The sequence below is a fragment of the Brassica oleracea genome, chromosome C8 (genome assembly GCF_000695525.1).
Source record: "Brassica oleracea var. oleracea cultivar TO1000 chromosome C8, BOL, whole genome shotgun sequence".
Taxonomy (NCBI): Eukaryota; Viridiplantae; Streptophyta; class Magnoliopsida; order Brassicales; family Brassicaceae; genus Brassica; species Brassica oleracea.
In genome coordinates, this window is record NC_027755.1 from 40,457,545 (window position 1) to 40,521,987 (window position 64,443).

At 36.0% G+C, this 64,443-nt stretch overlaps 15 protein-coding genes, 1 non-coding gene and 1 pseudogene across 22 annotated transcripts; 8 read left to right on the forward strand and 9 right to left on the reverse strand.

Annotated features, from left to right (window-relative positions):
* Positions 1-476: 476 nt before the first annotated feature.
* Positions 477-5,317, reverse strand: LOC106310248 (delta-9 desaturase-like 1 protein). 2 transcript variants are annotated; one of them, XM_013747487.1, is made up of 5 exons: positions 5,003-5,317; positions 4,744-4,894; positions 1,023-1,156; positions 826-935; positions 477-730 (listed from the first exon to the last, which is right to left on the reverse strand). In XM_013747487.1, exons 1-5 carry the CDS (start codon positions 5,315-5,317, stop codon positions 532-534), a joined length of 909 nt encoding a protein of 302 aa, XP_013602941.1. In that variant the 3' UTR covers positions 477-531. The 2 variants fall into 2 exon arrangements, with proteins under 2 accessions (XP_013602941.1, XP_013602940.1); XM_013747486.1 differs by having other exon boundaries at positions 1,023-1,168.
* A 1,004-nt stretch (positions 5,318-6,321) lies between these two features.
* LOC106309855 (delta-9 acyl-lipid desaturase 1-like) lies at positions 6,322-9,765 on the reverse strand. Its single transcript, XM_013746998.1, has 5 exons — positions 9,334-9,765; positions 7,990-8,130; positions 7,732-7,872; positions 7,468-7,574; positions 6,322-6,677 (listed from the first exon to the last, which is right to left on the reverse strand). Exons 1-5 carry the CDS (start codon positions 9,655-9,657, stop codon positions 6,479-6,481), a joined length of 912 nt encoding a protein of 303 aa, XP_013602452.1. The 5' UTR covers positions 9,658-9,765; the 3' UTR covers positions 6,322-6,478.
* A 3,387-nt stretch (positions 9,766-13,152) lies between these two features.
* LOC106307983 (B-box zinc finger protein 24-like) lies at positions 13,153-14,378 on the forward strand. 2 transcript variants are annotated; one of them, XM_013745089.1, is made up of 3 exons: positions 13,153-13,472; positions 13,568-13,855; positions 13,932-14,378. In XM_013745089.1, exons 1-3 carry the CDS (start codon positions 13,290-13,292, stop codon positions 14,166-14,168), a joined length of 708 nt encoding a protein of 235 aa, XP_013600543.1. In that variant the 5' UTR covers positions 13,153-13,289; the 3' UTR covers positions 14,169-14,378. The 2 variants fall into 2 exon arrangements, with proteins under 2 accessions (XP_013600543.1, XP_013600544.1); XM_013745090.1 differs by having other exon boundaries at positions 13,157-13,472; positions 13,935-14,378.
* A 46-nt stretch (positions 14,379-14,424) lies between these two features.
* LOC106309398 (putative fructokinase-8) lies at positions 14,425-14,890 on the reverse strand. Its single transcript, XM_013746424.1, has 3 exons — positions 14,855-14,890; positions 14,651-14,734; positions 14,425-14,550 (listed from the first exon to the last, which is right to left on the reverse strand). The coding sequence occupies exons 1-3, from the start codon at positions 14,888-14,890 to the stop codon at positions 14,425-14,427; spliced, it is 246 nt and encodes an 81-aa protein (XP_013601878.1).
* Positions 14,891-15,041: 151 nt separating this feature from the next.
* LOC106310724 lies at positions 15,042-15,914 on the reverse strand. Its single transcript, XM_013747944.1, has 3 exons — positions 15,809-15,914; positions 15,477-15,562; positions 15,042-15,374 (listed from the first exon to the last, which is right to left on the reverse strand). Exons 2-3 carry the CDS (start codon positions 15,541-15,543, stop codon positions 15,205-15,207), a joined length of 237 nt encoding a protein of 78 aa, XP_013603398.1. The 5' UTR covers positions 15,544-15,562; positions 15,809-15,914; the 3' UTR covers positions 15,042-15,204.
* A 1,711-nt stretch (positions 15,915-17,625) lies between these two features.
* On the forward strand, positions 17,626-18,889 carry LOC106309399 (UDP-glycosyltransferase 89C1). Its single transcript, XM_013746425.1, is given in 2 exon segments — positions 17,626-18,281; positions 18,283-18,889. Coding segments are annotated over 2 exon segments (1,263 nt in total).
* A 2,033-nt stretch (positions 18,890-20,922) lies between these two features.
* Positions 20,923-21,384, reverse strand: LOC106309401 (calmodulin-like protein 7). Its single transcript, XM_013746426.1, has one exon. The coding sequence runs from the start codon at positions 21,382-21,384 to the stop codon at positions 20,923-20,925; it is 462 nt and encodes a 153-aa protein (XP_013601880.1).
* Positions 21,385-25,436: 4,052 nt separating this feature from the next.
* Positions 25,437-25,892, reverse strand: LOC106311089 (annotated as a pseudogene).
* A 1,472-nt stretch (positions 25,893-27,364) lies between these two features.
* On the reverse strand, positions 27,365-27,436 carry TRNAT-UGU. Its single transcript has one exon. It is a non-coding gene; the product is annotated as a tRNA-Thr (tRNA).
* A 301-nt stretch (positions 27,437-27,737) lies between these two features.
* LOC106312188 (protein EFR3 homolog) lies at positions 27,738-33,905 on the forward strand. 2 transcript variants are annotated; one of them, XM_013749603.1, is made up of 19 exons: positions 27,738-27,902; positions 28,001-28,213; positions 28,631-28,705; positions 28,794-28,909; positions 28,991-29,105; positions 29,184-29,312; positions 29,397-29,453; positions 29,542-29,663; positions 29,751-30,237; positions 30,701-30,850; positions 30,942-31,205; positions 31,289-31,438; positions 31,540-31,615; positions 31,721-31,848; positions 31,930-32,133; positions 32,417-32,557; positions 32,630-32,755; positions 33,156-33,359; positions 33,449-33,905. In XM_013749603.1, exons 2-19 carry the CDS (start codon positions 28,079-28,081, stop codon positions 33,605-33,607), a joined length of 2,838 nt encoding a protein of 945 aa, XP_013605057.1. In that variant the 5' UTR covers positions 27,738-27,902; positions 28,001-28,078; the 3' UTR covers positions 33,608-33,905. The 2 variants fall into 2 exon arrangements, with proteins under 2 accessions (XP_013605057.1, XP_013605058.1); XM_013749604.1 differs by having other exon boundaries at positions 29,397-29,444.
* Positions 33,906-35,909: 2,004 nt separating this feature from the next.
* On the forward strand, positions 35,910-37,609 carry LOC106309402. The gene is made up of 9 exons (XM_013746427.1): positions 35,910-36,053; positions 36,171-36,237; positions 36,309-36,463; positions 36,546-36,612; positions 36,698-36,869; positions 36,956-37,052; positions 37,154-37,248; positions 37,343-37,420; positions 37,513-37,609. The coding sequence occupies exons 1-9, from the start codon at positions 35,910-35,912 to the stop codon at positions 37,607-37,609; spliced, it is 972 nt and encodes a 323-aa protein (XP_013601881.1).
* Positions 37,610-38,847: 1,238 nt separating this feature from the next.
* LOC106309403 (ATP-dependent DNA helicase Q-like 4A) lies at positions 38,848-40,134 on the forward strand. The gene is made up of 7 exons (XM_013746428.1): positions 38,848-38,993; positions 39,075-39,141; positions 39,222-39,396; positions 39,477-39,567; positions 39,655-39,749; positions 39,852-39,929; positions 40,038-40,134. Exons 1-7 carry the CDS (start codon positions 38,985-38,987, stop codon positions 40,132-40,134), a joined length of 612 nt encoding a protein of 203 aa, XP_013601882.1. The 5' UTR covers positions 38,848-38,984.
* An 873-nt stretch (positions 40,135-41,007) lies between these two features.
* LOC106311749 lies at positions 41,008-46,787 on the forward strand. Of its 2 annotated transcripts, none has more exons than XR_001264083.1 (20): positions 41,008-41,094; positions 41,187-41,363; positions 41,450-41,855; positions 41,939-42,086; positions 42,347-42,457; positions 42,535-42,745; positions 42,884-43,304; positions 43,386-43,533; positions 43,727-43,837; positions 43,935-44,145; positions 44,281-44,704; positions 44,785-44,932; positions 45,040-45,156; positions 45,254-45,395; positions 45,477-45,674; positions 45,760-45,978; positions 46,050-46,116; positions 46,205-46,330; positions 46,421-46,487; positions 46,568-46,600. XR_001264083.1 is itself a non-coding variant. In XM_013749022.1 (20 exons), the coding sequence occupies exons 2-20, from the start codon at positions 41,214-41,216 to the stop codon at positions 46,732-46,734; spliced, it is 3,603 nt and encodes a 1,200-aa protein (XP_013604476.1). In that variant the 5' UTR covers positions 41,008-41,094; positions 41,187-41,213; the 3' UTR covers positions 46,735-46,787. The 2 variants fall into 2 exon arrangements, 1 of the variants encoding a protein (XP_013604476.1); XM_013749022.1 differs by having other exon boundaries at positions 46,205-46,341; positions 46,568-46,787.
* Positions 46,781-52,327, reverse strand: LOC106311748 (ATPase family AAA domain-containing protein At1g05910-like). Of its 2 annotated transcripts, XM_013749021.1 has the most exons (12): positions 52,204-52,325; positions 51,986-52,088; positions 51,600-51,873; positions 51,207-51,308; positions 49,281-51,119; positions 49,014-49,202; positions 48,704-48,840; positions 48,379-48,621; positions 48,034-48,220; positions 47,845-47,910; positions 47,512-47,761; positions 46,821-47,415 (listed from the first exon to the last, which is right to left on the reverse strand). In XM_013749021.1, exons 3-12 carry the CDS (start codon positions 51,825-51,827, stop codon positions 47,006-47,008), a joined length of 3,651 nt encoding a protein of 1,216 aa, XP_013604475.1. In that variant the 5' UTR covers positions 51,828-51,873; positions 51,986-52,088; positions 52,204-52,325; the 3' UTR covers positions 46,821-47,005. The 2 variants fall into 2 exon arrangements, with proteins under 2 accessions (XP_013604474.1, XP_013604475.1); XM_013749020.1 differs by lacking the exon at positions 51,986-52,088 and having other exon boundaries at positions 46,781-47,415; positions 52,204-52,327.
* Positions 52,328-54,134: 1,807 nt separating this feature from the next.
* LOC106309937 (endonuclease III homolog 2, chloroplastic) lies at positions 54,135-56,443 on the reverse strand. The gene is made up of 10 exons (XM_013747097.1): positions 56,300-56,443; positions 56,120-56,223; positions 55,883-55,946; positions 55,610-55,728; positions 55,411-55,477; positions 55,228-55,319; positions 55,008-55,145; positions 54,808-54,912; positions 54,629-54,712; positions 54,135-54,514 (listed from the first exon to the last, which is right to left on the reverse strand). The coding sequence occupies exons 1-10, from the start codon at positions 56,430-56,432 to the stop codon at positions 54,371-54,373; spliced, it is 1,050 nt and encodes a 349-aa protein (XP_013602551.1). The 5' UTR covers positions 56,433-56,443; the 3' UTR covers positions 54,135-54,370.
* A 2,493-nt stretch (positions 56,444-58,936) lies between these two features.
* LOC106310043 lies at positions 58,937-60,394 on the forward strand. Of its 2 annotated transcripts, XR_001263672.1 has the most exons (3): positions 58,937-59,397; positions 59,487-59,620; positions 59,987-60,394. XR_001263672.1 is itself a non-coding variant. In XM_013747233.1 (2 exons), the coding sequence occupies exons 1-2, from the start codon at positions 59,043-59,045 to the stop codon at positions 59,564-59,566; spliced, it is 435 nt and encodes a 144-aa protein (XP_013602687.1). In that variant the 5' UTR covers positions 58,937-59,042; the 3' UTR covers positions 59,567-59,957. The 2 variants fall into 2 exon arrangements, 1 of the variants encoding a protein (XP_013602687.1); XM_013747233.1 differs by lacking the exon at positions 59,987-60,394 and having other exon boundaries at positions 59,487-59,957.
* A 451-nt stretch (positions 60,395-60,845) lies between these two features.
* On the forward strand, positions 60,846-64,287 carry LOC106311868 (aspartic proteinase-like protein 2). Its single transcript, XM_013749184.1, has 10 exons — positions 60,846-61,229; positions 61,300-61,429; positions 61,673-61,920; positions 62,429-62,656; positions 62,950-63,112; positions 63,200-63,273; positions 63,379-63,466; positions 63,552-63,627; positions 63,861-63,932; positions 64,015-64,287. The coding sequence occupies exons 1-10, from the start codon at positions 61,000-61,002 to the stop codon at positions 64,155-64,157; spliced, it is 1,452 nt and encodes a 483-aa protein (XP_013604638.1). The 5' UTR covers positions 60,846-60,999; the 3' UTR covers positions 64,158-64,287.
* Positions 64,288-64,443: the final 156 nt, after the last annotated feature.

The following is a 64,443-nucleotide window of genomic DNA, read 5'->3' on the forward strand; positions in this document are numbered from 1 at the left end:
TCCTCTAGTTTTAAGACTGTTTACACATTAATCATTGGGTTCATGAGTTGTTTTTTCTACCTTTTGCAGTCAAGGACTTCTGATGTAAGCTATGAAGAGCAGGATGATCCTGATGGTGGATTGGAACGCAGAAGCTTATCAGGTGACTCATAGTGAGATTCACTTTACAATCTGTCTGCAGGTTTCTTCCTGTTCCATTCGTTGATACCATCTGATCAAACTTCTTATCATGACTCTTTGCTCAGTCACACCTTTGATCAAACTTCATGTCATGTATAATTTTCTTTCATCTTATAAATAAAATCATTCAACTTAAAAAAAAAAAAAATTTAAGAACCTCGATGAGGTTCTCCCATTGGAGGAGAAAAAATTTAATTAGATTAACAAGGGTTCTTAAGTTTTCAAATCACAAAATTAACTAATAAATAATTCATTAGAACCCTTAGCGGTTTCTTACTAATGGACATGCTCTTAGATTCTAGAGTAGATGCAGAGTAGATGAAAGTGAAATAGATAGGTTTAGAGTTGAGATTAACGAGCGAAAGCCAGCTTCCGTTTCTGAGCTTCTGATGGCAATTTGACGTCAGTGGCTAAACCGAGAGCCTGGAAGAACGAAATGAGGTACCAAGTTAAGTCTACCTGATACCATTCCAGTCCATACCTAGCCGAGGTTTCAAAGGCATGGTGGTTGTTGTGCCAGCTTTCTCCCATTGTGAATGGTCCCAGCCACCTACACCATTCCACAAGTACTACTCAATATCATTTTCGGTTAAGGTGTTATGGATTGATTATGTCTCTAAAAAAACTACTAGAGATAATATATACCAAATGTTACGAGATGTGTCCTTGGTGTTCCAGGCTCGTAGTGAGCCCCAAATATGGCAAGCCGAGTTTACGATCCCAGTCCCATGATAAGTGATTGTTCCTCCAACACCCTGTTGCAAATTATTTTCACTAGATAAATGAGAATTTTCCTGTTCGTTTATATATGTTTTAACATTAATACAATAGAACTTTCTTACCACGCCGCAAGTTAGGTAAGGTAGGCCACCCCACAAATAGACGAGGGTCCAAAACGTCATGATGTGGAGACCAATTGTGTTTCGTAGAAACCTATAGAACCATTGCTGTTTCAAGTCCATCACGTTGTCACGTCCTCCGATCCACACTGTTTACATTAATTTGCATGGTTGCAACATGTACGTACGTTAGCCATTATTTTATCATAAAAAATCTTGGTTTGTTAGAGACGTTGCTGGTCCGAGGTCTCGTGGCTACTAAAGCACACTATAAAAATATGCCCTCTAATAACAACAATTTTTTTTGAAAAAAACTATAAAAACCAAACTAAACAAAAAGCCAAAATTGTTTTCATAATGCTGCAATTTCAACAGAAAACGTAATAGATTAATCTACTTTACTGTTAAAATTATCACTACAAGAAAACACGGATTTACCGACTGTTTTTCCCGACCACAATTGCAGTCGCTAAATTTACGGACTGATTAGCGACTGACTTGCGACCAAAAAATAATCAGTAGCTAAAGAGTCGTTAAGTAAGGACTACGGAGTAACGTCGCACTTTAGTTGTAAATTAGCGACTAAAGTGTAACTAATATGTAGTCGGTAAATTACAGTCGGCAATTGGTCGCTAATTTAGCGACTGATTACCGACTGAATATGTGGGTGGAAAAACAATCGCTTTTCAGTCTTTAAAAATCGGTATAAAACACGTGAATGTCGTTTTGGAGGTATGTATACCAAATATATACGATTGAATATATCAGTCGCAAAATCAGTCGGAAATTAGTCTAAAATTAGTCAGAAATCAGTCGGAAAATGTTACCCGAAACATAGATCTCATACCCTAAACCCTAAAAATGGTTTTAAACTCCAAATTTTAAATATAAACCTTAAAACTATAAACTTTTCACACTTTAAAGCTAACCATTGATTGTTTTGGATCTAACGGTCTTTGTTTTGGATCTGATAGTCTGAGACTAATCTTTTTTCATTGGTTGATATCAAATGGCAAGGATTGTGTTAGATTCAATAACAACCATTGATTAAAGTTTAATCAAATGGTGGAGATTCAATCTCAACTTTATCGTTTGTTTTGTTCTTCTAGACTTCTACCCACCACAAAGAAACATCTAACTTGTTTTCTTTTTGTTTTGAACGACACACCCACTTGTTCTCTTCATTAAGATAATTGTCAGACGACGAAAAAAAAACTCGTCGTCTTCACTATATTTTGTTCCAGTGTCAGACTTCACTTTGCTCAACCCACGGTGTCTCCTCCCTTGCTCAACCCACGGCGTCTCCTCCCTTCTCAACCCACGGCGTTTAGACAGAGAAGAACCCACCGTGGCTTGATAGAGAAGAACCCACCGTCGCTTGACAGATAAGAACCCACCGGCGCTTGTCAAGAAGAACCCACCGGCGCTTGTCAAGAAGAACCCACAGGCGTTTCACAGAGCGTGACTGGAGATGGAGAAGACAGAGCAGTGTGACCGGAGACGGAGAAGACAGAGGAGGAGGAGGAAAATGGCGGTGGCAAATCTCGAGCTTCTCTCCCTCAGTCTCGGAAACAAAGAAGACAGAGGAAAAGGACGACCGCGGTGGCAAATCCCGAGCTTCTCTCCTCTGCTTCTCCGGTTATGCTCTCCGACGTTGCCGCTGCGTTTCGCCTCTGCTCACCTCGCCGGCTATGATGGAGAAGACAACACGCTGGGCTGAGGAGATTAGGTCTAGTTTTTTTTAATTTAGGTTTTGGTTAGGTGTAGTTATGTAAACCGGTTTAGAAAGATCACTAATTTAAAACCAATTTTAATTTCTAAATAAAAATTTATTCGGTAAAATTTTAATTTTGTAAACTGGTTTAAATTAATAAACTAAAAATCCGATTTTAATTTTAACCAAATATATGCATAAATATTTTTTATTTATATTTTGTAAATATATATATATATATTTGTAAATATATTTATAATAGTAGTCGCAAATCAGTCGCTAAAGTGGTAGCTATTCAGTCGCTAAAATTAACGACTGAATAGCGACCACTTTAGCGACTGATATATTGGTTGTAAATCAGTTGGTAATTACCGACTGATTACCGACTGATAAATTTAGCGACGAGCACTATTACGAAGACATGAATCAGTCGTTAATCAGTCGTAAAACTTGATTTACCGACTGATTTCCTACTAATTTTGCAGTAGGAAAACACTTGTTTTCTTGTAGTGTATGATTCTAAAATATTCTTCTCCATTTAACAGGTTGCTAGAGAATACCATTGGTTTCATATTACATCAATTTCTTTTGTATCAGCTTAGCTGATTTCTTATTTTGTTTACAGTATCACTTTCTACAAATGCATGAAGTTTATAATAGCTTTATCTTATTAAAGTGAAAAACAGAGGAATACATAAACTGATAAATATAGCACAAGACAATGGTCGCTTTAAAATCTGTTTAATTTGTAAAATTATTGAATCTTTTAATTGTCTGAGGGGTTTTATTGGGAGATGAATTTGTGTAGAGTTTGTGAATTTTAAGAGTTGATAGATTTAAAAAAGTTACGTGGATTGTGAAAATTTATATATTTACTTATGAAATTTGATCATAATTTTTTTTAGATTGATATAGATTTTCATGAATTTGTATTACCTCTTTTCTATCATTTTTTATATAACATGATTATTCATTTTTAAATCATATAGCATGATTATTTAATTTTTGTTTTCAAATTAAAAAGAAAATAATACTGATACATACAAAATTAAACAATTTTCTTAAATAGTCATTTTAAAAGATTTTGTCACAAAAAGAGCATTAAAAAAAAAGAAAATGACCCAAAGAAGTTTCATTAAAAATATAAAAGACTATTTTACCCCTTACGGTATATATGTATAAGTAATAAAAAAATAAAAAAATAGAGGTTTTAGTTTTTAGTTGATTTTTATTTATTATTATTATTATTATTATTATTATTATTTTGTTCAATTTGATTTTTATTTTATAATTTGTAAACGAAAAGAACAAAACTCTGATTCCTTTTACTTCTTTTTTTTTTTGTATCTCAACTGATGTGTTTGCACAAACATGGCTTCTAGCAGAATCTTACAGTTATTGCAAAAAAAAAAAAAAGACGTCAAGACTCATACTTGCATCCATGAAGAATATTTAAAAGAAGTAAGATCATGATTAACGGGGATATTTAAGAACCGGTTCTTAACTTTTTTAGTTAAAAGTTAAGAGACTGTTTCTTATATTCCGATAAGAACCTCATCTTAAGAACCCCCCCATTAATCATGTTCTAAAGAACTCAAGCCACTTGACCAAAGAGAGTTAACATCTATATAATAATATTGTTGTCTAAGAGCATCATTAACGGAGGTTCTTAGAATGGGGCTCTTAGCGGAATATAAGAACTCGACTCTTAATTTTTCACTGAAAATGCTAAGAGTCGGGTCTTAAATAAGAGATTTAAGAGCCGACTCTTAACTTTTCCAGTTAAAAGTTAAGAGTCGGGTTCTTATATTCTGCTAAGAACCATGTACTAAGAACCCTGCGTTAATGATGGTCTAAGAGCATGTTTAATGGGAGTTCTTAGGATGGTGTTCTTAGCGGAATATAGGAACTCCCCATTAAACATGCTATTAACATTTATATAACTTTGGCGCCTAAAACCTAGTTTTATGGGCTTTAGTCCAATGCAACCCAGGGTAAAGATATTATAACGTTTTGTTACCTTTTCTCTGATATAACTACTGTCAAATACCCAGAAGACATGGCTGAACCAGAAACCTTCAATGGGGCTATGTGGGTCACGGTCCGAATCTGTGAACTGGTGATGGAACCTATGTGTGCTCACCCAATCTATTGGATGACCCTTAATTTCCAAAAAGACAAATGAAGTAGATGAGTATACAGTTACAAAAAAAAAGATGAGTATACATATGTGTGTCTCATGTTTGTTTTCAGTTTAAATGATATTTACCTGAAGCGCGAAAAGGGCAGAATAAGCAAATGAATATTCAAGCCATTTAGGTAGCTTAAATCTCCGATGAGCCAAGTTTCTATGGTACGAGAACGTAATGGTAAGGGCAGACATAATAGCGAGAATAACACCGAATAGGAGAGCTTCCCATTCGAAGTTAAAAGGAGCCAAGACACACAACAAATGCACTGTTCCAACAGAAGAGGCTTTCATTACATCGATCCATGTCCATTTCCTAAAGATATATGATCTTTTTTCCTTACGCACAGCTTTTCGGCTAGAGCCAGAGCCATCTTCTTTGGTGGTATCATCCATCGCGGACTAATGGGTTTTGTGTTTTGAGATATATGATTTAGCAAATGTTTGATTGTATATCTATATGGGATGATGTTGGTGCATTCAGGCGTAATGTCATGGACTTGAGTAATCACCACAACAAACTTGCACTCTACCTCGCATTTGCCTATTGGCTCCAAATGAGGATTTAGTTAGGAAAGAAATAAAGCCATTTGGTTGGCCAATTTCTTCGTATCCATTATGGTTTTTTTTCTTTCGATAAGTTATCCATTAGTGTTTTTTTCTGGTAGACAAGTTATCCATTAATGTTTAGCGTAGAGATCCTGATAATTTATTGGTTACTCCGAAAATTACGAGCTAAGCATAGTAAGCACATGTACAGCATGGACATTTGTAACTATTATATGAATAGTTTACGAATGCTTTTACGTCATAAAATTACACGCATATTGATACCTCTTGACATTTAGCAAATTGTAAAACATTTGTATCTACAAATGTATCTAGTTTTAAATAGTGAACGTCCATCGTTTAAACTTTAAGCTTGTTTCCTCTATAATTTTTTTGTAGTACCTATTCACTATCTTCGTGTATGATTGATTAGTGCATGTGAATATCTCGTTCATTGTATTGTTTTATGATATCACATATTAACACTTCAAAATTCCTTATACAGCATAATCATCAATTAATACGTTTTAATAGTACCGTGCACACTTTGTTGGTAGTTTTCAGTATATACTTATTTCATATATAGAGCGTTAATGTTTCATTTTCGAAGTTTGTGGATACTAGAGTTGCGGGCTAGAGTTAAGGGCAATAAAAGTTTTGTTTTGAGCTCCTTTTTTGGGTTTATTTGGGGACCGTGGAAATCGATGGTTGATAGATAGAGTACTACATAGTAGGTCTGGCTGCGTCTTAGGTTTGGTCCTAGACGTTTGATTTTCAATTTTATTTAATGAAACCTTGTGTTTTGTCAACTAAAGCTACTCTCACAATTATAGTTTGCAACTTTTATCTTATAGCAGGTTCGTTTCCAATACCACACACGACATGACAGCGAAAAACACCGCATAGCACAATAATATTACAAGTGTTACGTTTACCGAAAACTTTAAGCGTACGTAGACATTAACGTAAACTAACGGAGACGAGAAATCGAGCTAATATCCTCCATTTTCAACGAACCAAAGCCATACGCCGTCGTTGACTCTCTGAAGGGAGCTTAACGTCAGTAGCCAAACCGATAATCTCGAGGAAGCGGACGATGTACCAAGATATGTCGATTTGCCACCATTCCAAGCCTTGTCTCGCGGATGACTCGAACGCGTGGTGATTGTTGTGCCAGCTCTCTCCAAATGAGAATACAGACAGCCACCTATTTACCATTTTCTACCACTTTATTATTTTCTTCAAAAAAAAATATCATTATATATTGCCAATTTAAAAAAATGCGTATACATGCACCCCACTCCCCAAATTTACATGCATGCATAGACCTTCCCCCATTTATTTATTTGTGAAAAAGGGTTTTTATTCGTTCTGTACATCTTAGCGAGACAGGGACCAAAACAAGTTTGCATCAGTCTGAAAGTCCGGGAAAATCTATGCATAGGACTTTTGTCTTCGACTGGTTGTGTTACAAATAGTATTAGCTTCCAAATAATAATTTATTCACTTTATTATCATTAATCAGCTTAAATATGTTTCAACTGTAAAATATATTTAGTTCATAGTCTAAGAAAATAATTGTTAATAATATATCTTTGTTAAGTTTAAAATTCAAATATGAACCACAGATTAAAAGTTGTTTGCGTTCAAATATGATATTGGCCAAAATGAGTTTCTATTTCAGACGATTTGTACTCATCTGCATATCAGACTTACAATTGTATTGTTTTTCCTAGTTGGTCAATCTAGTTTAAATTGAACGTTTTCTTGGAGAATGTGAAATTTAATATCTTGACCAACCTTATCAAACAGAAGTGGTTGGTTGAGGCATCTTTCATTTAACTAGCTAAAATATAAATTATCTATGGTCAATAGAAATCCCAATATATTTTATAAATTGAAATTAGCGACTGAAGAATTTGTGTATACATAATGAAATGACACTAGTATATGCACTCATTATGAATCATTGTTTATCAAAGATTTGTAATACGTACCAAACGTTACGAGAAGTGTCATTGGTCTTCCAGGTTCGGCTTCCCCAAATATGGCAAAGAGAGTTGATGCAGCAAGTTACATGATGCTCCATTGCTACCCCAATACCCTATACACCCATTATTACAATTTTTTTTATATCATTTTTAGTATTAATAGACAAATGCATTAGTCATATATATAGTCGTTTACACGTAACACGCTTTTTGGCAAATATTCAAAAATAAAATGGAAAAGTAAAATAAAACAAGAGAGTAGAATATTACCATTCCCCAAGTAAGAAAAGATAAACCACCACAGTAATAGAGGAGGAAACCAAATGCTAAAATGTGGTACATGACCGTTCTTTGAAGAAATTTATAATACCACTGCCTCTTTAAGTCTTCCACATTTGTCCTTCTCCCACACTGTGCCATTATAATATGATATTAAACTTTGATCAAACAAAAAAAATATGATATTAAACTTTGATTGTGATCTAAGTAAACTAATCTTGTTACTTAGCACCCCCAATAGTTAATTACCTTCTCTACAAGATAACCAGTATCAAATAGCCATAGGAGATGGCTGAACCAGAACCCTTCCTTTGGACTATGTGGGTCCCTATCCGAGTCTGTGAACTGGTGATGGTATCGATGTGTGCTCACCCAATCAATCGGATCTCCCTGTTACAAACAAAATAAATATTCATTGTTTATGACAGAACTAAATAGCTACCCAAAGTAGTTAAACTAGCATAGGCAATATTAAATAAGCGGTAACTGGTTCTTAATTTTATAAATATTATGAATAAATGGAACTAAAAAATAGAATGCAAGTGAATAGAATAAGAGAAATTATGGAATAAAAGATGGAATTCTATTCTATATCATTCCTTTTGATTCATGAACTTTATAATCATGTGTTTTATGACTACATTCCATTTATTATATATTCCACAAAAAATCATTGTAATGAGATTTGTTTTTATTCCATCCAAATGGTTAAAAAAATTTGAAATCTACGTGAATTAGTCATTCTATACAATTTTATTCTAAAAACAAATTTGTAGTCTGATAAATGTTAAATCCAAAAATTTAGTTGTTGCGTATTCTTCTTTTTTTATGAGTCCACACAAGATCAGACCTACGATTTGTAGCATTCTGTGGATTTTTTTGACAAAACTGATAAATATTAGTTTTGTTAAAGATTGATGGTTGCATCCAATGATCCATATATATGTAGTAACTCAACCGGTCAAACTAATTAAGAAATTAGGTAGCTTCTATTGCACTCGTGTTGTGTATGGAATTTAGGAACTACGAAAACACATGTGAGGTACAAAAGTGTTGCAGATTGAGTGTCAAACAGAAAGACTAATAATTAATTTGGACTAGTATCTCAGATTTGTAACCATAATTATATAGATAAAATTTTGAGACTATTTTGCAACTCCTATGGGAATAGTTGCTAAAATTAGGTACACTTGTCACATTTAAATTACTTTGCAACTAATCAGTAACTAAACTTTTGCAACAACAAACGTAGTTTCACTTTAAGTTGTAATATATTGCTAATGTTTTGCAACCATCCTATTTAATTGCAAATATACCTCATATGTGTCACAATAAAATAACAGAATTATAACCAATAAATTTGGTCATACATTTGCGACTAATATATGATGTTTTTATTCTAGTTACAAAACAATTGCAAAAACATTAACATGAGTCATATATATTTGCAACTACCAGTTGTAGTTGCAGAATAAGTCACTAATTTGATGTTTTCTTGTAGTGACAGTAGGGTTCAAATGCATGTTGTTAATAAAACAAATAAAAGATTGTTAAAATAAAAATGTGAAAAAATAGAAAATAAAGAGAGCGAACCTGAATGGCAAGGAGGCCACAATAAGCAAACAAATACTCGAGCCATTTAGGGACTTTGAAGCTCCGGTGAGCCAAGTTACGGTGGTAAGAGACGGTAATACCGAGCCCACCCACCGTATAGACAACGAGTGCAACCCGTAAAGCTGGCCAAGTGAAATTGAAAGGAGCTAAGAGACAGAGGAAATGCACAAAGAAAGAAGCAAAAGCTTTCACAATGTCCAATCTCCTCCACTTTCTTTCCCAAATTGCCCTCTTTTTCCTCCCCATCTCAGCCTTGTCCTCTACGTTTTTCCGATGATTTTCCTCCTCCGATGACATTGACATTTTGAAGTAATTTTTTTTAGTGAAAGTCGATGAAACAAAAAGACTCTTGGATCTGAAGTTTGCACAAAGAGTGCTATGATGGTTTTTTTGTGTGTAAGGTTGTGAATGAGTATCGTTATTATTTATAGTAACTTGGAGGGGAAGGAGGAATTAAATAGATTGGACTCACTTACTAACGGACGCCGTAATTTATTCTCTAATGCATGCACAGACACGTGCCTAGGTTTCCGGGGGATTAAGGAGTGATTCAAATTTGTGGGGCACGAGGCTTTGGCATTCGCCTTGTGCATGCTCCCTTTTTCATATTATCTGTAAATTGTTGGCTTGTTACAGTTGGGAAGTAGTCGTTAATACTAGCTACATTAACTTGCTGTGTTTATATAAAGTTAAAAATATCTTTTTACAATCCTTAGATAGATGCATGTAACTATGTAAGCATAAAGATGTCACTAAACTCGTATTGATATTGTAGTGATCGTGATTTATATGCATATATGGCTCTCTCTCTGCTTGCCTCCTCCTAAAATCACAGAGACAAGCTGAGATATGTCGTTCTAGGTTATGTCTGTGAAAACTGATGTAATGGCATTCATATGTGTGTGTGAGAGAGAGAGAGAGAGATACAAACTTAAGAAAGAGTCTGTGAACTTTGTATTCTTTAATTTATTGTTCAAAACTGACTACCTAAATAGGTTTATTTCTTCTCTAGAGCCACTTTTCCATCGTATATGTATATTGTTGCAGTTGGGACGTTAGTCGTCGCAACAGTTCCATTAACTTGTTAATATTATTGCTATTGGAAGCTAGAGATGATGCATGGAAGCATAAAGCTGACACGGAGCTCGATATCGACTGTTTAGTGTATATTATATACATTACATGTACTATGCTCTTTCTTAAATAAAACAAAGAATGTATTTAAGTACCAACAAAAAATGATGAACTATTTTAGTATTTCTTATAACTGTATGGATGCTGGTTCAATGCATGTATGCATAGAACCTGGGAGATGAAGACTATTATCTGAGTAGATTCAGAAGTGGTGTTTGTAACATGCTGTTCTAAATCTTTTGTGTATTATTTTGGAAAAAAAATTATATGTTTATTGTTGTCCAAATGTATTTTTCCAACAAGAATCACATAATGGGTCAAAGCACACATGCTGTCAAATAGAGTGCAAATCAAGATCATGTACAAAAACTTACAAGCTTGTCACAGAAATTCTTATATACGATATAAATTTTAACGGACATCGATCATCCAACTGTCCAAGAGTATAAAATAAATCTAACTTGATACGAGTGCCTATACTGGGTGAATTGTGAATTCTCAGGTCTCGAAACTGTTTAGGAAGGAATTATATGTGTATGCATTTTTCTTTTAGTCCGCTCTCAATTACTACTATGCCCATGTGTGTGTCTAAGCATATACTCGTATGAACGAAATAAGATATATTTCATTTCCAAAACCATGACATACCCATTCCTTTATTAAAAAGACATACCCATACCTTCTAAGTTTGAACATGGTAGCAACAGCGGAATTCATTAATGTATTCATTGTTATCCATCTAAACAGAATTTCAGATACCAAAAGCTTAAAAAATAAACGGATATATCCAAATCTATTATTGATCTACAAAAAAAGAGTTCCTTGTATTTGTCCATTATATATATATATACATCAGCATCTATTAAATTTATGTTACTATATATATATATGCATCTCGATAAAATTAGGAGTAGACAAACAAAAAAGGTATGAAAAATGACTTTGTTGGTCCATGTGAACGTTTATACACAGAATGTAGCCATTATCCATTCTATTCATTTTGAGTGCAAGATTTTCGTGACACCCATACGTACCATAACTTCGTACTCTCAACATCGTAACAACGAAAACATTAATCACACGATCTTTGCGGGATGAAAAATATAGCAGTACCATGTGAATTAAATGTCTATTTTTATATACAAGATCAAATTTTGTATTTAGGAAGATCAAATTTCATACACACAAGCATACTGGCTTACATTGTGTATCTCAGCTGGTTTTTACATGAAAGTTCTTTAACTCCTAAGCATCGTCATATAGTGGCCAATTATTTTATATGTAACGTTAAGGCGGTTCCATGAAATGTTAATTAAATCAAAAATTAGCAATATTTTCGAAACCATGTATACGACTGAAACGAAACACTTTGACTGATCAGCTTTAATACCCACATTTGTGTTCATTTGGTATACTTGTGCATTATGGTCATTTTGGGATATCAATTTTTGTTTATTTTGGACAAATCTTTGGGTTCAAAATTTCTGTGAAGAATGTTATAAGGCAAACAAATCTAGAGTTCACCAAGTTAGATACAAAATAAAATAAATAAAACAAGAGTTAACTAAAGATAAATCAAAACCACAACTGCACATAGGATGTATAAACTACGGGCGGCATAACTATTGTAGTAGATGAACGATTTCAAGAGTACCAACAGGCCACAATGCCATAGTTTCAGCATCATAACTACAAAAGACATTAATTAGACTTGGGGCCAAAAAGTCAATGACGCACCTGCAAACACCACAAATGGGCATACCCATTGTTTTTTTCTTTAACTAGTCTTCACCAGAAGTTGAAGTTATGTAAATGATTTGACCAAAAAAAAAAAAAAAGTTATGTAAATGTTATTTTTATTTAATTCGTTTTAAACCTAGACGTCTTATAGGTCATGACAAAAACGAGTAAATGAATTGAATCACAGATCTCAATGAAGAAAATGTGAAACTTCCTCAGTTTCAGAGATTTTAATGATACAATACAGGTCGGTGTCCAATCCGATTATATCTGTTTTGCTATCATTTAAGGCCATGCCTCGCCATTGATTCGGGCCTGTTCTGTTACTATGTTTACTGGACTATAAATTTTCTAAATGATAAATACGCAAAAGCATACAATATTTTATCATCATGACACAATAATGAACCGGAGTATGAATAAATTTTGGGAAAACCTGATGTCTGAACACGTCTGGGTTGTAAATAAGACCTCCGAACTCTGAAGTAAAATTGTTTTAACAATATTCGTTTTGAACACGTACGAGATAGTTGAGCCAAATAACTATTTTTGGCCTTAACAAGAAGAATGTTTCTGTATAACATTTTGTATATACTTGTCTTGCCAGCTCAGTGGTCGTCAAATATGGTTTGCATGGACTCAGTTATGTGTACATTAAGGCTTACCATGTGGTATATATAATAATGATATGGAGTTTTAGAGCCAAAGAATCTACACAAGGCATTCGTATTTTAGGATTAGATCTGAATTGAAGTATGGCTCAGATTAACTCCAAAATGTCATTTTTTTTTAGATTACGTGGAGTCGAATAATATTCCACTTTGTGAATAGTATCCAAATTTGGAAAGATACCGAAAGGGGTAACGTGAGCCACAGAACAAGAGTGGGATCCACGTGACCTAGCTGTATTCATTCACCACCACTTGTATATTGTTTCACATCTCTCCATCTAAAAAAAAAACACTTTCTCTTCACCTAAGTTTCTGCTAAGCTACTCTCAGATTCAAGTATTCTTGATTCAAAACCCATAAATCAAGAACTGTAGTTTGTGAAAAGATAAGATGAAGATACAGTGTGATGTGTGTGAGAATGCTCCGGCGACGGTTATCTGTTGCGCCGACGAAGCAGCTCTTTGTCCTAAATGCGACGTCGAGATTCACGCCGCTAACAAACTCGCTAGCAAGCACCAACGCCTCCATCTCGATTCTCTCCCCACCAAGTTCCCTCGTTGCGATATCTGCCAAGTAAGTTTAAGATATTATTTTATTACAACCTTTTAGATATTACAGCAACTGAAGAAGATGTGTATATGCTCATTATGTTTGTTTGTGACTTGTAGGAGAAGGCAGCTTTTATTTTCTGTGTTGAGGATAGAGCTCTGCTTTGTAAGGACTGTGATGAATCCATCCACTTAGCTAATTCTAGATCTGCGAATCACCAGAGGCTTTTAGCTACTGGGATCAAAGTGGCTCTTAGCTCAAGTAGCTGCAGCAAAGAAACGGAGAAGGATCATTCTGAGGAGATTCCAGCTAAAACCCTAAGCCAGAAGCAGCCTTCTTCTTCTGCTACTACTCCTCTTCCGTGGGCTGTTGATGATTTATTTCACTTCTCTGAGTTCACCGATAAGGTAGAGACTGAGATTGTAATTTTGATCCTCGTTACTTTGTTTTGTAGCTAATTTTTTTATTGAGTTTGTTATTCAGCAGAAAGGACAGCTTGATCTTGGGGAGTTTGAGTGGTTTTCAGACATGGGTTTCTTCGGTGATCAGGCTCTTCCTGCAGCTGAAGTTCCAGAGCTTTCTGTTTCGCATATGGGTCAGGTTCATTCATACAGACCGATGAAGTCAAACGTTTCATACAAGAAGCCTAGGTTGGAGATCAGAGCTGATGATGATGATGATGATGATGAAGAGCATTTCATTGTCCCTGATCTAGGTTAAAAGCTATATGTAATGTAAGCTATGTGTAGACTTATCTATAGTATCGTCAAAGTTGAGTAAGCTATGTTGAAAGGTTACTACAGTTTTTTGTTTTTGTCTGTCCGAATCTCTGTGAGATGTTTGTGTTTGAGTTTGTTCATATACCTATTGGTATTTGCCATTGTACTACAAACTTGAATCTAGACTTGAATAAAAGGAGACTTCCCCAGATACTATCTAATCTATGTATCCTATACTCAAAACATCTTATACTCTTTCATAACCCAAGAAAGCAGAGAGCTTCAGAGTCTGAAGGAAGAGCTGGAATGGCTCCCTTCTTGGTCGTTGTGATTGCTCCACAAACGTTCGAGAACCTCAACACTTTTCTCAATCTCTCTTCATCCTAATTCAACAACAAACAAAAAAAGATATCAGTAAAAATCACACTTGTTCAAATGAGAGTAACACAACAGATCATTGAGAGGTCTAGGGCTATGTTTAACCTCGAGTACAGACTGATCATCAACAATCTGGCTTAGAAATGCGCCGATGAATGAATCTCCAGCTCCAGTAGATCCATGAAAATCCTACAATTTTTTTTTTTATTTTTTTTGTAAGTGTATAAGAGTCTCAATGTAGCTTTCTTGATTAACAAGCAATCAAGTTGCCTAAGTGTAGTAATGACATCCCTTTTCGCCGAGTGTAACAAGCAAGAGCTTCAAATTGGGATGCCACAGAGACATGGCTGACTCATCATCGATGGTTTTGTGTGAATCCCGTAATCTTCGAGACCCAAAACCACAACATTTAATATTAGCAAACACTCTAAACTAAAAATGTCTAACACAATTGTTTGAACTCTCTGGTTTCTTTATAGTTTTCACACAGAAGCACTAATAAAACTTCTTGGTCGATTTATTTTTAAAATTATTCTCTATGTAACATCATCTAAGATCTTCTAATGATAGTCGCATACTACACATACATAAACTAACAAAAGGAAGAGGAGAAAACAAGAAGAAGAAGAAGAAGAAAAAAGCAGAAGCAGTCTTGTTCTTCATTTGAGTTCTTTGGCAATCTCTCGATCCGACTCAGGCAAAACAGTTTCATCCGTTAAGACGGAGTGGCCAGCATTTACGTTCTGGTTTTGTTTCGGTGGTGCTTGTTCCTGGTTCATCATCGTCTCCATGTCATGCATTCTTGTACGGACAACACTCGCCACCAATACTGCAACCAAGTCCAGAAAAAAAAAAAAAGATCATCTATTTATCTATCCATAGCTTAACAAGGATTAGATGTATTAAGAATGAGAGAGAAAGAGTGTCATACTAGCAGCAGTGCCAATAGTCCAAACCCAGAGGATCTTCAAGCCAGGACTCTTCTTTTCTCTTCCCATTTTGCCCTTTACAGCAGCACTGCATCACACATTCATTCCAAAATTAAAATTAAAGAAAAAAAAAAACAAATTTTGAAACCAAAGCCCTAAATCTCACAATACAAAGAGATTGTAAGTAACCGTCGATTGAAATTTACAAAATTTTCAAAACTGATTGCTTTTTACAAAATTTACAAAACTTTCAAAACTTTCAAAATTTACACTACGATTGAAATTTACAAAATTTTCAAAAACTGAGTGATGAAAGGAGAGAGGAAACCGATACCTTTTTACGTATTCAAAGATCCAGAGAGCTTGAAAGCGACGAACTTTTCAGGAGGAAGAGTGAATCGTAGTGGTTGGCAACATATCTGGTCTAATTGCTTATAACCGGATGATTTAAACCGATGTAATATCTTAAACCAAATTAAACCACATTATTATTTGAATTTTCGGTATGGGCCGAAGTATCATCTCTAACAGAGTGATATGGCGAATTTCATACCTAGCCTTATATGTAAAAGCCCATATGGCCATATCGTCAACAATGGGCTTTCAAATTTAATCGTACAGAAATATATATATAAGTTTACTAATTATTTTATTTCGAAAACATTAATCTTTAATTTATTTCTCATTTAGCAATTATATTTTTTATCATAGATTCATAATATTTGTTCAAACAAAAAAAATATTCCAATTAATATTTAAACCTTACAAAAATTCAGAAGAATTAACAATTTAGTTTTATATAACACCTCATCTTCTACTATATAGTAATTGTATGTTGAGAGATTTACAAGAATCAATTTAGTTATTTATTTATGTAAATAAAATGTATTAATATAAATTTTATAGTGAATTTTGATTGAGATAAATATTTAAAGAAGGATGGTGATCTGTTGAGAAGAAATTTTGGTCTTCCACAAATCTTGCAAACAAACTTTGAAGGCACAAAATCACCATATATTCAATGTGAGCATCTACTTCTAAATGACAACAAACAAATTCAATCTCCATCTATATTTTTTTATCAAATTAAGAAACTACTATAAAAATGAAAAAAATAATAATCCATTTTTACCTCGACAAGAGCATATATGATAAGAATACATGTATCTTCTTCTTTCTATATATATGATTATCTACATGTATAATAATTTTATTTTTCTTTTGTTGTCGTTTATCACTTTTGAATGATTTGAATCGATTGAATGACATATATTGCAACAGATCATTTGTCTATCTGTCAACATTATAAACTACAATACTAATAATAAACAATCATGACAACAACAAATAAGCCCCACGTTCTTGTCCGGTCACATGCTTCCACATCTCGATCTCACTCATCAGCTTCTCTTTCGTGAAGCCATCGTTACAATTCTCGTCATGCCAAAAACATGCTCAAAAAACGCTCCTTATCTCGATCATGTAATTAAGTTCTCTTCACTCTGCCGGAGAAAATGATTTATATAAATACAATGTAAACATCATATTTCTATTTTTTTAAAAAAAATAATTAGTTATTCTAATATCTTTTACTTGATGTTAAAATATAATAACATATGAAGATTCAAACAAAATTGTATATTTCTACATAATAACGATTGTATTATGTTTTCATTTGTATATCTAACTTAAAATAAAATTTGTTTTAATAAATTTACTATTATTTATATGAATCGTGTAAAGTAACAAATTTATACTCAATCACAACTTTTTAAAAGTTTATCTTATCGTTATTATCAAAGTGAAAACAGAACAAACATTTAAAATGAAGTAAAACAATTACATTATCATAACACCTAATGGTAGATAAACATATGATTTGTAACAGATGCGCCACCTAAATGTAGTTCATTTGCAATAGATAAACAAAAGAAACAAGGTTCACATATAATATAACATATTGTAGTTTGCTCTAACAAGTGGTCAAAAAAACCTTATGTGTGTATCTTCACAATGTAGTTGCTCTAACGAGTGGTGGATGACATATCTCAAAATTATTTCGTTGTATAGAATAGAGATGCATATTTGTGTATCTCTCTTCGTTACAAACTACAAAAAAGAAAATAATAATAATTAATAATAAAAAGAACCATGACAACAACAAAGAAGCCACACATACTAGTCATACCACTTCCACAGTTTGGTCATATGCTTCCACATATCGACCTCACTCATCAGCTTCTCCTTCGTGGAGCCACCATCACCGTCCTCGTCACACCTAAAAGCTCTCCTTATCTTGATCCTCTCCGTTCTCTTCACTCTCAGGAACATTTCAAAACCCTAATCCTTCTTTTTCCTTCTCACCCTTCTATTCCTTCAGGCGTCGAAACACTCCAGCAACTCCCTCTACAAGCTTTACCTCACATGCTCGAAGCTCTCTCTGGTCTCCACGACCCTCTCGTTGATTTCCTGAACCATCAGCCACCGTCGGACCTTCCCGACGTTATCCTCGGAAGCTCTTTTCTCAGCCCTTGGATTAACAAAGTAGCTGATGCTTTCTCTCTAAAGTCTATTTGTTTCTTACCCATCAATGCTCATGCGATCTCCACCATGTGGGGTCAAGAAGATAGAGGCTTCTTCGACGAGTTCGAGACTGCCACAACAGAAAGCCACGGTCTCGTCGTCAACACTTTCCACGAGCTCGAGCCTGAGCTTGTAGAGAGTGTTACAGCTAGGTTTATGACTCACCACCGCGTTTGGACAGTCGGACCGTTGCTTGCCTTTAAAGCAGGCGTTGACCGCGGTGGAAGCATGTAGCGAGGATAACTCAGTCGTTTACATAGCTTTCGGTAGCCAGATCCGACTCACGGTGGAGCAAACGGCGGCTCTTGCAGCGGCCTTGGAGACAAGCGCTATGCGTTTCATATGGGCGGTGAGGGACGCAGCTAAGAAAGTAAACGCTGGAGATAACTACGGTGATGATGTAGATGTGATTCCGGCAGGGTTTGAGGAGAGAGTTAAGGACAAAGGTCTGGTCATAAGAGGATGGGCCCCACAAACGATGATTCTTGAGCATAGAGCCGTTGGATCGTATCTGACCCATTTGGGTTGGGGTTCGGCTCTAGAAGGAATGGTCGGAGGAGTTGTTATGCTTGCGTGGCCGATGCAAGCAGGCCATTTCTACAATGCGAAGCTGGTCATTGATGATCTAGGAGTTGCAGCGAGAGTTGGAGAGAACAAAGACTCGGTTCCTGACTCGGGAAAACTCGCTAGGGTTTTGGCAGATTCGGTGAAAGATGATTTTCCGGAGAGGGTTAGGTTGATGAAGCTCAGGGAGAAAGGTATGGAGGCCATGCAAGAAGGTGGGAGCTCGTACAACAATTTGGATGAGCTTGTTGCAGAGATGTGCGTGTAATATTATGTATGTTACATGCTTTCAAGAGAAAATATTATGTTACTTTAAAAAGGTTGGTTTACGAAAAATAAGCTAGGGTTATAAAACTCATGCGTGCTGTTGTGTTGTTTTCCAGTTATTTATTTTTAAGAAGTGTTTCCAAATATGTTGTATTATCCAGTTACAAATGAGGTAAGAAATATGTTGTATTATCCAGTTAATTATTTAAAAACTTTTTATTTGACGATCATGTGCGTTTTGTTGGTTTGTGCATTCAATAATATGTACGGTTTGATATCTCAGTTCAATGAAATATATACTTCCGATCCATATTTCAATTTTTTAAAATTAGATTTTTATATTTTAATGCATTATTCAAAGGTAAATTGTAAACTTAAAAAAAAGCAATTGTGTTTATTGAAGTTTTGTTGATTAAAGATTGTAGAAAATAGTTAATTACAACAAATAATACGTTAATATGTATCAAAATTCTAAAAAAAAAAATCTTTTTCGGAACGGATAAAGTATCTTGGAAAGTCTCCATGCCAAGTCTCCATGCCGACAGAGTGAGGTTGGCAATCTCACTACAAGAAAAGACAGCAAAATATTTTGTAAAGTCGTCGCCGGTCATGATCTCCGGTACATTTAATTGATCGGAGTTTGAGTGTCGGAAAGGAAGTTCATCGTCAGTTTGTCGGAAACTTACCGACAATTTTTTTTTAGGATTAGGAAATGGTTGTTGGAAAGAAACGAGGCATTTCCAACGATGCTATTCACAAACAATGTTGTCAAAATGTATTTTGAAGCCGAACGGAGCCTAGTTCAACTAAATCATCACGCCAAAGTCCCGGTTTAGTTGCATAAGCACGACTGTGGCAACGTAAAACTATAAAGTAACTATACGTATTAACATATACATGTATTGGCGGAGCCAGCCACCATTTTTACTGGGGTCATTAAATTTATAGTTAAATATACTTAAATACTATTAAAATATTATATGTATAATTTGATATATATATATATATATAAATATATATAAAACTATATCATATTCATCTAGATATTAACGTTAGTATGGTTAACATAAATAATACACAGTTAATAAAATATAATTAAAAAGGAAAAACATATATGTAAACAGAAAATGGTTAATTATTTTGTGTCGAAGATAGAAGTATTGAGATTTTTCAATTAAAAAAAGGATACAAGGAAAAATACTAATTAGATGGTTATTATATTATTGGGATACGTAAGATACAAACGAAAACAATTTTAAAGTTGGGATACGTATTAACATATACATGCATTGGCGGGAGCCAGCCACCAATTTTACTGGTGTCTTATAAATTTATAGTTGAATATACTTAAATACTATAATACTTAAGAGAAGCACGGTTAATAAAATCTAAAACATAATTAAAAGGAAAAACATATGTGAAAAGAAAATGGTTAATTATTTTGTGTCAAAGATAGAAGTATTGGAATTTCTCAATAAAAAATAAGGATACAAGGAAAAATACTAATTAAATGGGAAAATAAATGTTGTTGATAAAAAAAGGGATAACATAATTTGAAGTCATATGTTTAAATTAATTTTGAGCAAAAATTACAGGGGTCAATGAACTAATTTTAAGACATTTCACTAGTTTTTTGATACAAAATACAACCAAAAGTGTTTTTTCATAGATTCATAGGGGTCCTCTCTATCAAAAAAATAAAAATAATAATCATCCCCCCTGGCCTTCACTCAAAGCTGCCTCCGACCCTGCATGTATATATAGATACGTCTATACCACCTTGGTTGGTTGGAGATTAGAAGCGGTTTTCAAAAATGGAATTGGATTAAAAAACCGAAACAAACCGGATACGATACATTAGGCCCTAGCTAGCCAAAATTAAATGTCATCAAACGCCGGCTCTGCCACCAAGACACCGTGAAGGCCTAGCCTCCGCCGGTATCAACTGTTAATTGACGAAGTTGGCGCTGTATGTAGTGATAAACATGTGTGTTGTGTTTATTTCTTTTGTGCTTTTCATATTAATAAATAGAATTAAAGCAAGAAGAAATAAACATACACACAAAAAAAAAAACATAAGCTCAAAGCGCTAAAACCACCACCTTTCATCATTTGTCTAAACTCCTTGTAATTAACCCTACCATCACCATCAACTTCCACTTGCATTATCATCTTCCTACACTCCTCCAAGGTCTTACCTTGCTTGAGTCCCAAGGAAGACAAGACCGTTTTCAACTCATCCACCGTAATAAACCCATCACCGTTCTGATCGAAAACGTTGAACGCTTCCTTCATATCTTCATCTCCTATCTCATCCTCGTCTTGGATCATTATCGACTTGTAAAGCTCTCCAAACTCTTCAACGTAAGTCAACTCCTTGTCGGAGATGTGAATCCCTAGGCTTCGTAGCGTCTCGCTCAGCTCTTTGTTCGTGATTGAACCGTCACCGTTCTTGTCGAACATTTGGAACACTCGTTTGAGCTCCGTTGGATCCATTTCTTCTTTAATGTTGTAAGGTTGCGTGTGGAAGAAGAAATGAGAATAGTGTGGGCTCCGACTAGGGCAGACGATTCAGAACTCTGGGGGAAGTTAAAGAACTCAAAGAGATGCAACGAGATACGTTATAGTTGGCAAAAGTAGGGAGGGACACGAAGAGGGAAGATTTGTCTTTTGGTTGGTGTTATTATTGATTGAGAGAAAATGTTGATGGGTTTAAGATACAACTCTTGTGACTTTCTGGAATTCTATATCATAAATGTTATTTTAACTGGGAATGCAATCAAATCATTACCAAACAAACAAGCAAAGAGGAATACCGGAAAAGTGGAGTCAGCTTTCAAATAATATATAGTCTAAGATCATCCGCAACACCAATCCTTAAAAGAGAGTTTTAAGGAAAAAATAATTAAATAATTAGTAGACCTCACCAAAAGCTAATGATTCAATCTTTAAAATCCCTAAATAAGAGCATCCGCAACCGTGTACCTCCATTAAAATCCTTAAAAAAGGTGCTTTTCTATTTTTCTAACTATTTTTATTTTGGATTTAAAAAAAAAAATCTAACCAATCGCGGGCTGCCACATGTTAGTGGGGCCCGCAAATAGTTAACAGACTCCACCGAATTGAATCCTTAGCGAAGGAATTTAAGAGCAGCTTCATCAGTTAAAACTTCTAAGAGTTTCTAAAACAAAAAAAATAATGTTATTATAATAATTTAGTTACACATTAATTTTTTTAAACCAATTGAAACAATAATATAGTGACATCTATCATTTGATGTTTAGAACCAGTCATTAAATACCCAAATTGAGAACCTTTCTACACTCTCTCACCAATATTAATTACTTTTTCATTTTTCTTTAATGCTAAGAACTTCTTTAAAAGCTCACCAATGGAGCTGGTCTAAGAGCATCAACTTGCACAGAAACATAAAAATCGTGGATCCCATATAGTTTTATAATAATTTTTTTTCAAAGACTCCAACTAAGGATCATTGTTGGACTTGCTCTAATGACTCTTTCTTAGTGAATCTTTGCACTATTTATGGGCCCCCACGACATGTGGCAGTTCGCGATTGATTGGTATTTTTTTTATCTGAAAAAAATAATAATAATAATTAAAAAATCAAACAGTGCAAGAAACAATCCAAAATCGATCCTTATTTCATATGTTTTGTGATCGATTCTTAACCTTTTTGCAAGGTCCACACTCTAAAAAATCCACCAGGACCCCGCGATAAAGATAGTCTAAGGCTCCGAATGGAGAAAGCGGATCAAGCGTTGCGGATCTAGCGGATCAAGCGTTGCGGATCTAGCGGATCTAGTGGATTGGGCAGAACAAGAGTGGATCAAGCGGATCGAGCGGTTCAAGTGTGGATCTAGCGGATCTAGCGGTTCAAAACATATGATTGAATGGCGAAAATGGATAAAAAGTGGTCCAAAATACTGTATTAATTTAAATTAATCTATATAAAATTTATAATATTTATTTTCATAATTAAAAAGTAATATTTTTAAAATACTTTATAAATGAAAATATAAAATTTTATTCAAAATATAATAAAAAAATATTTTAAAGATACAATTTTATATTACTAATTATTTTTCGTAATTCAAATTAGTTATTGTAATAATTTTTTTTATAAATTTAATTAATAAAATCTTATTCAAAATATAATTAAAAATAGTTTAAAAAATATATAACTATTTAAATTTTTAAATTTAATATATATTTTATTTTGGATGATTTTAAAATAATTATAATCGTAGTAAAATAGTATTCTATTACTATAGTAAAACTACTTAATGTTTTCTATAATAATATCAACATAAATAATATAAATCTTAATATTTAATATATACTAGAATTTGAAAATGTATAATTTTAAAACTATAAATAAACTGTAATATTAAATTAAAAATTTACATAATAAATATTGTGTAAATATTAAAAATAAATGGTGTATTTAAATGTAGTACAAATTAGAAGATAAAGAACTATAATATTTTGTTTGTATATGATATAAAAAAATTTATCATAAAAATAGTGAGATAAAATAATAACTTCAAATTAAAACAAGTTTTACAAACAAAAAAGTGTATAAAACACTCATTTTAGCATGTGTATTGTATATCAAGTGGTTCTTCTACTTTTTTTCACAAAAAGACAAATATATTGTACTGCTTGTGGTTCCTCCATCTTTTCTAATTAATATGTAAAATTTTGTGAATGGAGAATTATAAGATGGAGGCTACACATGAGTGTATGATCCACCTTTGCTCCACTCCCCATTCTCAACCTAAAACAGAAGAAGTTCAGCTCTTCCCGTAGAATCATCGTTCCTTTTTTTTTTCTTGACTTTTCTCTTTATCTTTCTTCCTTTTTAATTCTTTTGTATTTTTAATTTTTTAGAGATCATGCAAAAGACTTCCAATGATGATGCTCTAAGAGCAACATTATTACTGAGATAAAGAAAAAGAGAAAGAGAATCCTTTTTTTTCTGGTCGTTGGAGAATAAAAGACAGTCTTTAATTAAAATTTTTTTCCTTTTATTTCTTTCTCGGTTCCCACCCCTTCTTCTAAGCGATGCTTTAAAGTACTCCCAATAATGGTGTCCTAAAGACTGCCATTTTGTGACGAAAACACATTATATTGTTGTCACAACATATTAGTTAAAGAAAACATATAACCATGTTTAGGAGTGATATATTTAATTAACTCAAGCACGACGTAGACCGTAGGATTCACATTCTCAACTAAATCATCACGCCAAAGTCCCGGTTTAGTTACATAAAGCATGACTGTGGCAACGTAAAACTATGAAGTAACTATACGTATTAACATATACATGTATTGGTGGAGCCAGCCACCATTTTTACTGGGGTCATTAAATTTATAGTTAAATATACTTAAATACTATAAAATATTAAATGTATAATTTGATATATATATATAACTATATCATATTCATCTAGATATTAACGTTAGTATGGTTAACAGAAATAATAAACAGTTAATAAAATATAAAATATAATTAAAAAGGAAAAACATATGTAAAAAGAAAATGGTTAATTATTTTGTGTCGAAGATAAAGTATATTGAAAACCTTTCGTCAAAAAAAAAAGATAGAAGTATTGGGATTTTTCAATTAAAAAAAAGGATACACGGAAAAATACTAATGAGATGGTTATTATATTATTGGGATACGTAAGATACAAACGAGAACAATTTTAAAGTCTGAAGTACTATACGTATTAACATATACATGTATTGGCGGAGCCAGCCACCAATTTTACTGGTGTCATATAAATTTATAGTTGAATATACTTAAATACTATAATACTCAAGAGAAGCACGGTTAATAAAATCTAAAACATAATTAAAAAGGAAAACCATATGTGAAAAGAAAATGATTAATTATTTTGTGTCAAAGATAGAAGTATTGGGATTTTTCAATAAAAAAATAAGGATACAAGGAAAAATACTATTTAAATGGGAAAATAAACGTTGTTGATAAAAAATTTTTGAAGTCATCCGTTAAATTAATTTTGGGCAAAAATTACAGGGGTCAATGAACTAATTTTAAGACATTTCACTAGTTTTTTGATACAAAATACAACCAAAATTGTTTTTTCATAGATATTCATAGGGGGTCCTCTTTATCAAAATAAATAAAAAATTCACAGGGGTCCCCCCTGGCCCCTCCCTCAAAGCTGCCTCCGACCCTGCATGTATATATAGATACGTCTATACCACCCTGGTTGGTTGGAGATTAGAAGCGGTTTACAAAATGGAATTGGATTAAAAACGGAAACAAACTGGATACAATACATTAAGCCCTAGCTAGCCACCGAAGAAGAAAATGTCATAAAACGCCGGCCCTGCCACCAAGACGCCGTTAAGGTCTTGCCGCCGCCAGCATCAACTATTATCGTAGTTGGCGTTGTATTCGTGTAATAAACATGTGCGTTGTGTTTTTCTTTTATGCTTTTCATATTAATAAATAGAATTAAAGCAAGAAGAAATGAAACACACATAAAAAGAAAACATCAGCTCAAAGCGCTAAAACCACCACCTTTCATCATTTGTCTAAACTCCTTGTAATTAACCCTACCATCACCGTCAACATCCACTTGCTTAATCATCTTCGTACAATCATCCAATGTCTTACCTTGCTTGAGCCCCAAGGATGACAAAACCGCCTTCAGTTCATCCACCGTTATAAACCCATCTCCGTTCTGATCAAACACATTGAAAGCTTCCTTCATGTCCTCTTCTTCTTCGTCTTCCTCGTCCATTATCGTCTTGTAAAGCTCCCCGAACTCGTCTATGTCTACACACCCATCACCGTTCACGTCGATCTTCTCCATCATTTAAGTCAACTCCTTGTCGGAGATGTGAATCCCTAGGCTTCGTAACGTCTCGCTCAGCTCTTTGTTTGTGATTGAACCGTCACCGTTCTTGTCGAACATTTGGAACACTCGTTTGAGCTCCGTTGGACCCATTTCTTCTTTAATGTTGTAGGGTTGCGTGTGGAAGAAGAAATGAGAATAGTGTGGGCTACGACTAGGGCAGACGATTCAGAACTCTGGGGGAAGTTAGAGCAGGATTAACGCAGAAACCCCACATGGGGTTTTTTATTTTTTTTTTTTATTTTTTTTTTATTTTTTTTGTCTGAATCGAAAAGAATAAAAAATAAAAATATAAACCAACCAATCGCGGGCCGCCACGTGTCAGTGGAGTCCGCGAACAGTGCAAAAAACTAGCCAACAGCGATCCTTATTCTGGCTTTTCTGCAACCTGTTTTTTTCTTTTTGTGGGCCCTCTCCCCCTTAAAAACCCACTAAAAACCCTTCTCGCTCCCCCGATAATTCTGTCCTAAGAACCCCCGATAATTATGCTCTTACAAGACAAGGAGACACTGAATCACACAAGCACATAGTACGGAAATACCTTTTTCAAACCTTTTGCTTACCGTTACACACGTATAATGACAATTTCTAAAGGAGAGCTTAATTTTATAGACATATAGCTCATCTTTAATGGTTGAGAGAAAATGTTGATGGGTTTAAAAAAGGATACAACTCTTGTGACTTTCTGGAATCATATATTATAAATGTTATTTTAACTGGGAATGCAATCAAATCATTACCAAACAAATAAGCAAGGAGGAGTACGGGGAAAGTGGAGTCAGCTTTCAAATAATATATAGTCTAATAGATTTGTGTATCTTTTAAAGATATACTTTTCTAAAGACTTTCACGTTATCGGCTCCATGTCTCTCTATGCGTCTATGCGTACAATGCAAGTGCCATTTTGTGACGAGACACATTATATTATTGTCACAACATATTAGTCAAAGAAAACATATAACCATGTCTAGGAGAGATATATTTAATTAACTCAAGCACGACATCGCATTCTTGAAATCTTACGAGTGTTATTATGAGCACAACGCACTGTGTATGCTTGATTTTTTATCAATATAACAGTAAAGACCTATCATCACAATCAAAAGTTTCACAAGAAAAATGCCAACTACAATTAATCAAGAATAATTCAGTTATTCTCAAATAAGATGAGCAAATATATGTTTTGATGTAAGACAATTAGATTGTAAATAATGGTTGGCAAGTATGGATCGTACCCTCTCCACCTTAGAGGAGATTGGTTGCACGTTTTGGAAGGTCCAAACATTTTCAATTCATCAATTAATTTACTATAATAATGATATAACTTCCTTTAATTAATATTTTTCTTGAAGAAAGACAGCTAGCAAAAAGAAACTAAAACCCAGTGGAGTGGTGAACCATAATAGGGAAGTATCAAAATGATTTTGTTTTGGTTAAAGAATCCATAACTCGATCTTAATGGAAAAAAATAGAGACTAAAACGGATTTTTTCTAGGTATGTCTTATTTCATTTTACTAGGAAATAGAAAGAAAAATATATATTTCAAAGCTTGAATTTTAAAAAGTGCCCACACACAGGATCGAACTATGGACCTTCAGTTTACAAGACTGACGCTCTACCACTGAGCTATACGGGCTTTTGCAAATTTGATAAAATCGAAAATTATAGAAAATAAATTCTAAGGTATTACAAAGGCTTGTGGTGCGGTGGTTATTTTTAATATGGGCCGATACTTGTAGCCCATTAGCTGTAATCTTAGCGCACGGGCCGACAAGAACCTTCCAAACCCGGACCGTATATTGCTCGGACCAAGTATAAGCTTCTGTGACTCTTGTCTGATGAAGACAAGATATTTCAAAGGGTAAATTCGTAATATAGGCTGTTTTTCGGACTGACACTTTCCGACATTAATGGCGGAAAGAGAGAGAGAGAGAGAAAAGATTTTTAATAATGAGATTATTAAGTAATAATGAGATTATATTAAGTAATAATGATAAAGAGACGAGAGAAGAAGGATGCCACCTCTGAGCGGGGGAGCTGGATTAGATTTTTTTTTTCCTTTCTCTCCAGCGGCCGCCTCTCTCCTCATCCATCTTCCTCGCGTAAAATCTTTGATCTCTCTGTTCAATTATTGTGTAAATTTGATTCCTTTTTCTGTGATCCCAATTCTAAAAATCTTTCCCCTTTTATTTTTTTACAGGGTGCGATCTGGGTAGGTTTTAGGTGGATACTGAACTAGGGTTTTCCATCAGAATCGCGTTGCTGCTGGGAGAAGAGAATGGGGGTTATGTCCAGACGGGTTTTGCCCGCCTGTGGTAACCTCTGTTTCTTCTGTCCTTCCTTGAGGGCTAGGTCTAGGCATCCCGTTAAACGCTACAAGAAGATGCTCGCTGAGATTTTCCCTCGTAACCAGGTCAACCCTTCTTTTTATATCAGTCAATTGTCTTAAAGTTTCCTCTTTTGGTACTAATGTAGAATCATCTGGTCTTGTTGAAGTACTTGTTAAGTTTTTTATCTTAATCTTCTTAAAGTTTCATTTTTTTGGTACTAATGAAGATCATCTGGTCTTGTTTGAAGTTTTATACTTGTTAAGTTTAATTTTAATCTTCTTAAAGTTTCAAATTTTTTTTGGTGCTAATGAAGATCATCTAGATTATTAAGTGTTTTTTTTCCCTTTTTGTTTAGTGATTATTTAGAGAGTAGTCTTGTTGAAGTTTTATACTTGTTGGTTCACTAGATAATTAAGTCGGAATGAATATATACTTGGTTTTGCTATAAGGGCTTCTTCTTAAAGTTTCTATTTTTTTTTGCACATGTTGTGGTTTGGCAGGAAGCTGAGGCAAATGATAGAAAAATAGGCAAGCTTTGTGAGTATGCGTCAAGGAACCCTTTACGAATCCCAAAGGTGGGGTTGCATGTTTTTGTGTAGTTACTCGCCATACTTCTCTCAGTTTTATTCTCATGCGTTGTAGTCTTCTACCCTTTTGTGACAGATTACAGAGTACCTTGAGCAGAAATGCTACAAAGAATTGCGAAATGGAAACATCGGATCAGTTAAAGTCGTCTTGTGCATTTACAAGAAGTTGCTTTCATCATGTAAGGAGCAGATGTAAGTAGTAGTTTCTTCAGGATAAACTTTGTGTGGCGTATCCTGGTTCTTTTGCTGAAAGATCATCTTTTCTTCTTGTAGGCCTCTATTTTCATGTAGTTTGTTAAGCGTTGTCCGAACTCTTTTGGAACAAACAAGAGATGAAGAAGTTCAGATCTTGGGTTGCAATACCCTTGTTGACTTTATAAGCTTACAGGTACATTTGAGCAGTTGCTACTTGTCTAATCTTGAACTATATAAAATGTCATATGGTAACACATTTGTTTAAATACAGACTGAGAATTCACACATGTTCAACTTAGAAGGTCTAATCCCTAAGCTTTGTCAACTTGCTCAAGAAATGGGAGATGATGAAAGATCACTCCGTTTACGGTCAGCAGGAATGCAAGCTTTGGCTTTCATGGTAATAAGTTTTTTCTTTTCACTTGTTCATTTTGCTTTACTGAGATAAAATATTATTTTGTTACTAACCAATAGTTATTGCCAGGTATCTTTTATTGGTGAGCATGCCCAACTATCAATGGACTTGGATATGGTGAGTCAGGTCTATTACCTCCAGGGCTTATACATACAAGTGTTGGTGCTTTGTAGTTAGATTATTATTAACTCTTTTTTTTTACATCTTGAATTAGATTATTTCTGTGGTTCTGGAGAATTATATGGATTTGGAGAAAAGCCAAGAAGATACCAATGAAGCTGGTAAAATGGTTTCTTTCAAACATAATCCTGTGACTGACTTTAAGTTGGAAAACATGTAAGGCTTCTCAGAACTTTATTGTCACTAGTAATGCATCATGTATTTTTGTTATTTGATTTTATTTTCCGTTAAATCTATTTTCAGGGACATTTCGAAGAGCCCTTCATACTGGTCTATGGTATGCCTTTGCAATATAGCCAAGTTAGCAAAGGAAACAACAACTGTTCGCCGTGTTCTTGAACCGCTTCTGAATGCTTTCGACAGTGGAAACTACTGGTCTCCGGATAAGGGCGTTGCCTCTTCTGTTTTATTGTTTCTGCAGTCTCGTCTAGAAGAATCAGGAGAGAACTGTCACGTGCTGGTATCTTCTTTGATCAAGCACTTGGATCATAAGAATGTAACGAAGCAACAAGGAGTTCAAGTTAGCATGGTGAATGTAGCTACATGCCTTGCGCTACATGCTAAGAAGCAGGCTTCAGGAGCTATGACTGCTGTGATAGCTGACTTAATTAAGCACTCGAGGAAATGCCGGCAAAATGCAGCTGAGTCAGATCTGCTTGCTGATGAATCGAAGCAGAACTCTGACCTGCAGGGTGCGCTAGAAAAGTGCATTGCAGAGCTCTCAAATAAGGTTAGTTTTGTTGTTTTATGTGGTTTTGATCTTACCCTCTTCACAAGTATTGCTAATAGGCGGCAACTTAGTCATAGCGGAAATTTATATAATTCAAATCGGTTTAAACTATTTAAAATGGTCAAAATTGGTTTAACTCAGTTTAAATCGATCTAAATTAGTCTAAAAATCCAAAATAATATATCTACTTTGGCTAATTCATCAAAATAATATTAATAATTATTTTAAAAAAAAAATCAAATATCTTATATAAATGTAAAATTATGTAAAATAAATCAATAATTTGTTAATGCATAGATCTTGCCTAAACCCCGAATAATCCGCATAGTATGCTAGTCAGAGTGAATAGTAACCGCCTAGCTGTTTCTTGAACGTTGGCTAATAGCATCTTGTGTATTATATGTCTCAAGTTGTGGACAATCACATAACTTTGTTCAATTTTTTGTTTTGGTTTTGCTTTAAGGTTGGGGATGCAGGGCCAATTCTTGATATGTTAGCGGTGGTTCTTGAGATGATATCCACCAATGTACTAATTGCTAGGACCACAGCATCAGTTATTCTCCGTGCTGCACATATAATATCAGTGGTCCCAAATGTCTCTTACCACAAGAAAGTGAGATTTTTTTTTCTTACTGCAACAACTTTTGTTTTGTTATTTGACTATTATTCTGTTCCAACGGATTTACTGTGGTCTGTACTCCCAGGTGTTTCCGGATGCCTTGTTTCACCAACTGCTCCTTGCAATGTCCCACACAGATTATGAAACTAGAGTTGAGGCACACAATGTTTTCTCAGTCCTGCTTCTTCGAACTCTTCTTTTGCCTTGGTCAGACCAACGTAAGGAGGAGGAGAGAGATAAAGTTGAGGAATCCTTAAACAGTGATCTGCGTAAAGATGTAAACCACACATCTCATACAAGTATTAGTTGTGAGTCTTTGGATCATAGCTTAAATGATGGTGGTATAAAGGTATGGATTAGCACTTCTCTTTATTGATTTGAATGTATTTGATTAGTGAGCTGATTATAGTGTTATTTCATGTTTTTTTACAGTCGTTATGTTCACTTCGGCTGAGTAGTCACCAAGTAAATATGCTTCTTACATCCCTATGGATCCAAGCGACTTCTACCGAGAACACCCCTGCTAATTTTGAGGCAATGGCCAGCACGTTTAATACCACTATTTTGTTTTCACTAGCAAAGGTTAGTCCAAGTATCTTATGCTAAGTTAAAATGGACCATACGGCACGTATCTTTGTGAATTTGTATTTTTTTTCCTCTGATTTGGTGAATGCAAATGGCAGAAATCAAATCACATGGCTCTGGTGCGGTGTTTTCAGCTTGCGTTCTCTCTTCGGAATCTCTCACTGAATCAAGATGGTAAGTTAAAGACTATGATCAATGCTTTTTACATCTATTTAGAAATTACCTAGACTTGATATAATGCAACTCTGACATATTTATTTCTGGTATATGATTCTGAAGGAGGTTGGGAGCTCTCTCGTAGAAGATCGATCTTCACTTTTGCATCACATTTGCTCATTTTCAGTGCCAAGATTTGTAACATACCGGAGCTAATTCCAGTTGTCAAAGAATCTTTAAATGGCCAAATGGTTAGCTTTTTGCTAAATATTGCACCTGTTTTTATTCTCAGTCTTCTAATTGTATGTGCAATTTCATCATGTCATGAATAGGTGGATCCTTATCTTGTGCTGGAAGGAGATATAAGACTGCGTGCTGGCTGTTCTGGATTCCCACAGGAAGAAGAAGTGGTAGCATATGGATCTGATAAAGATGATAGTGCTGCTCTCAACTCGTCAGAGATTGTGGAAAATGATAGTCGCCTCAAGGAAATCGTTATCACTCATTTCACATCGAAATTTCAGACATTATCCGAGGTACTTATCCAATTTAAAATTATAACATTGTGTATCATTGATCAAGAAAAAAACATGGTGTATCCATTCATGATGGTTCTGTTGTTTCTGATGGAAGTTGTGTTTCATTATAAAGAAACAATTAGTTTACATATTGTTTTTAGCAATGAAGATATTGTCCTAATGGTGTGTGTTTGGTCAGTGTAATATTCATAAGGAAACAAAAGAAATTAGGATAAACTTGCTGGAGCTTTGCAATGATCTTAACCTTCTTCTGAAGATGTTTTGTGTGTAATGTTCTTAGGAGGAGCAATCAAGTTTGAGAAAGGAGATTCAGTCAGATTTTTCACGAGATGATGCACACCCGCTTGGTGCACCATTGTTCATGGATACACCAGGACCTAGCTCTCCTCTTAATCAAATAGAACTTCCAGCTTTTGAAGAGGTATAGTGACTCTATCAGAAAAACTTGCTTCAGATGTGTGAGTTCTTTACTGAAATTGCGTTTATTCTTCAGGCTGAGCTTTCAGAAGTAGCGGCATTTGAAGAAATTTCACCGGGGGCTAGTGGGAGTCACAGAACGTCGTTGTCCACAAACACTAACCCTGTAGATGTTCTGAGTATCAACGAGTTGTTAGAATCGGTAATATACAATACACTCAGTACTTTATACTAATTTGCAAGGTTCTAAAAATAGGTCATAAGTCATAACTAAAACATTTTTTTTTTAATGTTCGATTTATGTGGCTCAAATCGGTTCAAATTATTCTAAATCGGTCTAACTAACATGGTCTAAATCAATTTAAATTAATGTAAATCGGTTACTTCAATCAAAATGTTGGCAAAAATGCATAAATTTCTCTGATTTTATTTGTATATTTAAATTTTTATAATTCATTAAAATAATTTTATAATTAAACCTAAAATAAAATAAAATATTGAATATAAAAGACCAATATATGATAGAAAAATTGCTAATTTGTGTTGTTTTCTTTTGTGATCCTCTTTTCTCATGTAATTTTGTTTCCATTGGTGATGTGTAGGTATCAGAAACTGCTAGGCAAGTTGCAAGCCTCCCTGTTTCCTCCCTTCCTGTACCTTATGACCAGATGATGAACCAGTGTGAAGCTCTCGTGACGGGCAAGCAGCAGAAGATGTCTGTGCTTCTAAGTTTCAAACCCCAAGCAACCAAAGCTATAACTTTCTCAGAGGAAGATGAAAAGGAGGAGCTCTTTCTTCTTAAGGAGGTGAGATAGAGAGTTTGTTTCTCTGTTCTGTTTGAAACTAATTGTCCTCTCATCAACTTTTAAAGTTCGTTTTGGTATTGGTGTTGCAGACAGAAGAAGCTGATGAAGATGATCAGAAGGCACTCACTGTGGCACAAGTCCAACCTCAAGGCCAGTACGCCTTCTGCTCACTCGAAGTGGAACAAAACTCTTTTAGGTTACCGCCTTCAAGCCCCTACGATAAGTTCTTGAAAGCAGCTGGATGTTAAACCTACGGTACATTACGTATAATCTTGCATATATATATAGACACACACGGTATTATATATATATATTATCACGTGTAATCATGTGCTTCATATATATTCCATTAGTCACACCTTGGCTCTTGTTGGAAGCAACTATGATTTGATTCATTCCATTTGTAATGTTGTGATGAACAAAAGAAAATGTTGTATCATCAAGGAAGCATTTGTTGTTGATTATTTTTGTTTGTTTGTGGTGAGCTGCATGTGTTTTGTTCTGTGTTGTACGAATTGGAGTTTGAAACCAGTCTTGTGGTTTGTTTATGGTTTGTATCAATGGATTATCAAGTCCAAATAAAAATATTACTTAAAATCTTGCATATAACTTATATATATGAACACACACGACATAATGTATAACTTTTTATTCAATTAGTCACACCTTGGCTCTTGTTGGAAGCAACTATGATTGATTTTCCATTTGTATGTTGTGATGAACAAAAAAAATGTTATATGTCCAAGAACAGAAGCTGTTTAAGTCTTATAGAAACTTGAATTGTCTTCTTCTTTTCTTTTTCAGTATATTTTGTGTGCAATATCATTGATGTGAAGTGTTGTTTTATTTGTCGTGAGCTAATAAGTGTGTTTTGTTCTTCAAAGAGTCTTGAAAACAAAAATTCAGATTTTAGTAGATACTAATAAGATATCATAGCCTTTTCAGATTCTCAGCTTTAGACTGTTATGTCAAATCTCAAATCCAAACTGAATGACTCCTATCAATCAATCACTTCAGAAACTCTTCAAATACCCTTAAAGAGACATAAATGGCAGTCAAACAAGGACAGAACTTGGATTCACTCCTTGGGTAAACATTTAAATTCACCTCACTTTTTAGGATCAATCAAAATGCAACATAGATTAATAATTAAAAAACATTAAATTAAATAAAAATAGGTACAAAAAATAGAAACGCTAATTTTAACGACGCTAACGATTCCAGCTAAACCCTAAACCCTAAATCTTAAATTCTAAATCCTATACCCTAAATTCTAAACCAAAATCCAAACCCCTAAACCCAAACCCTATACCCTAAACCCTAATCCTAGACCCTAAACCCAAATTATATATTCTAAACTCGAAAACTAGACTATAAACTTAAACTCTATACCCTAACCCAAGTCGTAGACCCTAAACTCAAACCGTAAATTCTAAACCCAAAACCTATACCCTAAACCCAAATCCTAGACATAAAACCCAAACGATAAATCCTAAACCCAGACCCCAAACTTAGATGCTATAGGGTTTGGGTTAAGGTTTACGGTTTGGGTTTATGGTCTAAGACTTGGGTTTAGTGTATAGAATTTTGGTTTATAGTCTATTTTTTGGGTTTAAGGTATATAATTTGGGTTTAGGGTATAGTATTAGGGTTTAGGGTATAAGGTTTGGGTTTAGGGGTTTGAATTTGGGTTTATAATTTAGGGTATAGGGTTTAGAATTTAAGATTTAGGGTTTAGGGTTTCACTGAAAGCGTTAGCGTCGTTAAAATTAGCTTTTTTATTTTTTGTAGCTATTTTTTATTTTATTTAATGTTTTTTAATTAATAATCTATGTATCAATTTGATTGGTCCTAAAATGTGTGGTGAATTTAAAGGTTCACCCTAGGGGGTGAACCCAAGTTCTGTCCGTCAAACAATATGTAAACTATTGTCTAAGAGCATCTCAAATTCCTAGTTATTTTTACCTCTATATGCTATAATAGAAGTAAAAGTGCTTCATCCCATATTTATTTCTACCTTTAAAATAGAGATTGCTATTTTTTTCTCTATTATAGAGTCATACTTTTTAATTTTTAAAATAGTCCTTTAATTTTTAAATTTTTATATTTGTAACCAAAATAATTATATTTATAGAGAAATACAACTTTGTAGGAGTATAATAACATTTTTTATTTACATAATAGTCTTTTAACAAAACTTTAGTTTAAAAAAATTCATAAGTTTATGAAAATGTTTTAAAAATTAAAAATAAATAGAGTTAGTTATCAATTTTTATAAACAAAATGTATCTTTTGTAAAATTAAAATAGAATCTTTTGAAAATATTTTTTTATAAAGGCAAAAGTAAAAAAAATATGTTGGAGAGAAACTTATCTCTATTTTTAACGCATTGGAGATGGTCTGAACAACAAAAAGAAATCTGACCGTCATCTTCTGTTCTTATACTATTATTCCCTTCCTCACTTTCTCATTCGTTTCCATCTAAAAAACTTGAAAAGTGTGTGTAAATGAATGTTGTCTTGACTCAAAAGAGAAAGAGGTATCAAGAAGATGAAACTTCATGGCATGCGAGATCCTGTTTCTTCTACGCACTCTAATGTAAACCCTGAGGAGCTACGGACGACTCTTCTTTCAAGAGCAACATCTCTTTCAGAAACTGCATTGAAAGTTCTTCTTTGCAAACGAGATAAGCTTGTAACTCTCGCTTTTGATAAAAGATACACATATACTCTAAAAAAACGTTGATTGGTAATAGCATAGATTCTTCTTCTAAGGCTGGTTCTCTTTTTCTTTGTGAATGCATGCATGCAGACTCTTGAGCATCGGTCCATAGAAGACGAGATTGCCAAATGCGATCAACGCATCAAGAACATCAAAGGTACTTTCCCTCTTTTGCCCCAACTTTGTTTCTACATGAACTTGAATGCTTACCGTGTGGATTATACGTAGGTGATGTGGAGCTGCAACTAGAAACAATACTCGAGAGCTGTAAAGAGGCATGCCCGAGGCGTATCCTTCAAGAATCTCATGAGAAGTCAGCATGTCAGAGCAACAAGAGGCTGAAGCTCTCTGAACCTCTTCCTTGTACCAAAAGCATGTGTGAGGTAAGTGTTTTGAGAAACTCTCGCGTCTTTGATCATTGCATGTTGAAATAAAAACAATTAATTTTCTCTTATTTTATTGCAGAAACTTGATGATGTTTGCGTCAAGAATAACTGGGTACTACCAAGCTACCATGTGTCTCTATCAGATGGTAAGTTTTTAAGATCACATAGCAAATACATACCCTTTACTAACACAACAACTTACATGTGGATGTTGTTGCTTTGTCCAAATAGGTGGGTTTGAAGCTGAAGTAAGGATAAAGGAGTCTCAGTTTGCCCACTCCATCTCTGGAGAGGAAAAGTCTGATGCTGAGGAAGCTAGGGAATCCGCAGCGGCTTGCTTGCTAACTAAGTTACACCAGAACACAACAACAGCCAACGATGTCTTAACAAAGGACCATTTGAGGTTCATGCAAAATAATTGCTGTATTTTATCTGTTTCAAGTTTGTTAATGATATAACTTAAGCTAAGACTTTCATATTCGGTTGCAGATCTTCTTCTTCCGTAAAAGTAGCGAAGCTGAGTACACCCGGTGAGGAGGGTCCATTAAAATCGGAGAAGCAGACTAGTCTTCCACTTCCAACAGCAGTTTTGTTACATATCTCTCTCTATTTGTAGTCTAGTCTGAGATTAATCTAACCACTTTTGGATTGCTGAGTTTGTGCTTTCATTGAAATTTTTTATATTAGGATCTCGCCGAGGACATATACGCAGCCTTGGAGAGGCTTCGTTCTGATATTGTCAAAGCATCCCCTCACGGTGTCATGTCATATCATATATTTGCGTAAGTTTTAAAAGTTGAAACTGCTACCAGATCATTATCAATTTTTATCCATGCCCCCTACAAAATATTAATGCTTGTGTGTTTGTGGTGGCAGCAATCCAACGCTTCAGAGGATCAGCAAAAAGATTTCGAGAAACAAAGAGGAACTCCTCAAGATAGATGGCCTTGGGGTGTAAGTTTTTTTTGGCTTCCAGAAACTCTACTCAGTAATTATCAAAGCAATGAATTAAGAAAAGTTATGTGTATCTTTAAACTTGTGTTCAGGGCTAAAGTAAACAAGTATGGTGATCGGTTGTTGGAAACAATAGAATCAACGATCAATGAATACAACGTAACCAATAAGAAAGGCTTCATGGAGTAAAGTGTGGGGCATTGAGAAAAAGCTTTATTTTGAGTTTTGAAGGACAAAGATGTGTTAGGAACTGAGGTAAAGAGTAATTACCTCGGTGTAGTTGTGACCACTCTGAAACTTTAGTACTTTGTAAACTTCTAAGGCCTACTAGATAAACCTTAATGTTCAGTAGATTGCGTAAACTTTTTTTATTAGATGTTTAGTTCTTAATGCATGATCTTATTGGTTGTGTCCAATTCGGTATGGTTTAAACCAATCTGCATGGTAACAAAACCTAACTAATGATTTTAAACCGGATGCTTTAATCTGAACAATCTGTCGGTCCAAGAACAGAAGCAGCTTAAAAGTCATGCAGAAACTTGAATTGTCTCTTTCGTTTTTCTTTGCTTTTTTTTTTCATTTCGGCTGCATATGAATATGAAGATTTTATTAGAAATGATCATTTGAATAATTTCTAAAAATTAGATAGACACTACAATTGTGATTTACTATTAAACAATTTTTCACACGACAGTGCCTTGTTTAAGAGATATCATAGCCTTTTCAGGTTTTGAGCTATAAGGCTGTTATGTCAAAATCTTAAATTAAATTAAAAGACTCATATCTATCAATCACTTCAGGAATCTCTTAAATAAAGATAAGATCAACCTACTGTACAAGACTGGAACTCTCTAGATACCCTTTAAAGAGATACAAAATTACAGTTAAACCAAACGTAAACGATTAGAGCCTTTTCGAATTTCCATTATTGTCTAAACAAGAAAAAAAAAAAGAGGAGAAGGAAAAAACACCCTTCCACTGCTGGCTCTTTTCTCCGCTGTACTCGTATAGAAAATAATATCAAGAAGATGAAGCTTAATAGCGTTCCAGCTCATGTTTCTTCTCCTCACTCTAATCTAAACCTTGAGGAGCTACAAACGACTGTTCTTTCTAGGGCAACATCACTTTCCGAGACTGCATTGAAAGTTCTTCTTTGGGAACGAGATAAGCTTGTAATAACTGTAGACTTTGATCAAAGACACACATGTACTTGATTGCTAATAGCATGCATATCTGATGCTTGCTTTTTTTTTTTTTGTGAATGCGTGCATGTAGACTCTTGAGCAGCGGTTCATAGAAGACGAGATTGCTAAATGCGATCAACGCATCAAGAACATTAAAGGTACTTTCCCTTTTTTTGTTTGCTCCATTTCTACATGAACTTGAATGCTTATCGATTCCAGGGATTGTTTATATAGGTGATTGGGAGCTGCAACTAGAAACAATACTCAAGAGCTGTAACAAGGCATACCCGAGAGGTATCCTTCAAGAATCTCATGACAAGTCAGCATGTCAAAGCAACAAGAGGCCGAAGCCCTCTGAACCTCTTCCTTCTACCAAAAGTATGTGTCAGGTAAGTTTTTGGTTAAACTGTTGAGTCTTTGATCATTTCAGTTTCAAATAAAAAAGATACGTTTCTTCTATTTTATTGCAGAAACTCGATGATATCTGTCTAGAGAATAACTGGGTACTACCAAGCTATCATGTGTCTCTTTCAGATGGTAAGGGTTTGAGATCATATATGGCAAGCTCCTTTACTAACATAGCAATTTAATTACATGTTGTTGCTTTGTTCAAAAAGGTGGATTCCAAGGTGAAGTAAGAATAAATGAGACTCAGTTCGCACACAGAATTTGTGGAGAGGCAAAGTCAGATGCTGAGGAAGCTAGGGAATCCGCAGCGGCTATCTTGCTTGCTAAATACGTTACACCAGAACACACCAACAGCCAACGATCTCGTACCAGAAGACCATTCAGGTTCTTGCAAAATCATTGCTGTGTTTTATCTGTTTTAAGCTTGTTAGATATTAAACGTAGCTAAGAGATTGCGTATGCAGATCCCCATCTTCAGTAAAAGTATTGAAGCCGAGTACACCCGGTGAAACCTCAGAAAAAGATCCATTAACATCAATTGCAACTGGAGATGTGGTATCTCTCTCCATCTCTCTTTGTAATCTAGTCTCATTTTTTCTGCTGAGATTATAATATTATGGCTCATTGATCTTTTTTGTATAGGATCTTACCACCAACTTGTTCTTAGCCTTGAGGAAGCTACGTTCACTTCTTGTCAAAGAATGCCCTGGTGGTGTCATGGGAACTTATATATTCACGTAAGTCTTGATAAAAAAAAAAAACTATTTGTTTGCTTATTTTCTATGAAATATCAATTTGATCCATGCACCTACAAAATACTTGTGTGTTTATGGTGGCAGCAACCCAACGCTTCAGAAGATAAGCACCAAGATTCCGAGAAACAAAGAGGAACTCCTCGAGATAGATGGCCTTGGGAAGTAAGTAATTTTTGCTTCCAGAAACTGTACTCAGTAATCATCGAGATAAGAACTCAAACGAGTTTGATTACATATGTGTTATACTGTTATGTTTAAACTTGCGTTCAGGGACAAAGTAAGTAGGTACGGTGATCGGTTGTTGGAAGTAATAGAATCAACGATCAAGGAGTACTACGCAACCAATAAGAAAAGCTCCATGGAGTAAAAGTATGGGCATGTGGAACGCTTTATTTCGAGTTTTGAATGATAAAAGATGGGTTGGACATACGTAATAATTAATTACCTAGGTGAAGTTGTGACTACTCTAATAACTTTTTGTAAACTTTGCTGCATTTTTGTGTAAACTTTGTGTCCTACTAGATAAAATATAAAACTTAATGTTCAGTAGATTACAGAAACTTTTTATGCAATGTTTAGTTCTTCGTAATCTTGTTAACTAGTTGTGTCCAATTCGGTATGGTTTTAACCAATCTGCATGGAAACAAAACGTAAGAATTAGTTTTGTATGCGGATGATATAAATGTAAGGGAAAATAACAATCTCAAACTGAACAGAAAGTATGAGAATTTGTTCGAATTTGTCTCATGTCTGTTGTTAAATTACTATTATAATCGTTTAGCATCTGGTATAACTATCCGCTTACTCGTGTACGGGTTGGATCCATCCGACAACAAAGATGAGAATCAGCAGGCATTGGTGTGTAACTACCCACCACCACGTTCTTCAGTAAACAGTATCACCATTGATCTTCTCAGTTCTCAAGAAACGTAGTACAGAGATTAAGACACTTGTCTTCTGAGTTCTGACACACACCCACTTAACTGAAAGAAAGAGCAAATTATGTATACAATATTTGCAAGAAATGAAACTCCCTAAAATACCCTCGAAATAGATACAATATTACATTGAAACAAACCCCAGGGCAGGGAAAACAAAAAAGTATTGGCGCCTTTTCGAATTTCTTTCATTATTATTTACACAAAAACACAAAAACAAATGCTTTTTTGTGTTAACACATGAAGTAGTCTTTATGAGCTTCTTCCTCTTACTCCTTGTTGTCTCTCTCTGCTTACAAAGCTGACACTTTTCTAAAGTTTTCTCATTTTCCAGAAAAGGCAATTAGGGAAATTTCATTACGAAGCGCCTAAAAGGGTTTCCTTTTCCGGTAAAGTTTCACACTTTCTCTTCATTTCAATCGAAATTAACAAAAAAAGATCTCAACTTTATCTTCCCTCTTTGCTTAAACTCTTTGTGCAGTGAATCTTTCTCTTAGAGATTGAGATTATGGAGGAAGCAGACTCCTCTTTACCTGCTTGTCCGACAGAGGACGCCATTAGAGCTTTGTTAGAGAACTTAGTCGACCCTTTGCTTCCTCCCAAGCCTTCTCCAAGTGATGTTCCTTCCAAGGCTCTCCGTGAATCTGTGGCTAAACAGGTGAGTTATGGACTTCAAAAATCTCTAATTTAGACATTTAAGACAATAAAGGTTGTGTCTTTATCTATCTTGGTGTTTGATTTCAGGTTCATGCCGTTGTGCTGCTGTACAATTACTACCACAGAAGAGAGCATCCTCATCTGGAACGCTTGCCTTTTGAGTCGTTGCGTAGCTTGACTACTGTTATGAGGCCTGCTCTGCTGCCTCATTTCAAGGAATCTGGAGAAGATGGAGTTTTGGAGAAGGTTATTGTGGATGCATGCAGCTTATCCATGAGCTTGGATGCGTCTTCAGAGATTTCCACCTTGAAGAAGTGGCCCATAAGGAAAGTTGCAGTCTTGTTAGTCGACTCAAAGAAGACTTGTTGTTATCTGCAACATAGTTCCATCACACAAGGTGTGTGGTCACTACTTGAGAAAACTGCTGCTGCTGAAGGCCATGAAGAGGCTATCTTCCAAAAAGTTGCATTTGCAGCTATTGAGGATGCCACAGGTTAGTAACAGTGTTTAGTCATATGGTTACTGTAGTTGCATTATTACTGGAAGTTTCTTTTAACAATTTTGAGTACTTTTCAGGTATTAATCACAAAGACATTGTGATCTTGGAGAGGCATTTAGTACACTCCTTGAGTGAAGAGAAGACAACGGCCAAGTTTTACATAATGAAGTGCACTTCAGAAGATAATTTTCCTGGAGAGTTCCCTGTTGAAGAAGCACTTAACTGGTAAGTAGATTTTTGGCATTGTTAGGAAAGTTATATATTTATTTACAAAATTGATTTCAATATTTAAAGAGTGACTCATAAGTTTGGGAAGATAGTCTCTTGAACTCGCTTTTACTTCATTAATTGAATGATTGGACAATGAAGTAGCATGCAAGGGTCCTTTGTTTGAGAAACTTATAGATTCACTTATTAAAAAATTGACTCAGATTATGTTATTATCTTTCCTTATCAGTTTCTTTTGCTCTTGTCTTCATAAATAGCATGCAGGGTCCTTTGTTTGAGAAGAGCTTCTCTGAATGGTCTACCAATGCCACAGTTGAATACTTTCATATTCTTCCATATGCCAATCTAATAGCAGATTGGTTTTCAAGGTATATGTTCACCCTTTTGTATCTTTGCATCAGTTCTGAGTTTGTTTTGCACCTCTCTTGATTCTTTTCTTTTTCAGGCGAGACGACGCTGAGTTTGTGATAGAGAAAGAAGCAGAAGCTGTATGTGATGAGATGGAAAGCAATGGAAAGGCAGATGAGTCTGATGTTTGTCTGACAGAGGACGCCATTAGAGCTTTGTTAGAGAACTTAGTCGACCCTTTGCTCCCACTCAGACCTTCTCCAACTGATGTTCCTTCCATGGCTCTCAGGGAATCTGTGGCTAAACAGGTGGTTTCTAAAGTCCCTCTCTGTCTCTTGGTCGACTTCATGATCTCTAATTAGACGAAAATACAACAATGTTTGTCTCTTTTAGACTTCCCTTTTCTTTTGTTAACTTTCTGTGTATTGCAAACGGTGTTGATTCAGGTTCGTGCTGTTGTGGTCCTGTACAACTATTACCACAGAAGAGAGCATCCTCATCTTGAATGCTTGTCTTTTGAGTTTTTCCGTAGCTTGACTACGGTTGTGAAGCCTGCTCTGCTGCCTCATTTTAAGGAATCTGGAGATGGAGTTGTATTGCTGGAGAAGGTTATTGTGGATGCATGCAGCTTATCCATGAGCTTAGATGCGTCTTCAGATTTTTCTAAGTGGCCCATAAAGAAAGTTTCAGTCCTGTTAGTTAACTCAAAGAAAACTTGCTGTTATCTTCAACACAGTTCCATCACACAAGGTGTGTGGTCACTGCTTGAAAAAACCATTGAGAGAGAGAAAGCTGCTGCTGATGGAGGCCAGAGCGAAGAGGCCATCTTTCAAAAAGTTGCATTTGCAGCTATTAAGGAGGCCACAGGTTAGTATGAAAGGTTAATCATATGGTTACTGTAGTTGCATTCTTGCTGGAAGATGCTTATTAGTATTGAACCTTTTTCAGGTATTAATCACAAAGACATTGTGATATTGGAGAGGCATTTGGTACACTCCTTGAGTGAAGAGAAGACAACGGCCCAGTTTTACATAATGAAATGTACCTCACAAGACAAATTTTCTGGAGAGTTTCCTGTTGAAGAAGCACTTAAATGGTAAGTAGATTTTGGCACTATAAAGAAATTGATTCATATTTAAAGATTGACTCATAAGTTTGGCTAGATGCTCTCTTTGAACTCTATTTACTTCCATTAGTTAAATGATCAGATGATATTATATTATTTTGTAAGTATATAGAGGCATTGATATTTCCTAATCAGTTTCTTTTGCTCTTCTCCGCTTGAATAGCATGCAAGGTCCTTTGTTTGAGAAGAGCTTCTCTGAATGGTCTACCAATTCCATAGTGGAATACTTTCATGTTCTTCCTTATGCCAATCTAATTGCAGACTGGTTTTCCAGGTATATGTGAACCCTCTTGTCTTTACAAATTGTTATTCTTTGCATCAGTTTCTGAGTTTGTTTTGCTCCTCTCTTGATTCTGTTTGTTCTTTTCCAGGCGAGAAGACGCTGAGTTTGTGATAGAGAAAGAAGTAGAAGCTGTGTGTGATGAGATCGAAAGCAATGGAAAGGCAGATGAGTCTGATGTTTGTCCCACAGGGGACGCCATTAGAGCTTTATTAGAGAACTTAGTCGACCCTTTGCTTCCACCCAAACCTTCTCCAACTGATGTTCCTTCCAAGGTTGTCCGTGAAGCAGTGGCTAAACAGGTGAGTTCTAAAGTCCCTCTCAATCTCTTGGTGGACTCCAAAATCTCTAATTAGACATCTAAGACAACAATGTTGTGTCTTTTAGAGTTCTTGATTTATGTTTTTTTTTTTTTTTTGCAAATGGTGTTGATTCAGGTTCATGCTGTTGTGTTGCTGTACAATTATTACCACAGAAGAGAGCATCCTCATCTGGAACGCTTGTCTTTTGAGTCTTTCCGTAGCTTGACTACGGTTATGAGGCCTGCTCTCTTGCCCCATTTTAAGGAATCTGGAGAAGGAGTTTTGGAACAAACTGTATTGCTGGAGAAGGTTATTGTGGATGCATGCAGCTTATCCATGAGCTTGGATGCTTCTTCAGATTTTTCCAGCTTGAAGAAGTGGCCCATAAAGAAAGTTGCAGTCTTGTTAGTCGACTCAAAGAAGACTTGTTGTTATCTGCAACATAGTTCCATCACACAAGGTGTGTGGTCACTACTTGAGAAAGCTGCTGCTGGTGAAGGTCAGAATGAAGAGGCTATCTTTCAAAAAGTTGCATTTGCAGCTATTAAGGAGGCCACAGGTTAGTAAGAGAGAGAGGTTAACCATATGGTTACTGTGTAGTTGTGGAAGTTACTTTAACAGTTTTGAATTTTTTTTCAGGTATTAATCACAAAGATGTTGTGATCTTGGAGAGGCATTTGGTACCCTCATTGAGTAAAGAGAAGACAACGGCCAAGTTTTACATAATGAAGTGCACTTCACAAGACAAATTTTCTGGAGAGTTCCCTGTGGAAGAAGCACTTAAATGGTAAGTAGATTCTGGCATTGTAAGGAAAGGCTCTAGCTGCAACATATATGTCAGCTTTAAAGGAATTTACTAATCAGCTTCCTTTGCTCTTCTCTGTATGAATATAGCATGCGAGGTCCTTTATTTGAGAAGAGCTTCTCTGTCTCTGAATGGTCCACGAGTTTCGTTGTGGAATACTTCCACCTTCTTCCATATGCCAGTCTAATAACAGATTGGTTCTCCCGGTGTATATCTGCACCCTTTTGTCTTTTACAAGTTGTTATTCTTTGCATCAGTTCAGGAGCAGCAATGCTAATTGCTTCTGTTTTTTTCTTTTCCTAGGCGAGAAGACACTGAATCTGTGATAGAGAAAGAAGCAGAAGCTGTATTTGATGAGAATGGAAAGCCAGATGAGTCTGATGCTTTCGACACTCCTGGAAGAGGAGGAGATAATGCTACTTCAAAAAGGAGTAATGATACTAATGTATGTATTTGGTATTTTGATAAATTGAGTTGAGGAAAAATGGCTCTGCAGAAGTAAACTTAAACATTTAAAAAATTGCAGGCTAGAAAAGATGCTTCACGTAGCAGTCCTAAAGCTAGAAAAAAAGTTGCTCCCAGGTTCTATTCTCGTAACTTGAGAGGAAGAACAGTTCCTGCAGTGGAACCCCAGGTTGAGACGGTAGTTGCGTTGAAGGCTAATAATAATGCAGATAATGAAATGAGCCCTTGTAAAGATAATGGAGAGAGAGGTGGTACGGAGGTGAAAGTCTGAAACCTTAAACAATTAATTAGACATTCTCTGTTCCATCTCTAGTATTCTCTTCATCACCATTTTGCAAATGAAGGTTGGATCTGGTTCAAATTATCAAAGGGAAAGAGAGAACCAGAGGAAGAAAGCTGTTACTGACAAACTCAAGAGCATTCTTAAGCTTAATAATGCATCTCCTGCTTCTGCTCATGACTCTAACATAAACCTTGAGGAGCTACAAACCACTCTTCTTTCTAGAGCAACATCACTCTCTGAGACTGCGTTGAAAGTTCTTCATTGCAAACGAGATAAGCTGGTATTAACTGTAGAATATGATCTAAAATTAAAGAATTTAATCTTATTTGCTCTCTTCTTACTTGGATCCAGACTCTTCAGCAGCGAGACATAGAAGACGAGATTGCTGAATGTGACAAACGCATCAAGGACATCAAAGGTATGTATATATACTAATATACTTACCTTTCTGCCGGAGTTTTATTTTTGCATGAACTTTTGAATGCTTTATCATGGGTGTTGTATAGGTAATTGGGAGCTGCAGCTAGAAACAATACTTGAGTGTTGTAATGAGGCATACCCGAGGCGTAACCTTCAAGAATCTCAAAGCAACAAGAGAGTGAAGCTCTCTGAACCTCTTCCTTTTACCAAAAGTATGTGTAAGGTAAAATTTTTGGGTAACTCTTTAATCTTGATCACTTCCAGGTTCAAATAAAAAGATTCATATCCCTTATTTGTTGCAGAAACTCGATGATTTATGTCTGGAGAATAACTGGGTACTACCAACCTATCGTGTGTCTTCAACAGATGGTAATAATTTGAGCTCATATGTGAAATTCATGCTACTAATTCAAAATCTTTTGTGGATGTTGTTGCTTTGTCCAAAACAGGTGGGTATGAAGCTGAAGTAAGAATAAAGGAGACTCACTTTGCGCATACAATCTGTGGAGATGAAAAGTTTGATGCTGAGGAAGCTAGGGAATCTGCGGCGGCTTGCCTGCTACGTAGGTTACACTACAACACAAGACAACAGCCATCAACATCTCGTCATGATTGAGTGAGATCCAAGAGAAACTCAGAGGACCAAACTAACTTCCAACATGAGTAGAAAAGGTTGTAAAGATCATTACGTTCAACAGCTTTTGGACATGTTTTAGATATTAAGTTGCAAGTTTAACTTTACAAGAAATGAATTACTTTTTGTTCTTGCAACTTCTCCAGTCAGACAAAATCCGGATTTAAAATTAAAAAAAAAAAAACTTTGGTTCCTTTTCATTCTTTCCTTAGCAAATCTATAACCTAGTGACCGATATGAGAAAAGATTAGCCTCAGAAATTCGCTCGACACTGGGAGAATTCCGATAAAAATCTCAAAATTGAATGCTTAGGGCTTTGATCATCATCACCAAGCCCCTTGTCCAAAGTCTCAAGAACACCCTTCATGATTCGAGTATAAACCCTCTCCATCTGCGGAATGCTGTAGTTTTCAGTACGCTCCATGAGCACTCCCTTCACAGATTCTATCCCGCTTGAAATGTCTTCGTCTGACTTCACTGAATCTCGGGAACAGTCACCACTCACTTCTTCCGCACAAGCCGCCTCCTCTTTCCTCGACTGCTGCTCGCTTTGATCTTCTTCATCACCATCTGCTGAACAAGGCGCTGGTGAGTTTGAATTGCCTGCTGCTTCCACAGATGTCATTTCTACGTCTGGATCTTGGTGTTTGTCTGCAGCAGAATCTGTTCATCACAACACAAACAAGTATTGAAGAGTCTCATTATCAAGCGTTGTTCAATAAAACAAGAATCAACTATGCGTTTCCAGTGGCATGTTACCTGTACAGAGAGCATCAGCTGTTTTCTTGGGCTTTTTAAGACCTTCATAATCTCGTTCTATATTCGCCTCTGGCTGCAGATTTCGAAGTCGGGCACTTGCTCTAGTGACAGTCCCCATCTGCACCACGGGAGCTAAGCCAAGGATAGATCCACTCAGGTCATCTGGTATCTGTGAAGGGCCACCTTGAGCTGAGATCTTATCACAATATGTTAGCAGTGCTGGATCCATCTGCGACAGCATCCCAAGCACCTGAAACATAAAGATAATTATGTCAGAGAAAAGCTGATACGCCTGCAAAAAAAAGTTTCATGGAAAGAGACTTGAAAACATACTACATCTCGAAGCTCATAGGCTCTACTGACAATTCTCGCTCCAGCATAATCATCTCCATTGTAAGCCTGAATAAATGAGATCAACATGAGACCACGTACCACGTTTTCTAAATTGTCAAGGTTTTATAGTCATTTAAAAGGGGGGGTGGGGGGTGGTGGTGGTGGGTGTGTTGTAAAATAGGAGTGCACCTTGGCATTTTTCACAATGAGATCAACATCTTGCAAGAACGGTGAACAAGTGAGGTACTGCCCAGCATCGACACGCTGTAGCAGAGTAGCCGTATCCATTGGATTTTGAATTATTGAGCGGTAGTTTGGAGCATCCTCGTCAGTAACTGGGAAGTGGAATGCGCTGAATCTTTTATCATATAGTATCCTGCACAACAAAAATATCCCACAAGTTATAATATATATTAAAAAAAACAGTAAAAAGATACAACTAAAACGCGCTCATCTGGAATATACATAAGATTATGGGTCGAGCAGACACTTTGAATGGATGTTTATTGAAAGTCAAGGCCAATGTAAATTTACCTATTGCAAACATCCCTGAGACACATACGCAATCGTCGGAGGGCATGCTGCTCTGCTTCCACCTTGGCCTTTATTTCTGCGGGTTTTGGACCTGTAGGTTCTTTTACAACCTTGGGAAGTTCTGGAAGGGCTTGTGACCCATCAGGTTTGCCATTTAAGCCGGAAATGACTGAGAGAGCAGCTTCAATCAAACGGTCAAAGAACAAAGACCTGTCTTCGCTTGATGGTTTGTCCACAGTATAGCTGAAAGCAAAGTTATACAGTCTAAGAAACTGAGTAGAAAACCACAAGCGTGAATGGACAACCAAAAGAATGAAAAAGTTACACTGATCGATTGTCAAATACTGGCTGGTCTTCAATGTCAGATAATTCACCATAAGATGTAGCAAGTAACAATATGGGCAGATTTGATGGCAATTCTTCTAACAAAGTCAGAAATACAGCCCTAAGCTGTTCATGCGCCTGCAGTCATCAGTATCAAGATCATTAGACTGGCAACTTAAAACTCAATGCAGTTCCTAACACAACCAGTAGGACAACATAATGCGTTACAGTAACTTAGTAAGCAAACATGCGATATTATCTCCCAAAGTAACTGCAGCAAAATGAATTTAGGTAGCAAGAAACACACTTACATTTTCCCACCAATTATTAAACATCGGTATGTAAAGTATTGAAGGTGTTGTCCTCCTAGCTTCAGTAAATATATGTACTAACGCCTCCTCCGGGGTCTTGGCACCAGGATCCGAAAGAAGTGATGGAAGTCCCAGAGAATGAATAGGAAACCTTTCTAGCTCATGTAAAATAGCAGGTCCAAGATGATCCTGTTAAGCTAACAAGTGAATTCAGTTCCCAGTAATAAAGCCTTCTAAGTATAATCACAAGAAACGACAAGCAATTACCAGTCCAACTCCTTCACCACCAAGCAGCAGAAGGCGAGGACGATAAACGAGAGGAATTGCGGATCCAAATGAAAGCATTGACAGATTGGTGAACTCTGCTGACATGGCTGACGAGGGGAAAATATCTGATATTAAACTCATGGATTTAAGGAGGTGTCGCTGTAAACATGGCAACACAACCGGAGAGAGTGGTCTGGATTGCACGACAGACCCTCTATGGGCAGCAGGAGTTATAGCTGACATTGCCTCTACGAAGTGACTTTTGTCAACTTTAACCAACCCAACATCTATGGCATATTTATCATCACTGGTATAGACTTGTGGATATTTCTCACGAAAAGCACGAATGGCAGCTTCAGTGCACAACGCTTTTAGATCAGCACCACAGTACCCTACACAACTAGCAGCCAGTTCCTCTTTCAGTTCTCTTGTAGGAGGATTCTTCCATTTACGAGTGTGAATATCCAATATTTCAGCTCTTGCTTCGCAGCCTGGTAGAGAAAAAGTGAACTCTCGATCGAATCTACCAGGGCGACGTAATGCTCCATCTATAGCATCTACCCTGTTTGTTGCTCCAATGAGAACAACTTGACCACGTGAGTCAAGCCCATCCATCAGCGCCAGCAAAGTTGAAACAATAGAATTATGTATCTGTTCTTGTTTGCTAGATCTTACAGGAGCAAGACCATCAATTTCATCAAAAAAGATTATCGACGGCTGATTTCGCTGAGCCTCCTCAAAGAGTAGCTTTGGTTGTCTCTCAGCCTCGCCAACCCACTTGCTAAGGACATCAGCACCCTTCCGCATATAAAAGCTAACTTTCTGTCCAGCTTTTGAAGCAGCACATGCCAATGCTCGAGCAATCAGTGTTTTACCAGTGCCTGGAGGACCACACAGTAATACCCCTCTGGGAGGAGTAATGTTGTAACTTGCAAAGAACTCTGGGTACAGCAACGGAAAGAAAACCATTTCCTTCAGATCATTAATGTATTCGGACAGCCCACCAATATCGTCAAAATTTATATCCTCATTAATCTGCAGTGGCTGAATATCTGCACCTCCTTTAGAGCTTGGCCCAGCAGTCTGAACCCCGGAGGTTAATGCAGTTAAACCATCACTCTGGTGACCCCAACCAGAAGCTCCAACATTCAACCCCAATGAACTTGGCCCGTGCATGTCCATACCCCCAAATAGCCAAGGTGGTCCAGATCTGTTTCCACCTCGAGCCCAGGGAATTGCAAGGCCCTGGTCCAATTCATCCACAAGAAGAGAATCATCTGAATCATCTGTTCTTGTAGAGCGGTGGCGCTTGTGAAGTCGAGACCCACCTCTCCTGACATCCCTTCCAGCCCTGGTGCCCATGCCTTGATGCAACACTCTCCGAGGAGACCTAGGTTGTTGTTGCTTATTAAATTCTTCTGTAGGCATCCTGCGCACTTCATCACGGTTTCGCAGATCATATCTCTTTCTTCCCTCCTGTTCTTCATCAACCTCATCATCACCATCTTCTTCTTCTTCCTCATCTTCGCCATCACCCTCATCTTCTCCATTACCCTCGTCTTCACCCTCAACCTCGTTTTCGCCACCATCAGCATCATGGTCATCTAGTTCATTTCCGTCCTCGGTTTCATCTCGGCCATCTTTCTCTTCTGATGAATATCGATTGGCGCCAGATTCTGTTTTCAGTCGTTTATTAGCAAGTATCTTTGAACGACGAGGACGGAGGCCTTCACGTCGTGGTGCCGAATCAGCTTCCATGGTCTTTCTACTTTTTGAAGTTGAGAAATTTCGATGAACTCCATTATTGACCCTACTCCTCGAAGTTCGATATGCTGGACTCTGAAAAAATAATCACAAACTTATCCTCAGAAGGCATACCACACACAGTACATACAAAATAGGTTTCAAGAGGCAGATAATCCTGACCATCATATCTTCATCCTCCGCTCCAGAACTGTCAGTATAGTCTTCAAGATTTACAGAACTTCTTCTCTTCCTAGTGGAACGCCTGAGGTCAGACGCATCTGGCTGCACGTCATTAGCAATGTTATCAACATTCTGGTTCAATCAGAGTAATATAAACTGTATGGGGCAAACCCCATTATCGTTGGACAGTGATAATCACCTTCTTCTGAATGAAAACATCATAGCGGCATAAATAATAGGCACTTCAACCAAAAACTGTCATCTACTTAAACCTCAAAGGGAGGACAAATGCTTTAAATAACACTAAACTTAACAGCACTAACTCCTCTTTCCACTCATTCACATAACTAGACTAAACTACATCCAATGACATAGGTATTTGATGGTGCTTACCGCAGCATTTGATGCCCGTGCTGGCTTGTTCCCTTTATGAAGCATCTTAGCAATCTGCGAAGCTGCCGTTCTAGTCTTTGTGTTTTTCCTTTTCCTATTATGCACCATGTTCGGTGAGTAGTAATAGCACGAGCGACCATACAATCTAGGCCTCCTCCTAAGCCTATCGCTGCTTCTAACGGGCTTAGCATCCGTCTCATCTCCTTGACTTGATCCTTTCGGATGCATAGAGAAAACGCTAACTAACTCTGATTAACTATCCCCTTTCCATAAGCTACAAAACACACACAAGATTCACAAATCAACATTTCAAATAGACATGCACTCATAAAGATAAACCCCACAAGGGACGCTACTAAACCTCAGAGTCACTACAACGAAAGTACCTAATCAAAAACCCTAGAAGCTGGAAGCGATCAGCTCAATCAAATCTAACGATTCTTTCCTCAAACGTAGAAGAGATTACTCCTTACGAAGAGCTGTAACAGACTGTTTATCCGATTGCATTAGCTTTATAGAAACTCAGAACGAGCTAAATCAATTACGATAATGCAAAAAATCGAGCAAGGCTAAGGGATTGATGATAACGTGGAGACGCGAGTACCTGAAGATTGGAGAAGGTGAAAGGAGAGAAAGATCTGGAAAGTGTCAGTGGAGAGAGACTGGAGAATTTTGCAGGTTCGTCTTCGTTTGCTCTTTTTTCTTCTTTTTTTTTCTTCGAGCGTTTTTTTTTTTCGGCTGCTGCTTTAATAAAAGTTTCTACCCCGCTCTCTGTTTGGGCTTTGGAATATCTTTATCCCTACCTTTCGTAAGCCCGTGGATATTCTCTTACGAGTTTTGATTATTTCGAAACTACTCCCCAAACTTTATCATACGTCATTAATTGACCCCAAAACTTTCAGTTTCGTTAATTATACCATTTAAACATCAAGGTAGATCCAACCTCATTCTATTTTCTACTTAAAAATAGAGTTCAGAGTAAAAATACTACAATGGTACTCTATTTTTTATTATATAATAGAATAAAAGATGGATTTATTCTATATATATAGTAACTTGTTTTTTATTGTGTATCACTCTAAATTAGAGTATCATATCACAACCCCTGTTCGGAACTACGCTAGGCGCTAGTCGGGCTGTAACTCCGGGCCTAGCGAGTTACCGAAAAATCGGAGATTAAGCGGGGCATACGCGGAGCCTAGTTTTTAGACATATTATATATATATATATATATATATATATATATATATATATCGTTCATAGATAAACATAGTAATCCATTACATCCAATTCATGGAATAAACAAAAATAGATTGTCTTGATCTTGAGAACATACAGAAAAGGTTTTCATCCTTTGTTGTCGAAGATAAAGTAATCACCATGAATGGGAAGATGTGTTAGATATTGTAACGTATCCCTGCAACGACAAACAAAAAAAACATCATTTTTTTACATATGAATATACAATCAAACGTGAAACTAAGGTTCAAAAACATTAAAATTCCGTGATCTAGGAAAAGAAAGACATCAAATTGGTTAAAAAAGTTTCAAAACTTAACAAGTGTTTAAGAACTAAGTTAAAAAGCTTCACTAACAACCTAAAGTGAGTTATCCATACACACAAAACTTGTAAAACACCCTAAGATGATTCTTCCTCCATCTTGTAGAACTCCTAAAACAAGAGATAACACATGTAAGAATCAGTAATGCTCATAAAATTTTCAGAACTCAACAACAGTTTTACAAAACTCATAAAATATAAAAACTCAACAATCTAAATGGTTTTTTTTTCATCTTTAAGAACTTCTACAACATGACTGAACGATTGTGACATTGGTTATTACGAAGAATAGAAACGAAATTACCTCCAGTTCGTGAAACAGAGGAAGGTTGGCTGTTGATGAAGTTGATTCAGCATCAGTTCGTCTCTAACTCTCAATCCACGTTTGATTTCATCTCCACGCTTCAGTTCAACGCTTGATTTTGTCTCCACTTTTTCGATTAGGGTTTCAGGTATCGAAGATCAATCTCAATTAAAGCAACGACGTGTTAAGTGTGTGTCTGGCCTTCTTCGGCTTTGATTTTAATTGAGTTTGGACTGACATTTATCAACCGATTTTATTATTTTCCGCCGCGTTTTAGTATTACGCGGGCGAGTAATGAAAAAATCGCAACCCCGCGTAGAGTCACCGAGTTGGTCCTCTTCGCCATGTTCAGTCTGCGACTACCGCCTAGGCGGACGATTAAGCGGCTAGGCGGCCGCATTTTTGAACAGGGATCACAACTATATTATAAAATTACTATATTTTAGAGTGAAAGTAGGGTGAATGTCTTTAAAATAGAGTATACCATGGAAGTATATCACAACTATATTATAAAATTATTTTATTTTAGAGTGAAATCACAACTATATTATAAAATTATTTTATTTTAGAGTGAAAATACGGTGAACCATTTGGAGATGGTGTAATAGCATTGCAGACTACAAGCAACAGCAAGTGATAGTAGCGAATTAAATTTTAATGACCAACTATATCATCATAATAATTAAGTTGTTCATAATATAAATATAGCATCACAGATTTACAATCTTCAGCAATCTCAGCCTCTTCTTAAGTATCTGATAATCCCTTTAAGACAATTTAAATGCAAAAGGGATGCTCTTGCTCTTCAATTTTCCATAAAGCTATACAATTTATCTTTTACAGAGGACTAATCACAAAGTAGTTTTAAAGTGATCAAGGAGGAGACTCCAGAGCCACAAAAGCAATTTAAAGTTTCTTGCTTTTGATAGATTTCTTCAATTTGGATGATTTGCTTGGGGTCTCTTTGAAGGCAGAAGGGCAAAGCTCACTGATACTGCACACTCCGCAGCGTGGTCTTAGCGGTGTGCATATCTTTTGGCCGAAACCTACCTGTAAGTATGAGTTTCAGACCCAAAAAGTGGAGAAGGGGATTCAGTGGAGTTGTACAAAGGACATTGTTCATAATATTATGTTTCATGCATCTCTTAAAAGTTGGAATCTCACTAAAAGAAAGTTAATAGCGACCCATTCTTCTTTTGGAAGCCACTGTTGCAGAGCTACTCTAGTTTCCTCGGGGGAAGACGTTTTCTGGTCAATAGCAAAATAGAAATAGTGACAATGAGCAGACAGAACACGAATCAAAGTTTAGTAAGTGTTAATAGCTAATCCCTTGTAGCAAGCACCTGTTTCGTTCCTGGTTTAGTCACCCAACCAAGCCTATTGCAAATGCGATGCACATGTGTGTCTACACATATCCCTTGAACATCATTCCATGCTATATGCAAAACCTATTGCATGACATCACAAGAAACCTTTGAGAACTTTTTAAGACGTGCATCTCTCTTACAAAACAAAACTGACTAGTATTTATAATTTTTATTACCAGATGAGCAATCTTAGGACCGACTCCTGGAAGCGAGAGTAGCTCTTCCAAAGACCTTGGAATGTCACCGTCATATTTCGTGAGACAGATTTTCGCAACTTTCTTCACATTAGTTGCCTTTCTAGTATAGAACCCGACCTAAAAGTAAAGGGCAGGTAAGTTTCATATCAAAATTAAGTAATAGAGATCTTCAATAACAAGAAGTAATATAACAACATACAGGGTAAATCAATTCCCTTATGGTTGATTCATCAGCTTGATCAATGGCCTCAGGAGTGAGAAGGCCATTTAGACGAAGACGTTCTACTGCCGCTGCATATTAGAAGTCAGATATCATAAACTAGAGTGGTGAGATTAAGCGTTGTCTCAACATGGGGCTAAGCAGTTCAAAGTGAAAACGCACCACCAGTTACGTGATCTTTAGTCTGACTTGAAAGAAGTGTTCCTATGAGGACATAAAATCTCCTTTCCTAGAGATAAGATAAGAAGCAAAAAATAAAAAACAAGAAGGGCAAAGCCTATTTTGAATTTATGAGATGTAGAAACAATCCAACAGTCAGCTATAGATCAATTACCAGATGAGAGTAAGTAAGATATTATACCTTGGGAGGTAAAAAGCTTCCGGTTCTATCACAATTAACAGGATCAACTGTTGCTTCTTCTGGAGATCTCATTTTTCGAATACCCTCGAGCACCTTTTCCCAGTTCTCAGGTGGTCTGCCTATATACAATATAACATCTTAAGAGCATCCCATTCAAAGTCCTTTTCCCTGAATCACTAGTTGGATCCAACGTTACCTAATCAAAGTCCCTTTGTATATATTAAGACATTAAGACATCTAATGAGGAAAGGTACTGTATACGCTAAGACTTACTGGGAGATAAATTTGTCTTCTTGTAAGAAAGATCTTCTATATCTGGTAATACTCCACACAGCTCCTGCATCATTACACAAACGAATAGAAAAAAAGTGAAAGTTATAACATAAGCTTTCTCCTGATTACATGCCAAAATGGGTCAAAGAATTGGCTATAAAGCTCTAAACTTTCAACATCTATCATAGTATTTAGAAAATTTTCAAAAACCCTATTCAACAATGGAAGCAAAGTTACTTTATGGCTACTGCTTGAATCTTTCGCCACAGGCTCCAAAACTTCCTGCTTTAGCCTTTTCCTCCTTAGAGATGGTACTCGACTGGAAGCTCCATTGGCTGATTCTGATATTAAAACAAGCATTGGATTAAACAATCTACGCAATTCGATCAAAATAACAAAATTCACCACAAACCCTACCTGAATTGGAACGAAGAGTTAGGGATTCTGCGGAGATGGATTTGGAAGACGATCTAGTAGGGTTCATCCGGCGATTCATAGCATTAAAAGCTCGAGCAAAGGTGATGAGAATCATAAGAGCTTTTGCTTTCATTCAAATTCAAATGACCATTTACAAACAAGCTCAAGCTCAAGCTCCTCCATATTAATTGCTTCCATGGGCCGGAACTCGGTAATTTGATTGGGCCCATTTACTTTCTAAGCCTAATTACAAGTTTGATTGGGTCGATATTTTAATAAGGGTTACAAATAATACCCAGATCAACGAATCAGAGAGTTTCGCGCCTTCTTACAAAAGGAAAATAAAATTACTGTTAAGAAAACATATTAAATTAAGTAATTAGCTAGAGCATGTTTAATGGGAATTAGCACGATTAACGAGGAGTTCTTAGTGTGGGGTTTTTAGAGGAATATAAGAATCTGTCTCTTAATTTTTAACTAAAAAAACTAAGAACCGGTTCTTAAAACTCTTATTTAAGAGTCGGTTCTTAGCTTTTTTAGTTAAAAGTTAAGAGACGGGTTCTTATATTCCGCTAAGAACTTCATCCTAAGAACTCTCGTTAATCATGCTCTTAGGATGATGTTCTTAGCGGAATATAAGAACCAGTCTCTTAACTTTTAACTAAAAAAGCTAAGAACCGGCTCTTAAATAAGAGATTTAAGAATCGGTTCTTAGTTTTTTTAATTAAAAATTAAGAAACGAGTTCTTATATTCCGCTAATAATCTTATCCTGAGAACCAAGGTTCTCTTTGGACTTCCTTTAAAGGGTTAAGGGAAAGCCGAAAGCGTTAGATCGTGTGGATCCCACCATTGTCTCCGTTATGGCTCGCACCACGAGTGCAAGTGGTCAAACTCAGCTTTACACAGCAACCGAGTTTTAATATTTTAATCTAAAACATATAGCATTTTTAAAAGCAAAAAAAAAAGAGTATTCGGTAGGCCGGAGACTTTTATCCGAGATTTGGATTTGATCCGAGATTTGATCCGGATTCGATCCGAAAATCCGAATATCCGAAGAGACCGAATCCGGATCCGGATAGTAAAATGTTGGATCCGTCAAAGCCGGATCCGGATCCAGATATCTTGATTTTTTAGTCCGGATATCTGGATCCGTAAGTTTTATTAATAACTATTTTAGAAATAGTAATATTTATATATAAAAACTAACTTTTTAATATATTTTCGTTTTTATAATAGTATACGTAAATTTTTATGTAAATTTTGTAATATTATACATTGAAATCATTAAAAACATTATTTATTTTTTTATTTTTAAATTATTTTTAATATTTTTATATATATTAATATTATTTATTTATTTATTTTAAATATCCAAATCCGGATCCGGATATCCGCCGGATATTACAATTTTTAGAAGGATATCCGTCTTTCGGATATGCGAGAACCCCGAATTCAGATAAGGATAATAAAATTATGGATCCGCCGGATAAGGATCCGGATCCGGACACCTTAAAATTGTCCGGATACCCGATCCGTCTCAGGCATAGTATTCGGTGGAATTTAGTTTTCGTCACTCCTAAAATTCAGTAGGTTCATTTTCAAGAAGAAAAATCTCCTAGCATTTCATTTGTAGATACGCCTGAAAAATGGACATAAATGTAGAAAAAAATGTGGACCATGTATTAAATAATTGTGAGCTCAACAACAATAATGATGTGACTTTGTAATCTTCTCATACCAGCTAAGTTATAGAGCGACAAAGACAATAGAACGTGGGTTTGTTGGTCTATATTCATCTTCAGTTATAGGATCTCTCCATTCGTTTTCATTCACGTGTTCCAAGTAGTAACTCTAGCTGTATATATCTTTGGTGTCACAACCATGTCCTTGCGTTGACACCATCAATGGAGGATTAGAATATAAATTTAGAGAGGACAAATCACTCATAAATATAAAAACCAAGGTTAAAATGTAATTTTAGTAAGAGACAGTAGCAAAATTTTGGGTATATTACAAAAGAAATTGGAATTTTTGTGGGCAAATGGGACCATCTTCGTACACGTACATCCGCTATTGACACCATTATTTCTAAAACCCGAATGAAACATTGGATTTGGCACTTACATTTTTGGAAGTTATATAAATATAAGTTCCTAAATTTTATTTAAAAAGATATTTTTATCAAAGTTTTCAGTAAATAACTATAACCCCGATTTTTCTCACATTTCATACAAAAGGGACTCCTTACAAGTTACAACGTGACAATTATATATTTGCTCATAACATATACATGGCTCAAAAGCCTGATAAGTGATAACCGCATAACTAGTGGTGCGCATCTATCTACATTTTTAAAACTAATGGCTGATTAACGTGGACATGTGACTTGAGAGTTACGGATGATTGATCATTTAAAAACCGAAAAACTTTCTATAAAATCTTTTCGTATTCTGAAGTAATGATAATTGATACGAAAGTAATTACTTGTGGCCGTGAATTTTGTTATCAATTATTTTTTTGGGCCCCAAAAAATTTAATACGACATTTAGTCACGCGAGAAGATGTTACCATCCATCGTCATCATGGACGAACGTACATCCAGCTCATTGCGGCTTCTATAAGTAAACCACATCGGACTCTACATCTCTCTCCCGACAAGACACTAAACTGAAAAGAGATACAGAAAGAAACACAGAGAGGCCCTGACAAGAAAAATAAAACATAACTGAGAAAGAGTGAGTGATGGGTTGTGTTAATCGCGAGTGTTACAAGAAGCTAGAGAGGAAGAAGAGCAATGTTTTGTTGGAAGGTTACGTGGAGACTCTCTCCACGCTGGATAATCAAGACGATCTGACAAGAGCCAAGAGCTTGACTGATGACGATCTTGAAGATCTAAAGGGTTGTCTAGATCTTGGTTTTGGTTTCAGCTACGACGAGATCCCTGAGCTTTGCAACACTCTACCTGCTTTAGAGCTTTGTTATTCCATGAGGCGAAGATTCTCCGACGATAAGAACAACAACAAGTCACCGGAAAGTTCGTCGGTGGACGCTTCTCCTCCGTCGCCTCCGATTGCTAACTGGAAGATATCTAGCCCTGGTAAGTAATCTTATTCATTTAGTTTTGTTGCTTAGTAGTGTTAGTGTGTGAACAAGTGTTAATTAAGTTTGCTTTTTTTTGTTTAACAGGTGATAATCCAGATGATGTGAAAGCTAGGCTCAAGTACTGGGCACAAGCCGTTGCCTGTACTGTCCAGTTGTGCAAGTGAACGTATCATTGTCACGCCTGAACATTAGAGGAGATCCAAGGAAGGCATTGGAAGGTCTGGGACTTAACTAAAACATCTATAGTGATTCTTGACTATAGTTACCATGTATCCTAGTCTAATTACTTTTTATGAACTGAAATAAAGGTATCATTGAATAAAAAAAAACACCAAATTCTTTCTTATTTCTTTGATAGTCTCTGAGAGCTTAACATCTGACAACTAAACAAGCTGGATTCTTGTTATTTCTGCTTTATAGAGCATTCATCTCACTCACCTGACTAGTTCATGGCCCTACTTAGATAACTAATTTAATATGTTAACTGAGTGTGTTGTTGTGTTTTATGAATGAATATGCCTTAAGCTACAAAGTAAAGCTTAGTACATGTGAGAAATAAAATCTGGATTGTTGTCCTTGTGCAGTGGTGAGAGACTTGTGTGTTATGAGAGCTATCACTATTTGGTAATGGACCTCTCTACTTGTTGAGGTAACTAATGCTAACTTGGAGCTGGATCAACATAACCTTCATCAAGGCAAATGACATTAATTACTACTATCCTCCAACTCGTTCCATCTTCGTCAATATGGGTTGAAGTTTAACAATCTATGGCTAAATTGCCTATTTTTGTGATGCTCCTTGGAGTGGGAGAAAAAAAAAGAGAAAGATAAATGATTTCAAATGTTATGTATTTCATCTTTTTATCTCGATTACTGTACTAACTTGTGAATAAGTTGATGACTGATTACAATTGATACTAATTATAGCTGCTGTGAAGATGTGTAACTCATTTTCTGGATCTTGAGATTGCGTGTAACTATAAGCTTAAGTAGCTTCTGACTAATGTTACGTGACACATGTTTCAGTCTCCCCATTCTAAAAGCATAGTCCTGAAAGGCTCAAAGTCAGACTTCAATATACATTATAGCCTCTTAATTAATGAAAATTCTGAACATTAGACTCTATGTTCATGCAAGTGTTTGTTTTGGACAAGTTACTACTACTTTTATACCGAGTTAGAATAGCACTGGTTAAGTAATCAATCACATTCTAGCTCCACTCCAAAAATACAAAACTTCAACATAACAAACCAAAAGTAATTAACAAACTTCTCAGACAAGGAATCGCCAGCCTCTTCATTTACAATTATGCCTTACTTAAAAGCCCTTTGGGCCAGTCTAACTTAAAAGCCCTTTGGGCTATACAATTATTAACCTGTTTAATGGGCTTTTGTCCAAGGTGAAGATTAAGTCAATATTAAAAAAAAAAATCGAAAAGTCCACGAAGGCAAATTAAAATACGAAGAAACTGACCAAACAAACTGACTCTGATATTTATTTCCTCTCTCAAACTTCCTCAGCTCCCTCGTCGCCGTCGCCGTCGCCATCGCCGGCCCGGTGGCTCCTATCATCTCCTCCGCCACACAAAATCAGGCCGATGACGTCATCATCAATCGCCAATTTCTCCATCATCACGCTGATTTCGTTTCTCACGCTCTTTCTCGTCTGCGTCTCTTCGAATCCGGGAGTGTTCAACGTCAAGTACCGTTACCCTAGGCTCCAAGGCTCCCTCAGCGCCCTCAAGGAGCACGACGACAAGCGCCAGCTCACAATTCTCGCCGGCATCGATCTACCTCTCGGCGGAACCGGCCGCCCTGACATCCTAGGGTTCGTGCTCAGCTCGCAATTCTCTTTGATTGAATCCAGTTTTTGATCTCTCTGTTTGATCAATTGAAAGGTTGTATTATGCGAAAATTGGAATCGGAACGCCTGCGAAGAGCTATTACGTGCAAGTAGACACAGGGAGTGATATCATGTGGGTTAACTGTATACAGTGTAGACAGTGTCCAAAAAGAAGCAATCTTGGTGTAAGCATTGACTCTCCTCTTTCAATAGTTGTGTGTGTGTGTGGGACGCATTATTTGTGTTTCAAAATGAGTGCGGTTTTATAATTTCAATGCAAAATTTATTGATTTTATATTTTAATCTAGTTTTCAATTGTTAATATACAAAATTAAATATTTTTTTGATCTGTGTGTCAAAGTCTAAAACTACAAATAATCTGAAAGCTAGGGAGTAAAAAAATTTGATTTTTTTTTGATATGTTGTAGATTGAGTTGACACTGTACGACATTGAGGAGTCAGAGAGCGCGAAGTTGGTTTCTTGTGATGAGGATTTTTGCTACCAGATTAGTGGCGGCCCTCTCTCTGGCTGTAAAGCTAATATGTCGTGTCCGTATCTTGAGATTTATGGAGATGGGAGCTCTACTGCTGGTTATTTTGTGAAAGACGTTGTGCAGTATGATAGTGTGGCTGGGGATCTTAAGACTAAGACGGCTAATGGGAGTGTCATATTTGGGTAAGTCATCTCGATTGCTACATAGACTTTGCATAGATACTGAAAGAGGACAAGTTTTCCTTTGCTTGTGGTTACTGTTGGTAAAGGCTGTTAAATTGGCGAACAGTTGATAAAGCACATAGGTAGGCCAAACAGATATAAGTTGATTGGTTAGAGAAATAATCTTAAGATTCTGACGGAACTAAGAGTGCTTCCTGGAATCTGTTCTGTGTTTTTTTTTCAATTCTAAAGTAACATGTGAATATGTTCTCCACCATGTGTGGTAATATTCTCGTAGAGTGAATAAGTTCTACACCATGTCTGGTGATATTCTCGTGATTTACTTATTGTTGTTAGGTATGTTTCTGAGCACAGCTTAGTTCACTTCTTTCATACGTATCTTTCAAATCACTAAAATTCTGTAAAAACTATATTCTAGCTGTCCATTTCAATTCTTTATAATTCCTCTTTGCAAGGAAGCTTAATGCCTCTTACATTTCTTAATGTTAATTGTGTTATGATTTTGAAGGTGTGGTGCTAGGCAGTCAGGAGATCTCGACTCTTCTAATGAAGAAGCACTTGACGGAATACTTGGTTTTGGAAAAGCTAATTCCTCAATGATTTCCCAGCTGGCCTCATCTGGAAGAGTGAAAAAGATATTTGCTCATTGCTTAGATGGAAGAAATGGGGGTGGTATATTTGCCATTGGACGTGTGGTACAACCAAAAGTAAACATGACACCATTGGTACCCAATCAGTATGTCTATATTGTTTCCTTTTCAATCATATGCTGGAAATGAAATCATTGCCTTTCTGGGTAGAAATCTTAGTGAGATACCGGTAGAGCTACCATGCCAATCTAGTTATATTCCTGCTTTAGACTAGTTTTACACGCTTGCTGCTGAGATATAAACCTCTTGGTGGAACATTGTAATAGCTGGAGTATTTACTTGAAAGAGATTGAATATGCTTGCGTTTACTGATGTGGTGAATGTACTCGATTCTCTAGTTATTTTTCTGTTAATGGACTATCTTCTTTTTTAATTGTAGACCACACTACAATGTCAATATGACAGCAGTTCAAGTTGGTCAGGAGTTTCTAGATATCCCAGCTGATTTATTTCAACCTGGAGATAGAAAAGGAGCAATAATTGATAGTGGTACGACCTTGGCCTATCTTCCAGAGATAATCTACGAACCATTGGTGAAAAAGGTACCTTGCATGAAAAACTTTTAAGTTTTCAAAGAATTTTTTTTTTGTGCAGATTATGTTCTCATATATTTGGATCTTCCTTGTTAGATAACCTCGCAGGAGCCTTCTCTGAAAGTTCACATAGTTGATAAAGATTACAAATGCTTTCAGTACTCTGGAAAGTAAGTTTTATCTCTTGAGTTAATGATTAATACTGCAAAATCAAGGATTGCATACCTTTACACAATGATTTTTCTTATGAAACCACATGTTACCTTTGCTGCCAGAGTTGATGAGGGGTTCCCGAATGTCACTTTCCATTTCGAAAACTCGGTTTTCCTAAGGGTTTATCCTCATGACTATCTGTTCCCATATGTAAGCATCTTCAGCCTTTTTAGTTGGTTTGTCCCATCAGGCTATCTATTTTACATCGTACTTATGAAACTAATTTTTTTAACAGGAAGGAATGTGGTGTATTGGTTGGCAAAATAGTGGAATGCAATCCAGAGATAGGAGAAACATGACACTTTTGGGAGGTACGTTAAGAATACTCACAAACCTTACTTCCCCTCTGATCCTCTGCTTCATTAGCAAGCTCTAGATCTGGTGTTGTGTACCGTTATCTCTACCATTGTAATTTGTAAATTAAGATCTATAGTTTTGCAATGTATTAAACAAAAGCATGACTTAATGACAAACTTTAGTGATTCTTGCACGGTGTTTGAATCAATCCTGGTCGCTCCCTCAATATCTTTCATTCCCTTTGCAGATTTGGTCCTATCAAACAAGCTTGTTCTCTACGATCTTGAAAATCAGCTCATTGGGTGGACTGAGTACAACTGTAAGTGATAGACCAAGATTTATGGTTCACAGTTTTTGTGATTTCTTTTTTTAATATGAATCACAATTTGGTCTCTTTGCAGGTTCATCAAGCATCAAAGTAAAAGATGAAGGAACAGGAACAGTTCATCTAGTAGGCTCACATTTCATCTCTTCTGCATTTTCTCTAGATACGTCGTTGCTTTTACTTTTGTTACTCCTTCTCATTACTCTTTTTCTCCTATAGTAGAGACAACTTATAGCTTCTCCTTTGTATATAGATTCAACATATTGATCGCAAATGGTAAAAAGGTGGTCTGGATATAGATAATACAACAGTAGATTGATGAACAAAGAGATCTATTTTATTTAGAGCATTTTATTGATGGTGCACAAAAAAAAAGCATTTTATTGATGATTCACTCGCACTGAAACGACCAAGAAAGGGGACTCCGAGCAAACTGGTGTGAGTTATAGTTGAAAGAGAGTCTGGATTGGACAAGCCGTCATTGATAGCACAGTTTCCGGCGGAA

Bases quoted from the DNA above. Each gene is read 5' to 3' on its own strand.
- LOC106309403 (XM_013746428.1), top strand. The intron at 39,142-39,221 runs GTAAGGGTTTGA...TTGTTCAAAAAG, and splicing joins TCATGTGTCTCTTTCAGATG to GTGGATTCCAAGGTGAAGTA. The intron at 39,750-39,851 runs GTAAGTCTTGAT...TTATGGTGGCAG, and splicing joins ATGGGAACTTATATATTCAC to CAACCCAACGCTTCAGAAGA.
- LOC106309398 (XM_013746424.1), bottom strand. From the start codon at position 14,890: ATGTCTCTGTGGCATCCCAATTTGAAGCTCTTGCTT. The intron at 14,735-14,854 runs GTTACACTCGGC...AAAAAATTGTAG, and splicing joins CCAATTTGAAGCTCTTGCTT to GATTTTCATGGATCTACTGG. The intron at 14,551-14,650 runs GTTAAACATAGC...TTGTTGAATTAG, and splicing joins ATGATCAGTCTGTACTCGAG to GATGAAGAGAGATTGAGAAA.
- LOC106309401 (XM_013746426.1), bottom strand. From the start codon at position 21,384: ATGGATCCAACGGAGCTCAAACGAGTGTTCCAAATGTTCGACAAGAAC.
- LOC106310043 (XM_013747233.1), top strand. From the start codon at position 59,043: ATGGGTTGTGTTAATCGCGAGTGTTACAAGAAGCTAGAGAGGAAGAAG. The intron at 59,398-59,486 runs GTAAGTAATCTT...TTTGTTTAACAG, and splicing joins CTGGAAGATATCTAGCCCTG to GTGATAATCCAGATGATGTG.
- LOC106310248 (XM_013747486.1), bottom strand. From the start codon at position 5,317: ATGGATGATACCACCAAAGAAGATGGCTCTGGCTCTAGCCGAAAAGCT. The intron at 4,895-5,002 runs GTAAATATCATT...TTGGAAATTAAG, and splicing joins CTGCCCTTTTCGCGCTTCAG to GGTCATCCAATAGATTGGGT. The intron at 936-1,022 runs GTAAGAAAGTTC...AATTTGCAACAG, and splicing joins CTTACCTAACTTGCGGCGTG to GGTGTTGGAGGAACAATCAC.
- LOC106309937 (XM_013747097.1), bottom strand. From the start codon at position 56,432: ATGAAAGCAAAAGCTCTTATGATTCTCATCACCTTTGCTCGAGCTTTT. The intron at 56,224-56,299 runs GTAGGGTTTGTG...TTTTAATATCAG, and splicing joins AACTCTTCGTTCCAATTCAG to AATCAGCCAATGGAGCTTCC. The intron at 54,515-54,628 runs GTGAGATTCCAA...TCATACTTACAG, and splicing joins TCGCTATTAACTTTCTTTTA to GTAGGTTTCGGCCAAAAGAT.
- LOC106312188 (XM_013749603.1), top strand. From the start codon at position 28,079: ATGGGGGTTATGTCCAGACGGGTTTTGCCCGCCTGTGGTAACCTCTGT. The intron at 28,910-28,990 runs GTAAGTAGTAGT...TTCTTCTTGTAG, and splicing joins TCATCATGTAAGGAGCAGAT to GCCTCTATTTTCATGTAGTT. The intron at 32,558-32,629 runs GTATAGTGACTC...TTTATTCTTCAG, and splicing joins AACTTCCAGCTTTTGAAGAG to GCTGAGCTTTCAGAAGTAGC.
- LOC106311749 (XM_013749022.1), top strand. From the start codon at position 41,214: ATGGAGGAAGCAGACTCCTCTTTACCTGCTTGTCCGACAGAGGACGCC. The intron at 45,675-45,759 runs GTGAAAGTCTGA...TTGCAAATGAAG, and splicing joins GAGAGAGAGGTGGTACGGAG to GTTGGATCTGGTTCAAATTA. The intron at 45,979-46,049 runs GTATTAACTGTA...ACTTGGATCCAG, and splicing joins ATTGCAAACGAGATAAGCTG to ACTCTTCAGCAGCGAGACAT.
- LOC106309402 (XM_013746427.1), top strand. From the start codon at position 35,910: ATGAAACTTCATGGCATGCGAGATCCTGTTTCTTCTACGCACTCTAAT. The intron at 36,613-36,697 runs GTAAGTTTTTAA...TTGTCCAAATAG, and splicing joins CCATGTGTCTCTATCAGATG to GTGGGTTTGAAGCTGAAGTA. The intron at 37,053-37,153 runs GTTTTGTTACAT...TTTTTATATTAG, and splicing joins GTCTTCCACTTCCAACAGCA to GATCTCGCCGAGGACATATA.
- LOC106310724 (XM_013747944.1), bottom strand. From the start codon at position 15,543: ATGGGAAGAGAAAAGAAGAGTCCTGGCTTGAAGATCCTCTGGGTTTGG. The intron at 15,375-15,476 runs GTATGACACTCT...ACTTGGTTGCAG, and splicing joins GACTATTGGCACTGCTGCTA to TATTGGTGGCGAGTGTTGTC.
- LOC106309855 (XM_013746998.1), bottom strand. From the start codon at position 9,657: ATGTCAATGTCATCGGAGGAGGAAAATCATCGGAAAAACGTAGAGGAC. The intron at 8,131-9,333 runs GTTCGCTCTCTT...TGTTTGTAACAG, and splicing joins GTGGCCTCCTTGCCATTCAG to GGAGATCCGATTGATTGGGT. The intron at 6,678-7,467 runs GTACGTATTACA...AATGGTAAATAG, and splicing joins GACACTTCTCGTAACGTTTG to GTGGCTGTCTGTATTCTCAT.
- LOC106311748 (XM_013749020.1), bottom strand. From the start codon at position 51,827: ATGCATCCGAAAGGATCAAGTCAAGGAGATGAGACGGATGCTAAGCCC. The intron at 51,120-51,206 runs GTCAGGATTATC...TTATTTTTTCAG, and splicing joins CGGAGGATGAAGATATGATG to AGTCCAGCATATCGAACTTC. The intron at 48,221-48,378 runs GTAAATTTACAT...TTTGTTGTGCAG, and splicing joins CTCAGGGATGTTTGCAATAG to GATACTATATGATAAAAGAT.
- LOC106307983 (XM_013745089.1), top strand. From the start codon at position 13,290: ATGAAGATACAGTGTGATGTGTGTGAGAATGCTCCGGCGACGGTTATC. The intron at 13,473-13,567 runs GTAAGTTTAAGA...TGTGACTTGTAG, and splicing joins CTCGTTGCGATATCTGCCAA to GAGAAGGCAGCTTTTATTTT. The intron at 13,856-13,931 runs GTAGAGACTGAG...TTTGTTATTCAG, and splicing joins TCTCTGAGTTCACCGATAAG to CAGAAAGGACAGCTTGATCT.
- LOC106311868 (XM_013749184.1), top strand. From the start codon at position 61,000: ATGACGTCATCATCAATCGCCAATTTCTCCATCATCACGCTGATTTCG. The intron at 61,430-61,672 runs GTAAGCATTGAC...GATATGTTGTAG, and splicing joins CAAAAAGAAGCAATCTTGGT to ATTGAGTTGACACTGTACGA. The intron at 62,657-62,949 runs GTATGTCTATAT...TTTTAATTGTAG, and splicing joins ACACCATTGGTACCCAATCA to ACCACACTACAATGTCAATA.